Source organism: Eleutherodactylus coqui, chromosome 3, assembly GCF_035609145.1.
Source record: "Eleutherodactylus coqui strain aEleCoq1 chromosome 3, aEleCoq1.hap1, whole genome shotgun sequence".
Lineage (NCBI taxonomy): Eukaryota > Metazoa > Chordata > Amphibia > Anura > Eleutherodactylidae > Eleutherodactylus > Eleutherodactylus coqui.
Window position 1 is genome coordinate 311277455 of NC_089839.1, and position 71760 is coordinate 311349214.

Consider the following 71760-nt stretch of genomic DNA (forward strand, 5'->3'; position numbering starts at 1 on the left):
TTCTCGGAGGCTTCCGCATTTGAATCCAGATGCGATTATCCTCCATGGACCCTTCCGGCTGCTGCGCATGCGCCCGGACACATTCGCAGGAGCCGGGAAGCCCAGGAAATGTTAAATCTCCTTGCTCCCAGCGACCAACGGTTGCTGAGTGCTTGGAGCAGTGACCGGCGGCCTCGCTGAGCGGTCCCCGGTCACATGATAAAGTAGCGAACTAACATTAGGCCGGTCACGTGTGACCAGAGAGGAATTACAGGTTCTGCATGCGCTTGATCAGCGGTAATCCACGGATCAATCGCATGCATTGGATTACACAATTCCCCCCAATCAGCGGGTCGGAATTACGTAATCCACCCGCAGAAACAGAACACAGCATGCTATATTTTACCACGAATATCTGCGACCTAGAGCCCTTTGTGCTCTATGACCGCGGATATACTCGCACCCCATATGCAAACACATTGTGTACGGGCTGCGGGTACCCGAGTCATCTCTAAGCGACGGCGCGGGAAATGCAAACAAAAAACCGCCTGTGTGAGTAGGCAGTTATGCGCAGTACATTACGCAACCGTACGCAGGGTCACAGCCGGGCTCACAGCTGGAATCCGCTGCGGGCCTCGGCAAGCGGATTCCGCCTACGGCTGCGTGAGCCCGGCGTTATTCAGACCGCTACCTGTAATCCGTAATTTACAAGAAGCCCCGGGAACGTTCGTCTTCATGCAGTTCCAGGAGCAGCTTGTTGAGCGTCTTCTCTGTGAGACCGCTGCACCACAGCAAGATTACAAAGCCTCACAGCGCCACTTTCTACAACCGCTGAGGTTACGAAATACCCCCCAAAATACATGAGAGGAGGGGGGGGATACCCGGTTTTCTTGCCCCATGTGCCCAGCCCAACCAGCCTCCGTAATTACCCCTGTCTTCGGACATAAAACGCATTTATATTATTACCTTTATCTAATATTTAGGGAATGCCAAAAAATGGGGATGGCGGGGGGGAGGATTATTTTTAGGAAGTCAAATTTTTTTCCGTATAAGTGGGCAATGGGGCCTTGAATTTATTCAGTTCTGCCCTGAAATCCAGCGGGCATTCCCTCCATTATGGGCCTAGCCATGTGTCCTGTAAGTAGATTAGGGCCACAATGGGTATGTTTCTGAACAGGGGACAAACAGGGGTATCCATTTTAGGGTGAAAGTCTTCATTCCTATGTACACTGTACAAAAAAAACAGTTTTTAAATTGACAAAATTGCCAAACAAATGAAAATCGTAATTTTTTCCTTTTGCTTTGCTTAGATTCATTCAAATACTTTGGGGTCAAAATATGCAGTACACCCCTAGATGAATTTGTTAAGGGGTCTAGTTTTTAAAATGGGTCATTTGTGGGGGTTCTCTATAGTTTTGGCCGCTCAATGGCTCTACATGTGGGCAATGGGGACTGGAATTTATTCCGTTGTACCCTGAAATCCAACGGGTGCTCCTTCCATTATAGGCCTAGCTATGTTTCCTTTAAGTAGATTAGGGCCACAATGGGTATGTTTCTGAACACGGGACAAATGGGGGGATCCATTTTGGGGCGAAAGTCTTCATTCCTATGTACACTTTCCAAAAAAAACAGTTTTTAAATTGACACAATTGCCAAAAAAATGAAAATCGTAATTTTTTCCTTCTGCTTGGCTTAGATTCATTCAAAAACTGTGAAGTCAAAAAAGTCATTATACCCCTAGATAAATTCGTTAGGGGGTCTACTTTTCAAAATGGGGTCACTTGTGGGGGTTCTCCATCGTTTTGGTCACTCAATGGCTCTACAAGTGGGCAATAGGGCCTAAATCTCCTTCAAGCAAAATTTCTGTTCCGAAAGCCACCGGTTGCTCCTTTCATTTTGGGCCCCATTGTGCATATAGACGTAATACTAGGGCCACAATGGGTATGTTTCTGTGCACAGGACAAACAGGGGTATCCATTTAGGGGTGCAAGTCTTCATTCATATATGTGTGGTACAAAAAAAACTGCTTTTGAAATGACAGAATTACCAAAAAATGAAAATCGTATTTTTTTCCTTCGGCTTGGCTTAGATTCATTCAAAAACTGTGAAGTCAAAAAAGTCATCCTACCCCTAGATAAATTTGTTAAGGGGTCTACTTTTCAAAATGGGGTCACTTGTGGGCGTTCTCCATCGTTTTGGTCACTCAAGGGCTCTACAAGTGGGCAATGGGGACTAAATCTCCTTCAAGCAAAATTTCTGTTCCGAAAGCCACCGGTTGCTCCTTTCATTTTGGGCCCCATTGTGCATCCAGACTTATGATTAGGGCCACAATGGGTATGTTTCTGAGCACGGGAGAAACAGGGGTATCCATTTTGGGGTGCAAGTCTTCATTCATATATGTGCTGTACAAAAAAACTGCTTTTAAAATGACAGAATTACCAAAAAAATGAAAATTGTAAGTTTTTTCCTTCGGCTTGGCTTAGATTCATTCAAAAACTGTGAAGTCAAAAAAGTCATTATACCCCTAGATAAATTCGTTAAGGGGTCTACTTTTCAAAATGGGGTCACTTGTGGGGGTTCTCCATACTTTTGGTCACTCAATGGCTCTACAAGTGGGCAATGGGGCCTAAATCTCCTTCAAGCAAAATTTCTTTTCCGAAAGCCACCGATTGCTCCTTTCATTTTGGGCCCCATTGTGCATCCAAACGTAAGATTAGGGCCACAATGGGTATGTTTCTGAGCACGGGACAAACAGGGGTATCCATTCTGGGGTGCAAATCCTAATTTTCATGTGTACTATAGAAAAAAAGTCCTGTTTTTAAAATGACATATTTGCAAAAATATGAAATTTTTGTTTTTCTCTTCTAAATTGCATTGACTCCTGAAAAAAAACTGTGGGGTTAAAATACTCATGACCCCCTCAGTGGATACATTAAAGGGTGTAGTTTTTAAAATGGGGTCACTTGTGGAGGTATCTATCATTTTGACTCCTATGAGCCTTTCCAATCTTGGATTGGTGTAGGAAAACAAAGTGTTCCTCAAAATGCTGAAAAGTAATGTTACATTTGTACGTCTCCTAAATGGTTAAAAAAAAACAAAAGTTTTTCCAATGTGCGCCAAAAATAAAGTAAACCGATGGAAATATATATCTTAGCAAAAATTTCTATATTATGTTTTTCCATATTTGAGATATTGCAGTTGGAAATGTGAAAAAATGACGATTTTTTCAAAATTTTCCCAATTTTGGCGCTTTTAATAAATAAACACAAATTCTATCGGTCTTTTTTTTCCACCTAAATGAAGTACAACATGTGGCGAAAAAACAATGTCAGAATCGCTTGGATATGCAAAACCTTTCTGGTCTTTTTCCATGCTAAAGTGACACGTGTCAGATTTGCAAAATTTGGCCTGGTCATTAAGGCGTAAACAGGCTTGGTCACTAAGGGGTTAAGAGGGACTAGATGTCTTTCTGGAGATTAACAGGATATAGATTTTAGGGGAGCAGCGGGTTGTTGATCCAGGCCTTACAGACAGGTAGGAACTATTAACAGGCTGAACTAGATGGACATCGTCTTCATTCGGCCTTACATACTATGTTACTATATATATTTTTTAAGGGAATAGGTTTGCCTCTCTACTGCATGGTGTAACCGATATGAGACACTCCATGCTATTACTACATGGTTCTCAGAGCAGGCTCTAGATGACAGAGTTGGTCAGTTACAGATTATATAGAAGGAAGTCCGCTGTTCCCTTAACAACAGAAGCAGTAGATGGATCTGAGTGAATATCAGTGAATGTTTATGGAAAAAAAAGGTAAAAATATTTTGCTGTTCTAAAAATCTCAAGCAATGACCCAAACACTAATTTGTCTACATTCACAAGCAGTAGCGGTACACAGAAAAATGCATATGTATCATATATGATACAAAGTGGCTTGGTGGTCAACATAGAAGATGGCAAAGTGAAAGCACTCGTAGTTTTGACTTTACGATGTACATTTTACTTAGAATGTGAAAATAAGTTATTACATAATAAAAGTGGCGCGTCCGCATGATACATATACATGTATACATGACTGCTCCATAAACATAAGTGGCGCGTCCGCATGATACATATACATGTATACGTGGCTGCTCCATAAACATAAGTGGCGCTAACGATAATGTTCTGTTATGGCGCTGGTATTCTGTATTTATAAGCTGGGATTGTCGTCGCCATAGCAAAATAATGCAGAACTAACAGAAAAGTTTATTTAAAGAAAAACAAGTTCTTGTAAACTGCGGAAGGAGCCGGAACGTCTTGTAGAGTCTGAGAGCGAAGACGATATTATTATGTAAAGGTTGACCAGAATCATGATGTTTCACATGTGATACGTGTACAAGTATCATCATGATGCAGACAATCGCTGAGGTTATTTTCCTGTAACATTCGTTGTTTCTGGATGGATTTTATCAGGTGACGTTTTTTTTGTCAGTCGTGCGGATTTTGATTGTTTTGGATGCAGAAATGCTGTGGAATTTCCGCCGTGGACGTTGCGCAGCATTTCCGCTCTGTGTTATCACAGCCTTAGGCCCCCTGCACACAGGCGGAAACTCCGCTGCGGGATTTCCTGCAGAATTTCCGCCTGTAGAAGCCGCCATAGGATTGCATTAGAAAACACAATCCTATGCAGACGGCCGCGATTTGTCTGCGCGAAATCAAATCGCGGCATGCTCTATTTCTGTGCCTGGCTCGCAGAGAAACCTCACTCTGCCGGCTGCCAGCACATCAAACAGCCAGGGCCGCGGAATCAGGTGAGTAGGCGCTGGTCCCTGCAGGGCCGCGGGTCGGGTCCCGCTGTGAGAATTCTCGCAGCCCGATCGGACGCGGCCGTCTGCAGGCGGCCTTAGGCCTCATGTCCACTTGCACGCGCGGATTTCACTGCTGAATCGTGCGTGCCGCAGCCATGGGGAGGGAACTACAATATACTCACCTCTCTGGACGCTGCGGGGCTCTCCTCAGTGCAGGCCGGATCTTCTTTCTTCCGACTCTCCCGCAAATCCGCGGAACAGCACAAAAACAGCTGTGTCTGTGCGGCGGATACGAACGGCTTCAATGGAAGCCACAGGAGCCGTCCGTACAGGAGAACCGCAGAAAAACGGAGCATGCTGCGCTTTCTTCCCGTGCGTGTGACAAGAAATCCCATCGGCATGCTTTTAGCTGCCCTACTGATGCTACTGGATCCCTGTGGGCAGCAGGACCACGGCTCTCCCATGCGGGGCCACGCACGGGCTTTATAAATAAAATCCGACCGTGGACATTGGGCCTTGGGGCGTCCTCACACACACCATCGGCAAAACGCTGCCATCTTGATTGCAGCTCTTTGCCACGATTTTACTTTCGCTTTCGTCCGCCGACAACGGCTTTTAGCGCCCCCATCAATGTGATGGGTGATGGGGTGCGCTGAGCGTGTGAAAGTAGAGCAGACTGCGCTGGAAAGTCGCGGGGCTGGAAGGTGCCGTGATCGTTCGCACGTCTGCGAGGCCCTATTGAAACCAATGGAAGCATTATACCGCAATTACCGCTCCAAATGCTGCTTCTTACTCAGCGCGCTCGTGGGCGTCCGTTATTTACCTCAGAGTTACACCACGCGGTCTCCGCCCAATACTTGCCCACTTTTAGGCCTTACGGCAAAAACACGGACGCAGGTGCTGATACGCTCGCCGCTACGGAGCTTATTGGCGCATAAACTGGGGTTTAATTCAGACTCTGCGATAGGTCGGAGCCGCCCTGTTTTTCTGGAATGTACTATTAACCCTTTGCAATCCAATTTTGGATTCAGGGTTTCCTAGGGGGTTTTCTCTCTCTGCCATTATACAATGGCGCCATCTGCTGGTTAGAGACAGTTCTACAGTATGGGACATGCTGGAGAGGCCCCCGACAACAGAACCAATAATCTACAGTATGAATACCCTGCCGGACGTCTTCCGACATCAGAGCTGTACAGCCTTCAATCAGAATGTCTTCAGACGTCAGACAGTGGATTGGAAAGGGTTAAGGGACGGGGATACCGCTAGTGAAAACGAAACAGAAATCACGGCTGCGTTCCGGGACAAGACAAAACCGCTGATATTAATGGTTTCGTTTTACTTTTGGGATTCTGGTGCGTTTGGTCTCGCCCTGCCTTTCTTGCAGTTTTCCAGAATTTGAATAGTCAAGGAAAAAATAAACGACCCGCTTCATGCGCTACTATGCTCCGTAGCGGCCAGCGTATCAGCGCAGGCACCCATGAGGCCTAAAAGTGGGCAAGTATTGGGCAGAGATTTCTATAGTGTAATAACTGTGAGGTAAATAACGGCCTCCTCTGCGCCTGCCGTGTAATAAACACAAAAATGACAAATTCCACACAAAGTCACACAGAATCACGCAGCCTCCTGGTACCCTGTCACCCTGTCACCCTCAACAAAAATGGCTCCGGCCGTCCTTTACCCTCAACAGAAATGGAGGCGCGTTTAGTTCCGGTGATGTCACTCCCAGCATGCAGTAGCTGGTTACTTTGAACGAATCCCCGCCTGGCAACCGGGGCGCCTTGTCCAATCAGAGCGCAGATCCTGCTACTCACTGTAGTTTGCCGGCTGGTAGTCACGGAGACGCTGCGGCTTGAGCGTCCAATCAGAAGGCGCGGCGGTGGAGTTTAAAACAAGCGGCGTCCGGTGTCTGACCGTTATAGGTGCTTCCTGCAGGCTGTGGACTCTTAGTGTGAAACGGCCGACAGGTGAGTAGGGAGGGCTGTAGACCGGAGGGTGTATATGTGCCTGCAGTGTATCCTGGGTGCCCCCGTTATTGTGGGGATCCCCATTCCCCCCCCCCCCCCCCCCCCCCCTCTGACCTGGCGGTTATCCCCTGTGAGGCGCTGTTCACACGGGCGGCTTTGATGCGGATCCTCTTATTGGGAAATCCCGTCTGCAAGCGGCAGAGAACATCCGTGCGGGTATTGCCGGGGGCTTCAGTCCGCTGTGCGGCCATTTTATCGCCATTTGCGCTGCGGATCCTCCTCTAATTAATAAGGGGCGACCGTCGCGCCAAAATCTGTCAAAACTACTTTGGCGGCCACTGATTCAGGCTGTGGTGCGGCCCCTCAGCTTCGGGTGCGTGTAGGGCATCCGCCCCGTGTGACCGTGCCCGGGGGCTACCTCACGGGCGGATGCCTCCGGCGTCTTGTTCACACGTGTGGCGTTCGCAGCCGGTACGGTTGAGGCTTCTTGCGCCTGTAGTAATGCGGGTGTGATTGGCCCAGAGGGAGCCATTGTCTTCTGGCAGCACGTTCCGCAGGTGGCATCCGCCCGTATGTGGCGCTCCGCACTCATTCGCGCTGCGGGCATCTCATTCTGATCTTCAGCATCATAGGCGCCAAACGGTAAAACTGGATGCGTCGCTGCGCAGCGGACGGGCACTGCTGACTGTAATGGCGGCCATCCGCCTTCCGTTATGGTGTCCGCAGGTTCCCGGATGGAATGGCGCTGGCGTGTCGTGTAAAGCTGCAATGGAGGCCCAGAGTGGACCCTGTGATGTGAATGAGCCCCGCTGGCCTGTCCACCATACTCTACTCTTCCTCTTCTCTTTTAGCGGTATTCTGGAGGCCGAGCAAAACTTCACTAACGTTTCTGCTTATTCCGGCCTTCCAGCTAAATCGTTAAAATTAATTCATTTTTTTTCCCCCGTCGCTGCCGGCCGCCGCCGCTGTTTTCCAGCTAACTTCAGATTTGCACGTTTAACCCCTTAAAGACCAGTGTGTCTCGTTCCTAAAGGACCGCACCCTCCAGCGACTCTACTTGTATGGCGGCACTTATTTTTCGTCATATAGGACAATCCTAATTTTTTTTTCTGTAAAGGTTGAAAAAACTTGTGCGCAACTTAATATTTTATTAAAGTCCCGAAGTCACCGGGTGCCGTCTGCCGGTGGATATATGTATAGAATAGAAGTAAACCCCCCGGTGACTTCATCTAAGACTTCTGGGGGTCATTCACATCCCCCCTGTATTGTCCGTGGGGCCTCCAGTGTGCCGGGAGTCACGGGCGGAGCTGCTTGGGGGTCTGCTAATATCCCGCCGCTCTGAGATGTTGGGGTCGCTGGGTCTCATGGAGGTAACAGCAGCGCTGCCTCCTGCGTTCTCTGCATGGCGCTCATCGACTGCTATGTAGCTTGTAGAGGAGGCAGTAGCTGTTAGCTGCTTCCTCCTCTGGGTCTTCGGCTGTCTGACATCCAACAACCCGACCTGCTAGATTGCAGGAGCCTTAACCCCACGTTGTATATTTACTGTTGCCCCGGACCAAGCACAGTATATTCACAGCACTTGGTCCTTCATGGGTTAGCGGGGTGTGCAGATCCCCCTTGACACCCCATTGGCGGTTACTGACAAGTGCGCATCCACAACTGTACAAACTGCCATCATTACCCGAGGCTCTGTGCATGTCTGACCGGTAAGACAGCGCAGCGTCCAGGCTGATGCCACCGGAAATCCCCCCCCGCTTTTTCCTAGGCTTTAATCTCTGCTGATAGCAGATGTAAGGTGCAGGATTAAAGTAGGAGCAGGTCGGGTCTTCAGCTGTCAGACACAACAGAGGACCCAGAGGAGAAGGGAGACGCGGTCTTTAACTGCTTCTGCTTTCTCCTTTCCCGGCTACATCACACTCCCTGAGCAGAGCTGCAGTATCCTAGCAGACCCAGATCAGCCCTGTTAGTGACTGTTGGCATATTAGGGGGAAGCTTTCCCTGTAACTGGGGCTCCTATGGATGCCCCAACTACAATGTCTTTATTTGAAAATTTTCCGAGGTTGAATGACGTCGTGGAGGTTGGATGACGTCGTGGAGGTTGGATGACGTCGTGGAGGTTGGATGACGTCGTGGAGGTTGGATGACGTCGTGGAGGACATAGATGGTAAAAAATAGTAAAAAAAAACCAAAACTAGAAAATAAAATAGAAAAAGAAAAGTGTGTAATAAATCTCTTATGACCCGACTCCAACCAAAACCATCGCCATATACGCCCTGTAATGCAAAACTGTACGAACTATATAAAAATGCCCAAAACAAAAGGAGGAACCCGTTCCTGTAATATACGAATTCTAAAAACTATAGATTTTTAAACATAAGTGGAGGGTCGGTGACGATATTAAATCGCCCCATATGTCACGGGGGAAAAACACAGCAAAAATAACTGGTAGCTGCAGAACAACCACCACATGGGTGAAATCCTAAAGTGTCGGTCATTCAGGTCCCTAAGGGGTTTATGGACACAGCGATGCCAACCGTTTGTTATAAATATGGGGAAGCGGTGTACCTGGTAATACACCCGCTAAGGTGAGATGATGCAATCGGCCGATAAGCTGTAACCTGTGCGGTGGAGTCCTGACGGTGTTGTGAGGGGAGGGGGGGGGGGGGGGTGATCGGCCATGTCTGATGTCGGTGTACCCCATCTTCTCCTGATGGTAAGCGAACACCTGAAGCATCTGGCAGAAGCTTATTCCCCCAATCCCACCCTTCACCAAACTCCTGTACGCTTGGCAAACCACATGCAGGGGACGTTGGTGGCATAGCTGTCGACCAAAAGGGCATTCAGCCATGTACGTAGATGGGCAGCTGTGAAGCAGCCCTCCACACTACATGATGCCCAGCGGGGCTCAGCAGCGTGTAGCACTGGACTAACAATGTACGGCGGGCATCAGGTAGTCAGAAGCCAGGCAGACATCTTGGCTTGCCCACAACCCGAGGGTCACTTTAGTAGTCCGTTCCTCCCTATGTATGTGTAACTTCCAGCCGCTGATCACGGGGGTCCTGAGCGGTGGCAGGGAAAGTGCCGGCCCTCTAAACTGCCTTGGAGTATGGCAGCTTATTGCCCTGCCTGACACTGAGGGTACAAGCTTTTAGATTATGATGGCTGAACTTCATCCTTTTAGGGCCGGCTGCACCAAAGTTTCTTTGATCTGAGATCAACTAGAAAAATGTTGCACCAACGCGGCTTACGGTGATCAACTCTGCGCTGTCAAACTTGAGGTATCACATTGAACCCAAACTAGCTGAACTTGGTTCAGTAGCTGAAATCCAAGATGGCGGACTCGGCTGATCGCCTGATAGGCTTTTCCTGTGTGGTGAAATTATACCCATGGCTGCCATATTATCGCTGTGAATGCTGGGAGATCACTTGGTTGCTTGCAAATTAACATCAGTGTTGATGCAGCATGTATTCCCTAAAGTTTAACTAATGCAGATCATCGGTTGGTGCAGCCGCCATTAGTTGTCCGTATCGCTGACCTCCGCTTCTTCTTGTCCCCGTAGATCGCAGGCTCATGGCGCAGTTTATATTTGAAAACGACCTCAACAGCATCTTGAAGCTGGATACGCCGATCACGAACGCTCCACTGGCGCGGTGGCAGCGCAAAGCAAAGGAAGTAACCTGCTCGTCAGCAAACACATCGATGAACTCCACCGCCCCGTCACCCATGAAGGCGGCAAACAGATCCCATAGCACCAGCAAGACTCCAACGAAAACCCCAGGTATGGAGAAGTAAAAGAAAAAAAGCTTGTTTGTATAGCGCCAACTTATTCCGCAACTTATTTATTACCCCCAAGTTGGGTACTCATTTTACCGACCTCGGTAGGATGAAAGGCTGAGTCAACCTTGGGCCGGCTACCTGAATCATGCGGGGTTTGAACTTGCAACCATCAAGATCGTAGGTGAAACTTACACTCTGCACTACACAAGGAGTGCCTGATGATAAGCTTGCTGACTGCATCCAGTAATCAGCAGAACTCATCTGTAGACCCTGTAATCTACAGGGTTATTACAAATTTATCTTCCTATGTGAGACCCTCATAATTGTCTTTAATGAGACTCTGATACTTTTGCATTCAATGGAAACAAGCTAAAAATTTTCTTGCACAACATCAGTAATGTTTCCCCCCTCAGAGGCGTCAGTGTGGCTCCCTTTGTCACCGCACACATGGAGCTGGTAGTTCCTGCTGTACACGCAGCAGATCACAACTAACGGATGCAATGACTTCTGGGAAGCCACAGATCATGGTGGGCGTCAAGGGGGGGCGTGTAGACTCTAATCACAAGGCGTTGGGTCCGGGGAACGTGAAGGCCGAGGATGAAGCTCCTATTGTCGCCCAGTGCGCGGCCGATCAATCTGTTTGGTGTCCGTTCACTTCTGACCTCACTTTGATAAAGAAGTGGGATTTCCTGTTCCAGCTGCAGCAGAAGCCAAATCTGTAGCGTCCGGGTAGATAATCCCTGGGATTGTTCCCTCATGGAAGGTCTGGACACTTTCCTGCAGGTTATAGCGCAAAACTCATTCACCGCAGGGAAGCTGCCCGTACGCTCCACATTTTGATGTTTGCCCGGAAGATGGCTTCATCACGAAAGACTCCATGAAATCCTCACTTTCCATTAGTTGGCATACACTCGCAGAAAAAACGTCGCTGCGGTTTGTCGTCTGGTTTCATGGCCGGTAACAGTTACAATCGGTAGGGATAACATTACAAACATTTGAGCGCCGTCTTCCACACGGTCGGCGGTGGGACGATTTTCGCTCACAGATGAAACCCTTTTCCTTCACATTGGAGCACCACTTGTGAGTTGTGCGCCCGCTGGGCGGAGCTTTAACAAACTTTGCATGAAACTGACTGGTAGACGTGACAATCAAGGACACAACACTCCCGTGTTCGTTGGCAGCATTTTGGACCTCATTTGGCAGAACTGTAACAGTAAGACGTCCTTGTTGCTCATAGCAGCCAATCACAGCTGTCGTCTTACCTGACATGAGCGCTGCGCTGTAATTGGTGGTTATGGGCACATTTCTATATCTGAGTCATTAAACAGGAGGTCTGGGGATCTGACATCAGGAAGATCTGTAATAACCCCCGTATAATATGCATCATCTTTACAGGCAAATCGCAGGGTAAGCTGCAGGGCACGCCGTCGCGAGCCGGAGGCGATCGGTTTATTCCCACCCGCAGCACCATGCAGATGGATATGGCCAGCTTCCTACTCACCAAGGAGAACGAGCCGGAGGAGCAGTCGCCCACAAAGAAGGTGACTAGCAGTAACAGATGTGGCCTAAGCACCCCGAGTAAAAGTGCCTCCAAGCTATAGATTATCCCCTTATATTGAGGAGGGGGGATAATGTTATGGATCAGTCAGTGTCTGACTGCTGGGACCCCCACTGTTTTTTAAGAGGGGTCCAAAGGGTCCAACATGAATGGAGCAGAAGATGTGCATGCATGATAATCGGAGTACAAGCTCTCAGCTGTCTCTGGTGCTCTACTGAAGGCAGTAGGGACGGCATGTATTCAAGAACCTCCGGGATCGGTGGGAATCCTGATGGTTGGACCCGACTGATCATAGTGATCCACTATAACTGTAACTTCGCACAACTTTTTAAGAATGCTTCTATTGAGGTACTAGAGTGTTCATTGCCTCACCGTATTCTGCATGTCTTATAACAGGAGCAGCAGAAGGCCTGGGCAGTCAACCTCAATGGGTTTGATATGGAAGATGCCAAAATCTTGCGTCTTGGTGGAAAGTCTCAGAATGCTCCGGAAGGTTTGTGCCATCCCTGGGTTAGGCTTTGGTCACGCCCCTGACGTGCGCTCGCCTCATCCTTCTCCTCCTTCCAGGTTATCAGAACAACTTGAAGGTTCTGTACAGTCAGAAGGCGACTCCTGGATCCAGCAAAAAGCCCGGCAGATATATCCCCTCAATGCCCGACAGAGTCCTCGACGCTCCTGAAATCAGGAATGACTACTGTAAGTTCAGCTGCCACTCGTGACCTGGTGACGCCCTTAAAGGGGTTGTACAGGATGAGCAAAATATGGCTGCACACCCATCCATGGGTTGTCTAGTATTGGCTTTGAGGTGAATGGGGGCGACACTGCAATACCTCACAACACATGGATGGGTGTGGTGCTATTATTGTGGGGAAGCGGCCATTTTATTGAAGTCTTAAACAACCCACTTTTTTTTTTTTTTTAATTGGAAAGGAGTTTTTATATTAACTTTTATTTTTGGGTTCCTAGAGGGGACTTGCTAATGGAGTATAATTCAATATCCCAGTATGGCATTATACCGTTGTTAGAGATGGGGTTACCACTGATGGCTCTTGGATCCTGTTTTTGCGGGCTGCTCATCCTGGCATTGCGGGGGTCGGGGCTAGCGACTGTTTGGGGTTCCCCACTCTGGTGGTCGGTCATGGCAGCTGGCGGCGCGTCCCATGGCAAGGGCACGCCTGTCTGCTGGTCGGCCGCACAGTGCTCAGGTGGGTGCACGCTGCCAGGGGGAAGAAGCTTTAGCACTCCCTCCAGTCATGTGACTTCTCCTCATCCTTCTGGGCAGGGACGTCTGCATATAAGCCCTGCTGGCCCAGACTTTAGTTACCAGTGTTTGGTTTGGAGTTGCTCTGCCTACACCCGCGTTACTGACCTGACTACAGCGTTTATGACCTCGGCTGTTCCGTTGACTGACTCGGTATTGCCCTGTTGTACTCCACACGTACTCTTTGGTTTGACCCTTCTTGCTACGACTACTCTCTGGTCTGTGTGGTTTTGCTTCCTGTCAGCTATTCGGTACTCTCCTCCGTTCTCCCTGTCTTTATTTCCTTGGGGTCCCTGTCATTAGTGCAGAGCAGGGACCGTTGCCCAGTTGTCGCTCTGGGGCTGAACCCAGGGGGTCAAGTAGGTAGGGACACGGAGAGGGCTGGTTTAGGGGTTCCCTGTCCATCTGCCCCAGCTGGTCTATAACAACCGTGTTCTGACACTCAGGCAATTAGCCATGGTATCCCTGAGGGCCTTCAGAAGGTCCCAAGCTGTCATGGCAACTGAATGGCACCTCACAATCATCGCTTGGGGCCTATTGTGGCATTTAATGGGTTGTCAACCAAGTCAGCATTCAGTTTGTCAGACAGCAGGCACCTGCCAGGTATGGAGCGGGATTGGCTTGCGATCTTGTTCCATACAAACCCTGCATGCAAAGGACACAAGGGCATGAAGTTAACCCTGTCTCTCCTTCCAGACTTGAATCTAATTGACTGGAGCTCCCAGAACTTGCTGGCCGTAGCTCTGAATGACTCGGTGTATCTCTGGAACCACATGAGTGGAGATATCATTCTGCTGCTACAGCTGGAGAACTCCGAGGAGTACATCTCATCCGTGTCTTGGATCAAAGAAGGGAATTACCTGGCAGTAGGAACCAGCAACGCTGAAGTGCAGGTGAGTCTAAGGTCTGTCACTTGTGTGTCATGGCCTCTGCACTGGATGTCTAATGGCTCCCTCTACTCCTCCAGCTCTGGGATGTGCAGCATCAGAAGCGGCTCCGGAATATGGTCAGCCACTCGTCCCGCGTTGGCGCCCTCACCTGGAACAACCACATCCTTTCCAGGTGAGTCTGTTGGCCCTATAGTTATAGGCACTGTAGGGGATGTGGTCACCTCTGAGGGCTGGAATGATCACTAAGACCCCAAACAGTCATTTATTAAACTTGCACAAAGTTAGCTTGAGGGTCACTCACCTCTGCAAAAATGTCCCCTTTTCCCAGTCTGTCCTGTGGTCACATGATTACATTGGGCATGCAAGGAAGCTCAGCTGATATGGACACAGACCCCTGTGAGTATTTGCTTGGAGTATGGGTACAGCCCCAGAGACAGATGTAGTGGCTAACCTGCCCATAGAGGGTAACAAAGGCTCACAGGGGATAGTTGGACTAGAGTCGGCTGCTGCTGGGCATGCAAGTTCCAATCAGGAAAACGGGTACATTTTTGGAAAAAGTGAGTAAACTGCAAACTTGGGATAACCATGTAATAAACGGCCATTTTGTGTCTTGGACAGCTCCTTATGAAGGTAACTGTCTCCAAGCAGTGATCAGCTCCAGTGCACAATCCATGTCTGTCCAGCGTTCAACACCAATAGCATGTAGCAGAAAATGTCCGGCACTCAAGGAATCCCATACAATCCAAATATCCGTCATATTACCATAAAACCAGAGGGCATGTAAAATCTTGTGTACTTCAGACTAAACTCTCATAGCGGGCTTCTCCATTGTAGTACAACATGTTTCAAAGTATCATTATACAATTAAAACCACATGCTAAATGTGAGACTTATTATAATGAAGCGGCAGGGCTGTGCGAAGGAACAATGGTCTATGTACCAATCCATCAGATCAGTAATGCAGTCCTGCAAACAGGATCCAATATGCCTCACGTATTTAGAAGCGGTTTCCCATTTCCCCATGTCTGTTTTAATTTGTTCAGTCCCCATAAGGGCTCCTTCACACTGGTAACGGTGATTATCTCCCTCGCAATCCTACTAAAAACCTATTCATGCAAGGAGTTTTCACGTGGAAACAGCCTCGCACCCCTGTAGGGTTCCATTCATCCCTGCCACAGCATGATATCGCAATGTTCTCCCGCTATTTTCATTGGGGCTGCTGCTGATGTGTGGGAACCCCTGGGTATGCCTCCATGCCCATCTGTATCACATCTTGTAGCCAAGCTAGAGGCGGTACAACAGGGTACTAGTTGGCATGGACCAACTTGGGCCTGTCTTAGGATGCCCTCTGGACTCCCCAGGTGGGGTTAGTGATGGAGACCCTGTGGGTTGTGAACCCTGGGCATTATGTGCTGTACAAGCTTGCTGTTGTATCTTTCATGTTTGCTGTGATGTGGAATAACTGTCAGGGGTCAGATATAAAGTTCCTGACTCCAGAGGAGGGGAGCGGTGTGTGTACCGTCTGGGGGAGGGCTGTGTATGTGTACCGTCTGGGGGAGGGCTGTGTGTGTGTACCGTCTGGGGGAGGGGTGTTACTGGCAATGAGTGTAGATTTGAAAATCTTTAAAAGGGTAAATGTTAAAGCTCCAGTGAAAATGCTTGTTTTTGCTCAGATGCCACAATAGAAGAAATGTCCCCATGTGAAATCATACGCAGAAAACAAACTGCGACATGTTCTATTTCTGTGCGGGTCTCGCAGAGGCCTGCACAGAAATGTCAGTGGTGACGCGCCGGCGCATAGCAGAGAATGAAGACTCCGTGAGTTGGTGAGCCGCAGGCCTTTGCAGGGGGACGGGCCCACATCCTGCAGTGGGATCCGACCCGGCTGCCTGAAGGTGTGGCCTTTCTCTTATGCTGTTTTTCTTCTAAGTTCTGTCTGAAATGCGTTAGTTTTTACATGGCTCTCCCGTTTCATGGTGAAGAATGTGATGGTAACCATCTGTCTTATGTGGCCCAGTATACACGAGCCTTGTGCCATAATCGGAGCTTCCTTATGACTACTTTCTATTCAATGCCTAATCTTGTTGGTTTTCAGTGGCTCCAGGACCGGACACATCCACCACCATGACGTCCGAGTTGCGCAGCATCACGTAGCTACCCTGACGGGCCACACGCAGGAAGTCTGTGGTCTGAAGTGGTCCCCTGATGGCCGCTATCTGGCCAGTGGGGCAAATGATAACCTGGTGAATATCTGGCCTTGTGTCCAAGGAGATGCCGGAGAGTTCACACCCGTACAAACCTTCACACAACATCAAGGTGCTGTCAAGGTAAGGAGAGCAACTATGGGTGTTTATATACTGGGTGACCAAGCTATATTCCAGAGCTGCACTCACTATTCTGCTGGTCTAGTCACTGTGTACATACATTACTGATCCTGTACTGCTCCTGAGTTACATCCTGTATTATACTGCAGAGCTGCACTCACTATTCTGCTGGTGGAGTCACTGTACATGCATTACTTATCCTGTACTGACCCTGAGTTACATCCTGTATTATACTCCAGAGCTGCACTCACTATTCTGCTGGTGGAGTCACTGTGTACATACATTACTTATCCTGTATTATACTTCAGAGCTGTGCTCAGTACTTGGTAGAATTAGAAGTTCTCCTAACCATAAGATAAGGGACAACTTGCTGACCAGTGGGGGGCCTGTGTCATTCTCACTTCGGGGTTTACTGCACCCCTGGCAGTGAGGAGGATGATCTGTCCGTGCACTAGTGCTCCATTCACTTTCCATGGAACCACGAAGTTACCAAAGCAGCTGCTTGAGTGTTTCAGTCATTGAAACGAATGGTTGATAGACGTGGAGGATGTATCTGGGGGCTCGCTGTGTTTAGGGGCTTCACTCTCCTCCCTTATGGGAGTGAGAAATTATTACATTTTGCTGAATATGAAGAGGTGCAGCCGGCCCACAACATCACACCCTCCGAGGAGGAGGTGCAAATACATGAAGTGAATGTAAGAAAGTGCTTGTAGGTGCAATTCCCTTTTCCCTCTTTAACCCTTTAATGGCACGGCTCATAACATCACATTATACCCCGATCTGACAGGCAATCTATCAAGCCTCGTCACAGGCATGGCTTGATAGTGCTGCTGTTGCAGATTCCCTAGGGCCTTTTAGAAGGCAACTGGCTACCACGGCCGCCCACTATCTCATGGCGAGGGGCAGTGCGGGACCTCCAAACACCAATCAAGGCACTTAAATGCTGCTGTCAGAAATTGCAGCATTTAAAGGGTTAACGGCTTCAAACCTCAGACACAAATATACATCCTTCAGGGTTAAGGGAGGGGGAACAGATTGCACTCACAAACCCCCCCAGCCCCCCCACCCCACCCTCACTGCTTTTTTTTCTTTCCCCCCCCCCCCCCCCCCCTTCATTGACCATGTATCCTGGCCAGCTCTCTCCATACTGATGCCACTGCAGCCGGAGAACCTGTCCTCAGTGACAGAAGCCCTCCTCCACAGATCAGCAGTGGGACTCTGCCAATTTAGCAAGCTATTTTTCATCCTATGAATGTGGGATAACTTGCAATCTTGGTACGACGCTATTAATGCTGAAACCCCCCAGCTCTCCCTGCTTGTTCAGGGTCGCCCAGACTGCAAATCAAAAGGCAAACTAAAGATGCCCAACGGAACTAGTCTTTCCTCATTGCAGCATTTCTTCTGTTACGGAGGATGTCTGACTCTTCAAAGCCAATCCGCCGCATTGTGACTTCTGCTGTATTGATCTGTTCTGGCCCCGCTCAGGATGTGGTTGGGTAGATCATGGGTTCATTACTGGATTCCGGGCTGCATTTGCTCTTGTGTGAAAGAAAACAAGGCCATAAATACAGTGTAGACTGACTGTCTTCCCCCACAGGCTGTAGCCTGGTGCCCATGGCAGTCCAACGTCCTTGCCACTGGTGGCGGAACAAGCGACAGACATATCAGAATTTGGAACGTGTGCTCGGGGACCTGCTTAAACTCTGTGGACACACACTCCCAGGTAAGTGATGGCCCAGCCCTCGCCCTATGGCACCGCACCCACTGAATGCTGATGAGCGCTGCTTTCCCAGGTCTGCTCCATCCTCTGGTCCACGAACTACAAGGAGTTGATCTCCGGCCACGGCTTCGCACAGAACCAGCTGGTTATCTGGAAGTATCCCACAATGACTCGCGTATCAGAATTAAAAGGTAAGTGCCGCTCCACAGCTGAACCTACCTACTTACCTGAACTCCGGCCAACATGGGTGCGTTCCTCCCCAGGGCACAGCGCCAGAGTGCTCAGCCTGGGCATGAGTCCGGACGGCAGCACCGTGGCCTCCGCTGCGGCAGACGAGACCATACGGCTGTGGAAATGTTTCGAGCTGGATCCAGTCACCAAGAAGGAAAAGGAGAAGGTGAGGAGCAGCAAGAGCCTCATCCACCAGAGCATCCGCTGAGCTCCGCCGCCTGATTTTAACCCTTCATGCACACTTTGGATTTTGTAATAAACTTTTGGATTTTGTACTATGACTTGTAAAGTGTTTTTAGAGGGCCGTTAAGGTTTTATGAGCTTTTACCTGTGACGAGCGCTGTACTGACAGGACTATTTATACCAATGTGCCTTGTCCAATTATTAAATTGGTTTTATCATGGACGACTATCTGTGGCCTCGGCTTCATAGTATCATGTAATGTGAGATGTGAAAAAATGGGTTGCATTTTGGGTATTGCCATAATGTGAGGACCTTCACTCCCACCCCCTTATAGTCACTCTGTCCCTTGTTACTGTCACTCCTGTTCCTGCACCCCTCACTGCGGTGTTAATGTCCGACACGGAGCTGCTGTGCGCTGAGCTGCTATATGTATGTGACCACTGTAAATAAAAGTGTAACGTGGTTTCCATGCTGGCTGCATCTGCTGATTTATGGGGATAAATTGGGCTTTGGGGGGGCTTTCAAACAAAGTTCTGCTAAACATAACGGATATGGTCATGTCGTGGAGAGACTTCAGATTTTCCACTAAGGAATTCTACAAGGGCAGCAAAGTCAATGAGCAGCCATTTATGACCACTCTGAGTACGATCACTCAGCCAGTTGTGAATCCACCTAACAGTTGCCTTGTCAATCATATGCCTTAGTACAGTCAAGATATACTATATCCACCGCATCTCCCTGATCAACCCAGTCGATGATTCTGTCACAGAAGGAGATTAGATTCGTCCGGCATGACTTGTTTGTTACAAACCCAGGCTGGCTCTGGTTAACTACTATTCCCATCCAAGTACTTGCATACATGCGGTCTAGTAATTTTGTTCAAAGATTTTTGTTTATTTTTTTTCTTGGTAACGAAGTCAGGCTCACAGGCCTGTAGTTTCCTGGATCCACAGTCTTCCTTTTTTTTTTTTTTTTTTTAAGATTGGGACAACATTTTGCCCTTCTAATCTTCTGGGATTTCTGTTCTCGACGAATTTTCATAGATTACTGCAAGTGGTTCAGCAATTATCTCTGCTGCTTCCTTTAGTATCCAAGGATGTAATTCATCTGGAACTGGAGACTTGAATTCATTTAAGTTAGCTAAGTCTTCCCTCACCATCTCTGCTTATAGACTTCTCAAGGGGTTGGTAGGAGGGCATTGTTTTTTTTTGTGTAGCAACTATAGTTTTCTAAAAACTAGTAGTGATACCTTTTTTGGTTTTCCTCATTCCATCTGAAAACCAACTGTTGAAATCCAAAACTGAGGCAATTTATTTCCATATGAATCACTTCCATGTAATGGGAGTTGTATGCAGCCTGTGCACCTCCATCACATGTATGACTTTTCTGTGGCAGGAAGTTAAGTGTCTCGTGTTAGCTTTTCCATCTACATACTTAGTGGAGAGGGGCTTCAGCGCAGTTCAGCAGCTCCCGACAAAAGCGAGAAACAAGCTTCAGATATGTGTAAGGGGTGACTTAAGACTACAGTTGATGAAGATAGAACCAAATATCACGAAATTGTCATCCGCTCATCAGGCCCAATGCAGCCATTAATGACACAGATTGATTCTGGCAAACATTAGTAGTCAAATTTCATTGTTCTTGCATTTTAATTCGTCTTCTGACCATTAAGGGTTAAGGTGTATCTTGCATTTTCTTTAGGCCCCCTGCACACGGGTGGAAATTCCACGGCGGCCACCATCCCAATACCTAAAGGGCTGCAAAAGGTTGGGAACTACTGAGTTACAGGACATAGCAAATTACATATATTCCACTAGGTGGCAGCAAACACTAAAGAAATGCTTGTATTATCTTCATACAGGTTATAGCATGAAACCACTCGTAATGATCATTGGTCCACAAATTCTTGTCGGGGAGGGGCGCTCCTTCCTACACATTCACATCAGATTTCATTCATTGCAATGCAACAAGTGCAATCTGCAGCTCAATCCTCAACCAAATTTGCAACAATTTGATTGCAGGTTTTACAATGTTTGTGCATTGCGGCTGAACTCTGCAGTGGACGTTGCCAATATGTGTGGATGTGGCCTAAGAAATCATCCACTGGCTGAACTCTAAGAAAAGTATGATGTGCCATTATAGATTTATGTCAGGGTAACTCCCACAACTTATGTGCCGGCTGCAGGGGTCACCTCACCCGATACAACATCAGTGATCTGCAGTATAACATTATTCTAGGGGCGGGGGTCCCTAACCCTCCTTGGACTGCCGTACATCAGTTCCAGTTCTCAGCTGCGGATGTTGTAGCATGGGCAGATTTCTGCAAGCTGCAGTCAGATGACGGACAGAAATGTCTGCAACCAGTCCCATGACTTCGGCCTCCGGTCCGTCTACCATGACTATATGTTCCAGCATCTGCACGGACATCCCTGACAGAGTACACTGTAATGAGCATCAAGGAGCTCGTTATAAACCCCATTTCAAATGCCACACAAAACATTGTAAAACTCTTCTATTGATTTCAATAGGGGTTGGAGACGAGCGTTAAAAAGGGGTGTTTCTAATGCCACCATTTTCAAACTTCTCTGCTCAATTTTAGTGCATTTCAGCAATTTGTAACGCACCTCTTCATCCCATGCAATGATGGGCTGCATTAGAAAACAACCCATTTTTACAGATGCCTGTGTGAGAGCAACCTTGGGGAAAAGATGAATGTTAAAATGCAGAAGTACAAAGCGTTGATTTCTACTTGTGACTTTCCAAGTAGTCCAGGCTGTGTAGTTCACGGTGTGACCACTAGAGATGCTATTACACCAATATTGAGTATATAGGCTCAATAGTCAGATCAGAAGCAGCTACCGGGGGAGAACCAGTTTTGAGCCAAACTCACAGGATCAGGTACCTGCAAAACGAGAGAAAACATTTGGCAGGTGCCAAATATACAGAAGCCGTTTGTAGATGTAGGTGCAAACGTTCAATAAGGCCAGAGTCAGACGATACAGATCCCTGGTGCCGGGTGACATTACAACCAGATGGCATCAGTATTTCAGCAGCATTTGCCTCATTCCAGCTTATTTACCATATAAAAATGGAATTCTTCCCGTTAATTTCTTTCCCATGAGTCCATCCTGACGGCACACATGGAGGTTGCCCCTCCCAAGCTCGTTGGGACAGGAAGAGGAGAGTTCCTATGGCCCCCTCCCACCAACCATCTCCAGTGACTTCAAATCATCACAATGGAAACGCGGCTGAGTCTTTTATTGATGCCGAAAAACCCAACATACATGCAAGTATACAGTAATTCGCCAGAGTGGGTAAGTATGTTGATCCAGGGAACAGTCTGATTGCCATTAGGGAGTCGGGAAGGAATTTTTTCCCCAAAAGGGCTAATTGGCTTCTGCTCTTGGGGATTTTTGCCTTCTTCTGGATCAACAACAACACAGGAGGATAGACAGGCTGGACTAGATGGACATTGTCTTCATTCGGCCTAACAAACTATGTTACTATGTTACTCTCAGTACCCAGGAATTCTCAGAAATAGTCCCATCTCCCTGAGTATTGAGAAAGCCTACCCCCTACTGGACCTGTAGTTCCATCTGGAATCGGGCCTAGGGGTAAAACTGGCACCTTTACCCCTGCCTCCTTTTGGGTACGACCACCTACCCCATTTTTCCCTTACTTCTCCCTCTGGGTCGGTAAGTTTCCTTCCGAAAATACAAAGTCTTTTTTGGCAAATCTGTTGGCAAACCCCTTTTCCTATCTCCTGCCTATTCCAGGATTTTTCGATAGTGTCTCCAGTCCAGGCTCTAAGCCACAACGCTCATCTGGCAGAATTTCCTAACACCGCATTTCTGGCAGTGAACCTCACAGACTCCGCCGATGCATCTGCTAGGAGAGCTGTAGCCTTCTTAAGTGAAGGAACACATTCCAATATCTCTTCACTTGATGTTTTTTGTTTTAAATGAGACTGCAGCTGAGCAAGCCATAAATACCTGGACCTCGGCACAGATGTAGCTGCTATGTTGGATTCCACCAAGGTAGATGCTGACTCCCATGCTCCTTTAAGGAAACCCTCGACTTTTCTGTCCATCGGGTCCTTTAACTGAGATGAATCCTCAAAAGGTAAGGATTAAGGAAGTTTTCTTAATAAGCTTCACTACCTGAATGTCCACCTTTGGCACCGTATCCCCCAAGACTGGGTCCTCTGGTGCGAACATTTCATCCTGCACTGATCTTGGTATCTTGGTTGCTGGACCTCGATCACTTCCATGGTGTTACGTACTGCCGTAATTAACTCAAGATTCTGGTTAGTGAAATAATATTTCTTCTCACTGTCATCCATTATAACAGGCGCTGAAAATTCAGATGATTTCCCCTCGGAATAGTCAGCCTCAGACGGTTCTGATGATGTCTGGAAGGTCCTGGCTGGGGTTTGGAAGTTTTCCCCGATCGTATCGCCTGAACCAGAGGCGTAACTTGAAGCTCCCGGGCCCCAATGCAAAACTTGTAACAGGGCCTCCAACTGTAATGCTTTATTCATAGAACTGGGCTCCCTCTGTGGAGAAGAGAGGCCTTATGGGTCCCCTAAGGCTCCTGAGCCCGGGTGCAACCGCATCCCCTATAGTTACGCCCCTGGCCTGAACTTCTTCCCTCACCGTTAGGCGGATGCCTTGTAACAGGTTCTGTTGTTCATCCTTTACAATTGTTGCCATACAGTCTGAGCATATCAGTATTTTCGTATTGTCATTCCCTTTTTTTTTTGCACACAATTCACACTTCTTTATTTTTATTTTTTGACAATTTTCATTTTTAATGCTTCTTCCTAAAAATAGAAGATGCCATTATACCGATATACATAACATCACTTTTCTGGATTTGGCCAAGTGGACTACTTACAGCTGGCAAATTCCCCTTGTCGCCATCCATTCTTTCCATGGCATTTTGGAGGTGCTACAGAGCTTGAATCCCACATAGAAGCTCTCAGGGATTTAAATCTAGCGCCTGTTCATGCACCGACGCCGCTGGAGCGTTTCTGATGTCATCACGCACTACGCAATGCCATGTCATCGTTTGGAGCCGGCCGCCACACCATCACTATACGCCAGTGCAGTGGCCCATATGCATATATCTGACCCCTCCATAATTGTCTTAAATGTCATGTCTTCACTGTAGATGCTCTGTGTAAATTGTCTTGTCACTAGTTATGTGTATTGCACAGCTGCAGCATGTAAGAGGTTAATGTCTGTAATTGTCTGGGTTATGTCTGGAAATGTAACAATTTGTGATGTCACGTATGATTGATATATGGGAGTGCAAGGTGAAAAATGAAATCTCCTGAGAACTTAAGAGAACCGGCTTGACTAAGTCGGAGAGAGAGAGAGGGAGGGAGTGCCGGCCACATGGGGGTACCTTCAACCCTCATGTAGTGAAGAATGGAAGCAGAAGAGAGGTACACTGGGGGTCTATTCCCAGGACCCCTGCCCTAAGAGAGAGCGAGAGTACGGAAGAAGAAACAAGAAGTCCGTCGTGCAGTGTATAGAATCCTACAGAAGTGAGTATTCAGTGGAGTGTACTTGTCCTCTCGCGGAGTGTGTGTCCAGGAGCGGAGTTCTACCAATAACTAGACTGTAGGCCCGGTTTCATCCCGCTTCCCCCCTCCCTGACCTCTTCAATTGTTTCCTGCACTGGTGTGTGAGTTTGTCTACCACTTGTAAGGCTGTGTCAAGATATTTATTGCAAGTAAAGTTCTGGATGTTGACCATTCCCAGCAACTGAGTGTCATCAAGTTAACCCGTGTGTGGGCTTTCTTTATTTACCGTCGGATATCCCACCGAGCAAGGAACGGTGGCGTCACCCATGACAAAACTGTACAAGTCCACAACACAACTTATTTAGGTAACCAGTGCACCAGCGTTGCCTGGAGAGGCCTGCCAGGGCCTTGGCCAAGGGTCACATGCGTCCCTCAGGGGAGGAGCTGGTAGTGCCAACATGACAACCCTAAACAGCTACCCTGCCATCTCCTCAGTGGTGTGCCTTGCACCTTAGTCGCTGCAGGAAAACCCTTTTTCTGGCATCACGAACAGAATCGTCCCTATGCGCCTGCGTCATTTTGCTGCCCAGACCGAAGAGATTGTGAGCCCATGTCTGGAGAATTGTCTACTGTGTCTATTCTGGTCTACTGAGCCCATGAGGAAACTACCGGAAGGACAGGACTGTGTGCCTGCACCCAAGATGATGCAGAGTGAAAAGGATCCTTTAGCCAACCCTTCCTTTATGACTAGGATGCGGTATGTGATGCGCCAAGGACGGGTGAGATTGTTGGACCCCGTGATGTTGGCTGATTTGTATATTACTGCCACAGGAGAAAATGTTATGGACGTACAAGCTGTCATCCAAACGTCTTCTTCTAAGGACTTTCCCGCCAAGAGATTCCTGCTTTTGCTGAAGAAAAATTAGGGGAAAAGACAAGAGGAACTTTGGCGCGAGTTTCAGGACATCCCCCAAGGGGAGGAGTGCACAACTACTGAGGAGCCTCTGGATCTCTCAGTTCTATCTGCTCTGGGATACCAAGCTACAAGGATGTTACCTCCAAGAAGAGACTCTGAGATTGCGACTACAAAAAAATTGCAGTGCGTGCCTACAGGATATCCTCCCCCACAGCCGCGGTACTATTGGGGCGACGAACCGGAGCTGCAGGAGGTATTGAGGGCACTGGCTGCAGCCGCAACCCCACCCCGGAATCCACTCTTTATCTGACCAGGAGCTCTCGTCCCGGCAAGGAAGAGGTCATCACCACCACCACCTACTCCCGCGGAGGAAGTTCCCGCGCTGGCTACTACAGTAAGGATCTATCATCAGAGGGAGCCATTCATCCTGCCCTGGATCATTATCTACCAGGATAACAAGGAGGCGAGAGCCACCATACCCGCAGGATTGCATCCCCATGTTAGGGACTTTGAGGAGCCCGGGGTGACAGTGTACTTTCATGCAAAAGAACTGTACCTGTGGGCAGAGTTGCGCTGCCCATCAAGTGTACCACCTATGTTGGCTAAAGAGGACGCTGCACAAACTTCCGGAAACAACTTATTCAGGTAACCGCTGCACCAGCGTTGCCTGGAGTGGCCAGTTTGGGACTTGGCCAAGGGTCACATGCGTCCCTCAGGGATGGAGTTGATAGTGCCACCGTTACATCCTGTATTATACTCCAGAGCTGCACTCACTATTCTGCTGGTGGAGTCACTGTGTACATACATTACTTATCCTGTACTGATGCTGAGTTACAGCCTGTATTATATTGCAGAGCTGCACTCACTATTCTGCTGGTGGAGTCACTGTGTACATACATTACTTATCCTGTACTGATCCTGAGTTACATCCTGTATTATACTCCAGAGCTGCACTCACTATTCTGCTGGTGGAGTCACTGTGTACATACATTACTTATCCTGTACTGATCCTGAGTTACATCCTGTATTATACCCCAGAGCTGCACTCACTATTCTGCTGGTGGAGTCACTGTGTACATACATTACTTATCCTGTACTGATGCTGAGTTACAGCCAGTATTATATTCCAGAGCTGCACTCACTATTCTTGTTAGTGGAAGGATCAAACTTACCAGATACTAGTAACTAATGAAACCACCCTGAGCAGGGCAAGAAGTGAAGTAAACACAAATTTGTCAGGAAAGCTTTCAGTCATGGTAGTTTCACATGAGTGATTGAGATACCGGCACGAGAAAATCACGGAGATATCGCGATTTTGCTCATGAGATGTCTGGGCATCCACGCTGCGCCGCTTGTCATCTTCTCACAAGAAAGACCGTAGGAGTTGTTAAATGCACGACAATGGTCAGTTTAATGCGATAAAACATAGGCTCCATAGAAAAACATGGGCGAAAAAAAAAAAAGGAGCAAAACGTAGAGAGATCAGAATAGACAATTTTTTTCCACGCAACATCACATGATTAAAAACATCGCAAATGTGAAGGAAACCATTGAAGAACGCGGGTTTCATCATTTTGCGTTTTTGCACAATTTTATCGCCCGTGTGAAACCGTCCTGAAGCAACGGTCAAAAGGGCAGCTGACTGGTAAGGGTCAAGATCTTATGCATTTTGTATGGTGTTTCCATAATTTTGTCCGCGCCCTGTATATATAATAATCACACCATTCTTTAACCATTTCCTCCCCTCCTTCATACAGCAAGTCATGAAATACAGAAATAGACCATTTTTTTGGTTACAAGACAAAACCGCCAGTCACGTCTCGGGGAAAAAGTAAACTTTATTTAGTTACCCCTCGAAGTTAAGAGAATGTACGGATGGGCAGATTCCTCTGACGGCGGGGGTCGCTATGATCAGTGCAAGCCGCCGCGGTCACATCACAGCCAACAGGAGGCCCCAGGTTGCCGTCCTCGCAGTCTACAAGCCACATCTGCACCCGCAGGAGGAAGCTGTTCGGATTGTTTGGCCGACGCAGAACCTCTGCAACTACAATTCCCTGCAGATGGCAGGCGTGCTGGGAGTTGTAGTCTTCCAATGTAGGAGACCACTCCCCCACACTTCTAGATGACGCAGCTGATCCAAGTAAATACCGCCTTTGTTTTTACTGCTTTTCTTTTAACCCCTTCATGACCGGCCTATTGTGTGCCTTAAGGACCAAGTGATTTTCAGCATCACATTACAAGGCTTGGCTTTTGTGGGACAAGTTGTATATTTTTAAATGGCACCTCTCCAGGGGGACGTATAATGTGTTGTACAACAAAAGGACTTTAACTGGGTTCAAATATTATATAAAAAAAAAAAAAGTTTGAAACATTTTTTTTAGTCCCTGAAGTGGACTTGAAGATCTAATCATTCGCTCTCTAGAATAGTACACTGCATTACTAATGTAGTGCATTCTACTAAGCCTATGACAGCAGCCTATTAGGCCCCGCCTCCTGCAGAGTCAATTATATGGTGGACATGGAGGCCTTTGTCAGGCTTCCAGCTGCCATGGGAACTCATTGGTACCTTGTGATTGTGGAGTGCCAATGGGTGATGGACAGAACCCCCCCACCCCCGCGGGGTTTGTCCATTCCTGGCAGTTAGAGCAGGAGCCCCGCTGTCAGTAAGACCACTGCCGATTTAAAGCTCCTAAGTAAAAAGGCGTATTGCAGTCACGAAGGGGTTAAGGCTCGTCATATCCCCACACTACTAACACAAAGGTGATAGAATCAGACAGAAGCGCCATCCGTTCAGGAGTCACGGAGTGCGTTCTTCTCTGCATGGTACATAACCAGCAGAGCGCCCCCTACGTATACAGTATTAGCGACAACAGCTTTCACTTTGGAATTAAACGATGTGCAATAAGTCTCTTTTATTAATAGTATTACACAAAACTGATAAATATTCTGGCAGACTTGCGGATAAGTTATGAGGAGATCCCAGCCCGGCGCAAATTCTGTCCAGGCCGCCAGCATCACATGTTCAATCGGGCGCTAATCCCCCCCCCCCCCCCCCCTATTTTCTTGGGCCTGCAGAATTATTTTTTTTTATATACAAAAAGTTATTCTAGTGTATCGGCCTCCGCCGCTAGAGAGCTGCACCCCGCGGCCGCAGAGACCGGTATTACAGTGTTACTAGATACAGAAAACCAGTGAAACGCGTTGGGTGAGACGGTATGGACGGGACATGGGCGGTGATCTACGGTGTAAGGGATAGTGTGAGCTAAGTGAATGAAGGCGCAGACAACACCCCCCCTCCTCCTTCAGATCAGGCAAATTCATGTAAATTTAGCCTAAACAAAAAAAATACACAAAAAAAAAAAACACAAAGTTTCACACAAATACTGTTGTCTCCTTCAAACAAAAAAAAAAAAAAAAAAATGACCTAGAAAGCTAAAAAGACCCAAACATCCCGATATTCAAGTATTTCAGGATTCCTGCACCTCTAGTGAGCTGGGCACGGATGTCTGTGAACAATGAAACCCAGTGCAAAGATAAAAAACAAAGCGGGCGAGGCCGGGAGGCCGAAGTCAGGAGGAGCCGGCCCCCACGGCCCGCGCTCTAGGCGACGAGATGTACTGGAATGTGATGCAGAAGGAATCCGGATTCTTGGAGATCGTCACGGGACTTCAGTACGGAGTAGAGAAAGACAAGGAGGGAATTTTTGGAATGAGTCGGCCCGTCTTTTCTTTTTGTATGTGTGCTCGATGCTGGAGAACAGGGAGATTGCTGAGACGCTGGACGACGGAGTGGACGCAGGGAGTCAGACACACTCGCTTCATACAAACAGTCTTTTTAGGCACTTAATTTTTTTTTTTTTGGCTGGTGTAAGCCCCCAGGTGAAGTCGGAAACCAGTTTGGCAGTTCGTACCGGCCATCACACCGCTGGGTTTCTCGTTTTTTTTAACAAAAGTAATAATTAAAGGGGAAAAAATGGCGACATTATCTTCCCACATTTCCACCTGGGATAGGATTCGGGAGATCTCAGCCGTCGGTCTTGTAGACTTTAGTTTTCCTTGGCTTTGCCGTTCTTGGCCTTGCCGTTCTGGTGTATGGCTCCATTGGCGGAGCCGGTGGACTTGGGGAGACGACGTCCTTTGGTGTAGGCCTGGTACCAGAAGTTAGAGAAGAGGGCGAAGAAGACTGTGCCGTAGATCCAGATGAGGTGGATGAAGATGGGGTACTGGTAGTCACAGGAGGACATGAAGTAATACTGAGTGATGTGGATGGAGACCAAGACGAACTGGATCTGGAAGACAGAAGAGGGCGAGAACATGAAACATGCTTGTGGCCCAAGGTGACTCGGGCCGTAATCTGTGTCAACGCTCTTACCAGCTGGATGGCAGTCATGTGCTTCTTCCACCACAGAAACTTCTGGAACCGTGGCCCAGCAGCGGACAGCCCGTAGTAGAAGTACATGATGACGTGGACCAGGGAGTTGATCATGGCGTGGAAGGATCCCATACCGCCTGCAGAGAAGAGACCGGTCAGAGGAAGAACACGGACTGACTCACAAGCTCATCACAACCAGGGACGTCTGAAGTCCTCACCTGGACCGAACTTTACCCCCCACCACCAACTCCAGGGTAGAACGGAGTGATGGAAGATGTGCAGGAATGTGATCTGACCGTTCTTCTTCCTCAGGACAAAGAAAACCTGTGGCAGAAAGAGAAGAGGGCGAACTAAGAAAGGCGAAGACGGTCCATGCTACTGCGCAGGAAGCAAGATGTCTGCCGTGGTCAGTGGCAACATGTTTAACCCCTTCGCAACCAGCCTATTTTGCACCTTATGGACCAGGCGATTTTCATCATCACCTTGCAAGGGTCAAAAGTGGTTGACAGAGCTGGTTATTCTTGTGGGATGAGTTGTATATTATAATGGCCGCGCTCTCAATGTATTGTATACATTGTAAATGTCTAGTAAGTTTTTTTTTTGGGGGGGGGGGGGGGGGGAATGAGGGCTGGGAATAGGCTGAGTTACATGGCAAACATCCCATCATTATATGCCTAGGTCAGGGACTACAACCCACAGTCCTATAGCTATGTTGAAACTAGGACTCCCAGCATGGCCCGTACAATCAATTACGCCCCAACTTCCCACATCCAGGAAGAATCTGAGCGGACGGCGTCTCATTAACCCTTACACGGTCAGATATTTTATATCTACTAACAGGGCAGCAGTTCGGTCCTTACCGTATCGAGCAGCTCAATAAACTTGGAGAACAGGAAGAGCCAGGCTACTTGCACCATCTAAAGAAAGAAGAAGGGCCACGTTAATCGTTATCCGATGCAGCCGGCCATGTCTGCCAACCCGGAGGTTGTACCAAGAGAAAGTTATCCCCAACCCACAGGTCTGCTGGGACCCCCACCAGCTCTGAGAACAGGGGCCCTACATAAATGGAGCAATAGTCAAGCCGATGCTGCACCAAAGTGCTTGAATAGAGTGGTGGGGTGCATGCTCAACCACCTCTTCAGAACCCCCAGTCTCAGGATGGGTGGTGGTCCCAGCAACCCAACCCTCAATCCTGGCACATGCCCTTTAAGGCTATATTATCCATTAAAGGGGTTGTACTGCAATTACAAGGATCCTTTTCACTTATCTCCAAGGTCTATGGGCATCTTTGAAGACTTAGGCGATGACCCCCTATACAGTAATGGTTTGATGAGGACACTGGGGGTGATTAGCGCCACCTTATGGTTGACGGACGCCAATAACTTTCCCAAAGAGACGCTGCACACCTTTATAACGTTGCGTGCAGTAAATCCCCCCGTCTGTTATACGTGATCTGCCGTCGCTCCAGGGCCCGGGGTGCGGCGTCCTGGTTGTGGTTACTATGGCTGGAGGCAATAGCAAACATCGCGCGGTGTTTATAGAGCAAAGTTCAGCAGGTGGCGGCAGGTGGCAGCGTCTCCGGAGGAGGGCGGAGTCAGCCTCACCTGTCAATGATCAATAATTGGCGCAACACCAGGCAACTTACTCACCCTCAGAGCCATTGGTGAATCGGAGACGTCCACGGGGTCGCAACGCCAGGTGTATCCGGTCAACCAACCCGACATAAGGAACTGCGCCAAAGAGAGATAAGTGAAAACACGGGATGGTTTCAACGCTAGCGCCGTTATCGCTTTATGGCCGCTGTAAATGTTATCGCAGTTTGATAATGTCAAGGTCTGCGTTCTGTCACTTCCTCCTGAGAGGTGTAATCCGCGCCGAGGGATTCATCTTGTGTTATGGAAAGTTCTGCAGCTTTTTATATTCTACTATTCTCAAATCCAATGTTTGCTGTCAGTGAATGGAACATGTTCAGATCCATAACCCTCCTTGACTTATTACTCCTCACAGCTGAGGGTTTGCTACAATTGTATCCAGTGTAGACAATCCTCTGATCACCAAATAGACCAGCAGCACAAATATCTACTGATCCGGATAGTTTGTTACAATGTGTCGGTGCGGTAACGCACATCAGCATGGAGTCCGGGGTGCGTCCCTCAGAGGATCGGCCAGACTGAATACAACTGGTTCAAACATGAATGTCTTCTCTGACAACGAAGCAAGCAGAGATCTTGAGAACGAGGAGCGACTGAAACAAAGTATATCTGGAAGTGTCAGAACACGTAAAAGACGTTCGTCACCGCAAATCGCCATAAAGTGAACCGAAGGAGGAGATGTACAGGGTGGAGTGAAAAAACGGATGCGGCGCCATATCTCATACTGGGGACTTATATGAAGCAACAGGAGCGTACTTGAATGGGAAGACATGCGCTACATGATGGTCCGGCGCGGCTCCTGGGGGCCCCGGAACACAGATTTCATGTTTGTGTTATGGCCCCTATAAGAGCGTAAAACCCATATGCAAAGTTCAAAAGTAGCTTTCTGCATCTCTACGTCCCGGGAGACCGCTGCCATGACGGACGCAAGGAAAGCGGACTGGATGCGGCCTCCTTCTGTGATACATGCATGGAGCAGTTCGCAGTGCAGTCAACGGTTGGCGCTATCATTGTGGAACCATGTTAGTCAACCGCGAAACGTCAATTCAGATGCAACGCAAATTACTAGTAAGAGCGTGACCCAATCAGAAGACAACGCAGATTTTAGCGTCTGTGTGTGGAATTTGGCGCGATCGCCTCTTTGGACCAGTGTTCATTCAGGGACTCAACGCAGATTGGTACCGGAATCTCCTGCCGACTTCCTAGGATCGGACCCTATTGTAGCAGGAGGCGACCGCTTCCAGTACACTTTCCTTACATCAGTCATAGCGGCGATACCGCAGGACTGCATTTACCGTGTGAGGTTTTTTTGTATTGCGAGACGCAGAAATAGACCCCATTGTTTTCAGTGGGTGTATTTACACGTGCGATTATCCTCTCATAGCGACGCTGCAAGACAGAAATATGGCAGCAGGTTGTATTTTTCTGCAGTTTGGTGGAATTAACACGTCCATTATTCCTTAGGAGTGAGAAAAAAATATAAATTTCGCATCACACTCGCAATGACAAGCGAGTTTCATGAAAATATAGGCGCATTTTTTTAAATTTCCCTATTGAAAAAAAAATAAAATTTTTTCCCAAAGCGCGTCGCACTTGCATCTGGAAGAGAAAAAAAAAAAAACGCAGCCCTACAAGCACAAACGTGGTGGGAGTTTCCCGGACAGATGTCGCGCTTGCCATGTACAGCCTAAGAAAGACTCAAAAGCAGATTCTCACGCGCTCCTCTTCAACTTTGCAGCTGGGTTTTACTCTCTGACTCTTACAGGGGCCACAACACAAAATCCATGTTCCGGGGCCCCAGGGGCCCGTGCCATCATGTAGCACATCCATGACTTTCCCTATAGAACCCCAGCAGTGACATTTAGCGCTGCAGCAGTCATGTTGTCTACAGCTTGTATGAAGACAAAATATAACTGGACCGTTTATTCCGCACAGAGTCGTTCCAAAGCCCCCCCCCCCCCACACACACACAAAAAAACCCGCAGTTTTCACGCAGTATTTAAGTTAATTTTAACTGGTCCCGTAAAGTTTCAGTTGCTCCGGATTCTCTCCTCCGCCTCCATCATTTCCGACGTCTGCAGCTCCTCTGAGACACCGCAGGTTCCCCCCCCTATGCGCGCTGCACTTCCAGGATAGGAGAGTGACGTCAGCGAGCTCGACGGATGCGGTAGGCACATCACTGCGCATGATCCTGGAGCTGAAGCGTATGCTGCACTGTGTGGAACGCTTGGCATCTTCAGCTCAATGAAGCCGATCACGCCAATCAGGATCCAAGGGGCGTGGTTTGAGACGATGGAGGAGGGGAATGCCGACAGAAACGCCCCATCAGACCAGTTACAGCTAATTTGCATACTGTGCGAAAAGGGCAATTTTAGAGCCGCGCAGGAAAAAAAGATGGTCTGCCAACGCTGGTCTTTACATTCCTCTTCTTCGGTTCACAATGATGATTTTTTCCATTAAAACTAATGATCTGAACCCCGAGGGCAACGATCCCGACCGCTGACCCCCAAACCCAACTCACCTCATATACGATATAAGCAGACAGGGCGACTAGACTGAAATTATAGACCACCATCAATGGCTTGAGGTCAAAGGGCTTCCGGTTGGCCATTAGTCTCGGCCCTAGGGACAGAACGAAGTAGACGTAGCCCAGCAAGATGGCCCCAGGCAGGAACGGGGAGTGCATGAGGGGGTAATGTCCTATTCGGGGATCTAAGGGGAGACAAGATGATTACAGAGGGTTAAACTTCAGAAACCAGCAGCGAACCGCGGCGGTACTGGAATATATTAAGGCTGCAAGGGAGGGGCGTGTAAGAAGTAATTACGGACTCCCGATGTCTATGGCAGTCAACAAGAAGAGCCGTAATTAGAGATGCAGGAAGGATTATTATATTCCCACGCATTTCGCTGACAAGTCAGGGAGGCTCACAGCCGAGCAGACAGGTGAGCGCTTCACGCCGTGCCCAGAGCGCTTCATTTGTATAACACCACCGGATCGCGTCACGTTATTTGCATCTCCTCTCTACACATCACTTTAAAATAGTAACCGAGGGCAGGCGCGTTTCACAAATGTGTCCGTCTGTCCTATTAGGGCAGGTAAAGGTCATATAGAGGACCGCCTCGAGTCCAGGCTCTACGGTCAAAATGGAGAGCCACTCAATAAGAACGGCTCCCTTCCAGAGGGACCTGCGCAGTCCTTGTAATTACAGGATGGCCGCTCTGTAGAACTACAAACCACCCGCAGCAGCCGTCTCAGTGACTGACGCGAGTGCCAAAAACAGGACCCGGAGGGCGGGGGTTATAAGCAGTTTGCCCTGGGGCCCCGTCTTCTGAAAGTTTGCAATAACCCCTTTAATCCCTTCAGGACCAAAGATTTTTTTATTTTTTCGAACAAAAATGGCTTCCTGTTGAGTATATGAGACCTGATTGGGCGGTGCGGGGGGCGGGGGCTCGGGTTTTTTTGCAGGTTGAGCTGTAGTTTTTATTAAGACCATTTTGGGGAGCTGGGATACAAAAAATTCCCAATCGTGGTATTCTGTCTTTCTTTCAAGGCCTTCACTGTGCGGGAAAACTACTGACATTTTAGTCTTTGGACTTTTATGTACCCGGTGATATCAAATATGTGGGGTTTAATGGTTTCTTTATAGGATAAAAGCCGTGGGGCGGACCTTTTAATGAGTTTAAGAAAAATAAAGATGAAAAAAAAAAAAAAAATCTGTAAATAGTTTTTTTTTTTTTTTTTTTTTAAACTCCCCAAGGGCTGGGCCTAATTGGCATCAATGCATGGCAGCCCTGGGTGCCTTCAGTAGGCTCCGAACTGCCATACTAACCTGTCTACATCCCCGACTGCATTGTGGGGCTTGGGAAGGGGTCCTCCCTCCCACTGACTGTTTAAATGGACGGTTAGCATCTAGACTAAGTGCTCCGATCACGGCAGTTATGGACGGGGCTCCATACACACTTCATGACCGCCTGATATACATTTACTGTCTGTCGTGAAGAGGTTAAAGACACAGTAGAAGCAGAATCCAAGATTGGCAACAGCACGCAAAATAAATTTACTATCAGAGGTATATATACCTATAATCTAACCACATTAAATAATGCAAGGTTCTTAGTATGTAATTTGATCAAACTACATTGGCCCATCCACCAACGTCCAGGTGACCAAGCTCTCAGATGGGTCCTAACACTAATACCAGGTGGTTTATCTCAACCTGGGAAAGCTGAGTTCCTACCTCATGCTCCTCTCTTGGGACTAAGCCTACAAATAAAACCAGGGAGGGTAGGATACCTTATAGATGTTTCAATAGGAGGGACAGGAGGTGAATGGGCGGCAGGTGTGCACGACCCAGTGAAGGCAGCCAAAACTTCACAATATATGGTTAGTGCTGACCCCCTTTTTCCCTTTCTGTACATATATTGTGAAGTTTTGGCTGCCTTCACTGGGTCGTGCACACCTGCCGCCCATTCACCTCCTGTCCCTCCTATTGAAACATCTATAAGGTATCCTACCCTCCCTGGTTTTATTTGTAGGCTTAGTCCCAAGAGAGGAGCATGAGGTAGGAACTCAGCTTTCCCAGGTTGAGATAAACCACCTGGTATTAGTGTTAGGACCCATCTGAGAGCTTGGTCACCTGGACGTTGGTGGATGGGCCAATGTAGTTTGATCAAATTACATACTAAGAACCTTGCATTATTTAATGTGGTTAGATTATAGGTATATATACCTCTGATAGTGAATTTATTTTGCGTGCTGTTGCCAATCTTGGATTCTGCTTCTACTGTGTGTTGCAGCCATGGTTTAACGTGCACCTATACATTTCTATTGGGATATATTTCCCATGGTTAGTGCTGACCCCCTTTTTCCCTTTCTGAGGTTAAAGACACAGACGTTACCCTTCATCCATAGGATGGGTGACAAGCCGCACGGTGGGTCCAAAATAGAAGGAAATCACAGCAGCACCACCAAATTACCACATCAGTGGGAGGTTTCTGAGATTACAATTGCAGAGCTTCACCACAACGTTTCAACGAACGCAGGGGTCTTTCTCAAGAGAAAGACCCCTGCGTGGGTTGAAACGTTGTGCTGTTTGTCTACCATGGAGTGAATAAAAGGGGCATCGTTCAGATGCATTTTTATTGAAGACGCTCTTGTTGCTGCTCACTTATTGCCTATCTATACTAAGCTGCACGGTGGGGTCTAACTACCGGGACCACCATCGACCCCGAGGATAGGAGTCATAAAGCTCCAGGCTCGGACGGTGGGATGGTCACACACGCAGAAGCTTTCCATTCATTTCAATGTGAGTGTCAGAGATAGACGAGTGCTTGAACTCCATCCCCCCAGCAGAGTGGAAGTAGATGTGTGACCACAGCATCATTCATCAGGGACCTTCAGGGCCACCGGTCTTCGGATCAGTGGGGTCTCAGCTGTCAGCCCCCACCAACCACATACTTATCCCCTAGTGTATAACTTCTATTGGCGAGTCAACCCCTTTAAGAGGGGATGTTAAGACCCCACGGTGATGTGTGCTGTACTGTACCTGCTCCCTTCATGAATTCTTCATAGCGCCGCCCCCATTCCGACAGGACCTCCATCTTCACAGCTATTCACAACCTGAAAGACGCAGAAATTACAGGTCATTCTGAGGTTCAACGACAAGAGAAAAAAGACAAAAAAAAAAAAAACACAAAACACATCATTTCTGAAAAATTATTCATTAGACAATTTGTGCAAAGTTTTCCGATATTTCCCCCCGCCCCCCATAAAAATAGGCCACACCCCCAGTCACAAACTCAGCTCATATCGGTACACTATATATGGGGGGGGGTCAGATTGGCTGCCTTGTATAAAGCGGTGCATGGAGAGGCCGGCACGCTCGGCGTAGCTCTGCAGATTGCCTGCAGCGTCCGACCGACAAGCAGCGGAGCTCTACCTGCATTTTGCGGCGGCGAAGCGGTGCATACTGGCGCCATTATAGCAGGTTTACCGGCACGGATTTCATGGCGATTCGGCTGCAGATTCCGCTATGGAAGTCTGGTTGCCATTGTCCCCACTACATGCAGATTTTAAAGAAATGTTACTTCATGCTGCGGGTTTGTCCGTTGACCGGGGCTAAATCCGTATGGAGATCCACGGCAAAATATACGCCGCAGGTTTCTGCAACGGTTTTAGAGGCAAAATCTGCCAATCCAACGTACATTCTGCCGTGTGAACCTCCCTTGGGGTGACGGTAGCTGGAGTAATTGTAAGAAACCACGAATTTGGGTGATAGTCGCCCCGTGTACAAGGGAACGCCAACAGAGCGCTGAGCGAGAAATCGCTCGTTTGTCGCTGCCACTTGGTTTTTAGCTCTCCTGCAATCCAGCGGCTGTCGGCCCGTGTAAACTACTCAATCTGCGAGCAACTCCCCGTTTACGGTGAATGGAGGCGGCAGGTAAGGGCGGCGCTGGGTTTGGAAGAGAGTAGCCATGTTTTTCTAACCTTGGACAATCCCGGCGCCGCTGATCCACCACCGATTGCTGTGGATTTTTTCTGTTGCACATATGAACCCTTAGAGACGTACGGTTATAGCCTGCAGTCCCGGGACGCCGTTCGCCGCACGCGGGAACCTTTCTCTAGGAAGTCGTACATTCGCCCATTTGTTGCCTTTTTACCGGTCGGATTTAGGATTAAGGCCTCAGAATACCTTGATATTATCTGGAAACAAGTCTTATCTGCCCATCATCAGGCTGCCCGGCAGCACAACCCGCTGCCCGGCCTCCTCTTAAACGCCCCGTTAATCTGCCACGCAACGGACGCCCTTATTTCCACGCTGGTCCTGCGTGTGACTAAGCGAGAGCAGTAATTGAAGGGCGAGACGATCCGGATGCCCCTGATCTGTGATAAGCAGCCGTCAGATAGATGAGACGCTGCAGAGCAACAGACCGGCGAGAAGACAATCATCCCAAATGAAGAGCGACAAGACCGGGTCACACGGGGACGGCGCACTGCGAAGAAACGGGAAGACGGGGCTATGGGAGGCTGAAGACGCTTGAACAGGTTCTCCTATTAAAGACATGTCTGATTGGGGTCCGACTGCAGAGACCCCCAGCAATCCAGAGACCAGAGCAATCCTTTGAAGTGAATGGAGAGGCAGTAAGCATGCGCACCACCGCCCCGTCACATGGGGCAGCCGGACATCTCAGTTCCAGGGCTCCTGGGGGCCGCAGCAGTCGGACCCCCACAGACCCTGAATAATTGCCTGGTGGTAAAACCCTTTAAATCACTATGATAACAAGTCCATCTTTTTCATACTTTGTATGTCAGTTCCTCACAGTTTTTTAAGATTTCAGTTTGCTGTCAGTGAACGGAATCACCCATTTACATCCTTGCCTGTGGTTGTTTGCTGCGGACGGGCCCCAGGCTTCATCATCGATACTGAACGGTTATACTTTTAATATACTTTAGTTATACTATTTCTCACAATTCCACTGCTTACTGTCAGTGAATGGAATATTGGGATTTACATTGTTTGGCCATAATACTTCTCCAAGCTGAGGGTTTGTTACATTTGTATCCATGACTACTCTCTTCATCCTGATGGTTTGCTACACTGTATCAGCCTGTAGTCCAACCTGCTCAGCTCACAGATAACTGGATACAATTGTAGCAAGCCCTCAGCTGTGACAAGTATGAGGTCTGTAAGGGGTTTCATGGAAAGTAGGGTCTCCATTCACTGAAAACAAACAGATCGTAAAAAAGGCGAGAAATGGAAACACAAAAAGGGGCACATTTAGAAGCCATTTTGTCAGTTTCTGGTGTAAGGAAAAAAAAAAAAGTGACATTTTTGTGCAAGTGGGGAATTACGCAAAAAGTAGTAACTTTACTTCATTTGCAGCGGCCGCACTGCTTTTCCTGGAAGTGGGCAGGACTTGTCAGGAGGGGGCGTGGCCACCAGGACAGCAAGATTTATGGAGACTTTTAGCCCGGCGTCAAAAAATGTTGAACTTCGTAAATTTCCCCCAAAGCCTATTAGAGTTGCGGCACTTTCAGTGAATGACGATTTAGCGTCGGTTATAAAAACGTACTAAGATACGAGGAGCGACGCGTCCGTGGGCTGAGAGGCACCAACGACAGGATGCAGCTTGTCGTACTCTGCTGACGCCATGTAAGTGGCGGGAAACGAACCTCACGGACGCAATATGGGAACACTGATAAATGTTAGACTTCTAAGATGACCCCAATAGGAAACCCGCGACTTCCTGCCGGCGGCCAGCGCTCCTGGAGGGGCGGCGTGGAACGAGTCGGGCCGGTTTCCACTCTCACCCTAATTATCAGCTTTAGATTCTCGCAGGTGATACCAGACTTGTCTGCGCACGGCGGCCCACGCAGCTCATCGTCCCGGCGCTGTAGGGGGCGTCTCCCCGCCCCGCTCACCTGCAGACAGGCGCAGCAGGAAGTCACCTCCACCTGGCTGCCAGTACCGCCCTTCATCAGCCTTTGTTCTTCTCGTCATCTATGGAGGCCGCGTTTCCATCATCACATTTTACTGCGCATTTCTCACGCTGCATTTAGATGGAACGACTGAGCGAAACCGAATGATAATCGTTTAGTTTAAACGTGAACAAATAACGAACACAAATATCGCTTATCGTTCGTCGTTCTGCAAGAATCGGCCATTGTTTTCTATGGGAGTGTTAACCATATGAATCCCACACTGAGCAGGCGGTTGGACCCGAAGACCCTGGAGGTCCCATCCAACTATTATACTAGGAGGTCATGTGATTTTCACGCGAGTGATGTGCAATTGGCGCAGGTTACTATGTGGACCGCAGGAAAAATTAACCAGAATGTAGAAAAACGTGCGATAAAAACACGCCTGAAGACTGCATGAAAGTCACATGGAAAACATGTTTTCACCGACCAGAATCTCACTCGCCGCGTGGATACGGGCCGCACTCACTCGTATTTACGCTCATATCCGATATGCAGAGCTGAAAACCCACCCATTGCATCGCGATATTCAGAGCTGCGCTCTAACAAGCAGCGTATCCTATTGTGGTCCGTAAAGGGCTGAAACAGTTCACTAATGTGAGTGGAGTCACGGGAAGACGCAAAACGAACGCCGATTTACACATGAAATCAGCGCGGCCTTCTAGTGTTTTTTTTCCGTGTGTGAAATACGCAATAAATACGCGTGCGGAAAAACCTCAATAAGCAGAGAAGACGCAGTCTGAATATGCTACGTAAACGGAAGACGCTTGTGTGAATGAGCCCCTAGAACAATGCCAACTCTGCAGATGCCAGTGCATGGTCACCGACCGGAGTGTGGGGGGCAGATTTACCGCTGCTCCTCGGATGATTTCTCAGATCGCAGCTGACAACCGGGTTCTAGCGAGATATTGGATAAAAGTAGCGAGCCGATGACACGCAGCGTCGCGCTCGCATCAGTGTGCATTCACTTAGTCAGCGCTCCAAGCGAAGGTTTAGTAAACACGCTGCAGTCACCAACGAGGACGGCCATACGACCCAACATAAAATGGTGATCCTCGCTCGCAGGTATCATGCGGACACCGCGATCATTTACCCCAGGATCTGTGCAGATCACGCGGCGCCGCCGCCGATCACGGGAGTTTATCAAACTGTCTAAAAGATAAAACTTAAATCTTATTGTCCCAACCAATCACAGCGCGGCGCTCACTTTGCTTCGGTAATGTGAAATGATTGGTTGTGTCCGGCAACTCAAAAGTTTTATAACTCCTCCCCAAAATACAACAATTACGGTATAAGCCCGTCTTCTGCAATCGCCCCGCAACCGGATCGCATGAATATAGTGACATTCACCGGCCTTCCTGCGTATGTTTTTGTATGTGTGAAAAACACGCAGTAGATCAACAGAAACACGTAACGCACTCGCAGTTTATACTCCGCGGATTTCCACAACCGAATACACGCGTGTCCGTGTACACGAGCCCTCGTCTGCTGATCAGCCGCTCCATGCAGAATGGCCCTTCAGCTAGATCCGTTTAGCTTTTGTTCCGGAACGCTGTGGCCGATGTTATTTTTCTGCCAGGAAGTGTTGTAGAGTCTTCGGCATTTTGTAGCATTCCCCCCCCCCTTAGGTTTTCTCTCTCTACGATGTCAAATACTAAAAAATAAGTACAAAATGGCTAAAACATGAAAGATTCCTGCCACGCGGCGTTATTTCATACAAGTATTTTGAAAAAGCTGAAGGGGAAAAATAAGCCTGTTATGGCGGCCGCTGGAACATTACTCCTAGTAGTGACAGCCACGCCCACAAATACCTTGAAAAAGCGCGGTTTATACTTTACTACAGACGGCACAGAAGGAAAAAAGCGCTAAAAAAAACACTTTCTAAAAATGGTTGCGTGTGAAGCGCCTGAGCAGAACCCGCGCAGCAGCTTGCAGCGCTGCAGAGGCGGCCATGATGATGCAAGTGGTACTAATCTCTAGCCAGCTAATGCAATAATCGGAGGCGGCGCAGGTGAGGCCATCCGCGCTCGCCGTTATCTGCAGACTAGATTTATCTTGCAGGAAAAAGCTGCAATAAAGTCATAAAAGGAAGTGCAGATAATAAGCCCGACGGCGCGAACCTCCGGTCCGCAGGACGGCTAGTACCAGCGTCATCACAGTCCTGGCGGGCTCATATCACGCCCCCCCCCCCCTCCCCCGACTGCTCTTTAGGGAGGCCACGATCAGTTTGGGGGCCTCTTCACGAAAAACTATAAAAAATAAAAAACATAAAAAGCCACAAGATGTTAAAAGTGAAACAAAACCCATCATGCAGCGGCGTGGCGGACCCCGCTGAGCCCGTCTAGAGCCGCTGCACTCCCGTATCACCGCGGATGTGGCACGGCGCTATCCTGCCGTAGAAGCAGTGTCTCTGGAACGCAGCACGTCACTTTGCTTTTGACGGTAGCGCACTGTACAGCAGCTTTATAAGAACTACACGCGTGTGCGCGGGGCCTTCAGCCGCAGTGGATGCCAGCTGTGAGCCGTGACCCTGCATACGGCTGTGAAGTTGTACTGGGCATGACTGCGTACTCACACAGTACTTCGCGCTGGCACGGATAGCCGCCACTCATACGCAATGTGATTGTATATGGGCTTCAGGTATATCCGTGACCATAGAGAACAATTGGCGCTGCGTCACGGATCTCCACTGTAAAATAGAACATGCTGCGTTTTTACACTCGCAGATTACACAATTGCGACTTCCTAATTGGAACTGCGCAATTCACTGCATTTGATTGATCCGCTTATTACCACGGATCATACGCTTGCAGAATTCAAACCCAATTGTGTGAGACCGGCTTACTGTGACCAGAGAGTATCCGCAGCCCACGCACATATCTGCACGTCGCTGGGCATTGTTAGTGCCACAGAAGTGATCTACGATTCGCCCATCAGGTGCGGTCAGGATATAGTGGGGTGCTGACTGCGTTAAATCATTAGGGGTACAGCATTTCCTCTAGGATACTGATCCAGTTATCGCTGCGCACTATTTTTTAGCGGAATGCGCAGCGGTAACCTCAGACCTTTTACCGTACCAGCAGCGTGGAGGAGGTTTTAAGAAGTTTCGCTGCAGGAAGCAGACAGCTCTGTAGGCTGCCCAGTGGCCCAGGCCGGTACTGCAGGCACAGTCCCATTCACTTCTATAGGTGCCAACCCAGACCGCTGCTCAGCGTACGGCGCTGCCCGCCGGAAGTGGGACAACCCCTTTGACCAATTGAAAGACTAAGCTGCGTAAATCTACAGCGCTTGGTCTTTGGCTTCAATCCCAGCCAAAGATAAATATGCGGCGCTGTATTAAAGCCCCTGTATTCTAGCGGAACAGAGTTGGGTTCTCCGCTGTCAGACAACTGAGGACCCAAAGGAGAAGACGAGCGGCTTCTAACGGCTTCGGTCTTCTCCTTTACAGGCTGTGTAGTGCTCAGTAAGCTTTATGTAAGGAATGCAGGAAATGGCGCGGCCGCTTCCTGCATGTGACCTGGTGATCATGTGACAGGCAGTGACTCCCGACACGTCACAGCTGCAGGGTCTTAGCAGACCCCTGACCCGCTCTGCCAGAGACTACTGTCAAGCTAGGGGGTGGCTGACCCCATAGCTGAATAACGTGAATGTCCCCCCCCGGTGTTATCGGCCGTCACGAGGGACAAAGAGGTCACATAATTCTAAAAAAAATAAATTATAAAATAGAGTTCCAGAACGCGGCCGCTCTCACACTCACCGCGATTAGCGCGCCGTTTGTAACGCTGGGCTTAACAGACCTGCGCACAAACACCGCAATTTTCGAGCGCAGTCTGCTCTATTTTCGCAAGTTTTAGCACATTTTGGGCACACCTCAAGCATCACGATGGGAAAAATGCTCTCAAACGCTGTGACATGCGTTAAAAAAAACGCAATTTCGAACACAAATGCGTTCACAAAAAACAGAGAAAGCAACCTAAAATATATTAAATGAAAACGACCCACCGCCGACAACATAAACCATCGCTATATCTGCTGAGGTGTCAGATAGCGGAGGTCACGCACACAAGGTGACCAGGCTCAGGACGCCCCCTACAGACCACCAGTAGAGGGGAGCGTCTGACCAGTCGACAGGCACCAGCAGCTCCAACTCTTTTATTATCAGCCATCCAGAGACAGGAGCCACCATTGTTACCCCTGTGTCTGTCAGAACCATTACCAGGCCCTCGGCTAAAGGACATTTGGTCTCACGGCGCCGACCGCTGCACCCACCGCATGCACGGCCTACGGCCTCGGGCCCCCACTGTCGCCCCCACCGCATGCACGGCCTACGGCTTCGGGCCCCCACTGTCGCCTCCGTTTGCAGTGATGTTGTGAACGATGAAACTGGACGCTGCGGAGGGGAACCGGTCTGTCTTCAGCGATGAATCCAGGTTCCTGTCTGGGAGACCTCGGGGTGAGCGCCTTATTCCTGCCCCCTGCTGGTGTGATGGTCAGGGGGGCCATCGCATACGACAGTCGGTTCCCCCTAGTAGTGGCACGAGGGACAATGTCAGGACATCCTGCAGCCACGTGTGTTCCTCTAATGGCGGCTTCCAAGAGGCAGCAGGATAATGCTCGGCCGCACACACAAGGGGGTCACAGGAAGCCCCCACAACATTGTTACACCTCCGTGGCTGCCCGGTCACCAATAGAACCTGTATGGGACCATCTGGGATGCCAACTTCACCAGTTTACATGATTTAGAGGCTCAGTTACAGCAAATGTGGAGCGAGATGCTGCAGGATACCATACGGAACCTGTATCCCTTCATGCCCGCCCGTCTCACATCTTGTACCCAAGCTAGAGGTAGTACAACAGGGTACTAGAGCCTCCATGGCCACCTGTATCATATCTTGTATCCAAGCTAGAGGCAGTACAACAGGGTACTAGAGCCTACATGCCCACCGGTATCACTTCTTGTATCCAAGCTAGAGGCGGTACAACAGGGTACTAGAGGCTCCATGCCCCCGTATCACATCTTGTATCCAAGCTAGAGGCGGTACAACAGGGTACTAGAGGCTCCATGCCCACCGGTATCACATCTTGTATCCAAGTTAGAGGCGGTACAACCAGGTACTAGAGCCCCCATGCCCGCCTGTATCACATCTTGTATCCAAGCTAGAGGCGGTACAACAGGGTACTAGAGCCTCCATGCCCACCGGTATCACATCTTGTATCCAAGTTAGAGGCGGTACAACAGGGTACTAGAGCCTCCCTACAAGGGGTCGGTTCTCCACAATAAGGCCCAATGCCCACAGGCAGATTTGAATTGTGGAAGTCATGCAGACGATCCGCAGTTCAAGCCGCCCATAGGGAAAAACGGGCGTCTGCAACTGAATTAGAGCACGTGGATTTGATTTGCAGACCTTTGGGAGTGGAAATCTAATTGCAGCATGCTCCATGTCGGTGCGGTTCCTGGACGGACGGCCTCCATGCAGATTCCGTGGGGAAGCGGGAGTTTGGAAACCCTCTACTGCACATGGGCGCTGGCCGGCAGTTTCACACACATCCGCAGTAGAGAAAAAAGAAGACCTGGATGGGTAAGCAGGTTCCTCGGCCGCGGGCGGGCAGGGTCAGATTCTGCTGCGGACTCCCACATGTGGAATGCGATCCGCCCGTGGGCACGGGCCCTAAATGGTCCTTTTGCTCTGATATTACAATCACAGAGTTTCCTTCCGTGCCGACAACTTGTTTCAGGTTCTGTTCGCTGACTTCACTGCAGATTTACATTTAATAAAAGACAAAACGTAGCGCTATTTATCCTATAAAGCAGGGGTCCCCAACTCCAGTCCTCAGGGACCCCCAACAGGTCATGTTTTCAGGATATCCTATGGTAAGAACCCCTGCGGCAATCTCTGAGGCCCCGACAATAATGACATCACCTGTGCAACACCGAGGAGATCCTGAAAACATGACCTGTTGGCGGTCCCTGAGGACTGGAGTTGGGGGAACACTGCTATAAAGTATTGGAGGGCACAATGGGCAATTACAGCCAGGGAGTCCCTGCAGTTCAATCACAGGATAGATCCTTTTTGGGCGGAGGTGGACTGAACAGAAAAAAGGCTCTATGGCGCAGATGCGAATGAGCCGTCACTGCATTACCTGCGATTCGCCATCCTCTGACATCTACCCCAGATGACTGCGGCCCGGAGCACGCTGCGCTGCAGATATATGTCGGGGATCATTCCAATTATATACCTCTAACGATGCCACTGCGGGATGTGCTGCCCAATGACAAGTGTGGTAGAAGGCGTTTCATGGTGTCCAGTACAGGTTGGCGCAGTCTCCTGCCCAATGACAAGTGTGGTAGAAGGCGTTTCATGGTGTCCAGTACAGGTTGGCGCAGTCTCCTGCCCAATGACAAGTGTGGTAGAAGGCGTTTCATGGTGTCCAGTACAGGTTGGCGCAGTCTCCTGCCCAATGACAAGTGTGGTAGAAGGTGTTTCATGGTGTCCAGTACAGGTTGGCGCAGTCTCCTGCCCAATGACAAGTGTGGTAGAAGGTGTTTCATGGTGTCCAGTACAGGTTGGCGCAGTCTCCTGCCCAATGACAAGTGTGGTAGAAGGTGTTTCATGGTGTCCAGTACAGGTTGGCGCAGTCTCCTGCCCAATGACAAGTGTGGTAGAAGGTGTTTCATGGTGTCCAGTACAGGTTGGCGCAGTCTCCTGCCCAATGACAAGTGTGGTAGAAGGTGTTTCATGGTGTCCAGTACAGGTTGGCGCAGTCTCCTGTGCTTTGCTATACAGATAATAGAGGTTTGCAGCACCCAGACGAGGTGGTTTTAGTCTTTTGTAGGTATATGGGGCCTTTGTATTATATGTGACATATAGGCCAAGAGCTCTCCTGGCGAACACCCAAGTAGGGTGCGGATGTAGGGAGCACTGAGCCCGGCTCCTGCGCATTGACCGGGGTTCTACTGAAACCAGCTGATCGTAGAAGAATCCCACTGCGGTCCGCCCCTCTCTGAATAGCATTTATATCCCCGGAAATCTGGTCAGGTGATCACAGCGAGAGCGAGGCATCAGTATTCCTTGCATACAGTTTAAAGGGACCCGGACACGTGTGGAATATTTCTGCAGGACGCTTCTTAAAGGTGCAGGACATTCTGCACCAACATCCGCAGCTCCTTCAGGTGGTCTTACAGGAATACTGCGCAGGTGTGAGAGGTCCCCAGTAGGACAAGTCTGACAACCGCCGTTACTTTAGCGAGTCGATGCAATGCACAAGAGCAACCAACACATCCAGTTCTGCGACATCTGTCACTTAAAGGATCCTGACATCTTGGCGACAATTTGCGCGACTGTGTCAGCGGCACAGAAACAGACGCGGTCACAGAACTTGTCACGCCAGTGATTAACAGTCAGGAGAGGTTGTCCTTGATCAAGGATGTAGGCGGAAAGTACAGATCAAAGCAAGCAGACTGGGGGTTGTAGTTTCCCAATAACATGCTGGGAGTTGTAGTGTTAGACCACAGTGCCTACAGACAGATCAGACTGAAGCTAAGGGACACATGAGAAGCTGCAGACCATTGCAGAAGGGACCCAGGGGTCACGATGACCCCGCTGATCAGACATGTATTTATGGCCCACGAGCTACAACTGACAGACCGTAGTGGTCGCTGCGCCGAGTCACATACAAATATATAGTCCATGTGAAAAACAAGAAGCACGCCCCATTATGGTCCCGCCCATTCAAGTCAACAGAGACGCCAAAAAAAGCCCCAAAACACGGATAGTACTGGTGTAGGTTTTTTTGCTGAAGTGAAACATTAATTACATGTAGAATAAAAAAACGGACAGACAGACTGCGAACGGACGTCACACGGAACCCAAAAGATGAGGAAAAATAAAAAGACAACTTTAAAGCGCTCGTGCGAATTCAGCCTTATGTGACGGATATGTGATAAACACTACAGAACCCTACTAACGAATCCCGCGTTCCAGCTGCGCCTTGCGACAAATGCAAAGTGTTGCCACGGAATTAAAGCCACTTAAAGCAAAATTCCATTAATCCGGCAATCCAGAAACCCAAATATATGACAGCCGCGTTGCGGATTCCGGTCTGGTCTGATCATTTACATTAGTTGCAGTGCGGGTCTGGAGACCCTTTTCGGGCGGCCCGCCTCTGGTGTGTGGCATAGCGGGGAGGCAAAACGCAACTTGCATAATACAGGGAGTCTGTGCACCCTATATATCTCAGGCACAGCTTGAAGCTCGGGGGCCCCAACCATCACGCACCCCTTCTAGTTCTTCCAGCCCCTGCATGCAGTAAGGGCTCATTCACAGAGGCGCATGCAGCTTCCGGTCCGTGAATATGCAGCGTTTTCACGTACATCCCCTCCGCATCTGGTCTGCTTGGGTAGTTTTTTGTACACATTTCTTGGCGTACGTGAAAAACGTTAATAAATGTAGGCCCACTGATTTCAATGCGCCATTTCTGTCCTTAATACGGACCAAAATAGGACATGTTTTCTGTTTTTTTCACGCACGTGTAAACGCAGGTCTCAATACCCCAATGCAAATCGATGGGGTTTCAGCACTGCGTAAATCCGCCTGTGTGAATGAGCCCTAAGCGTCCCAATGCCATCTCTACGGGGTTTATTAGTGAAGGCGTGATTTGTGCGTTTTATTCTAGTTCCCGACAGGTGAAATCTAAATTTGGTGAATATTTAGAGGCGCTGAAAAAATTAGTAGATGTGCCAAAAAAGTTCAAAATTTAAATGAAGTTTATGAAAGAGGCACGCAGGCCACAAAACAGTCAATAGAGGAGGCGTAAGAAGCTGAGATGCGCCACAGTTTATGCACGATGCGCCAAAATTCATGTAAATGTGCCAATACACGGAGTGGCCAAGCGTCCGGATTCACCGCCATATAAAGGACGTTATTCCACTAAAATAATAAGCAATGCGAGCGCCAAAGTGAAATCGCTTTTCTGACTGCGCTCAAAGATTACCTCGGAGGCTGAAGGACCGCACGATAAAATTGCTCCAAATTCGGCACATATATAGCAAAAAATTGCACCAACCCATTATCTAGTTTAGCTTGGCCTAATCTGCGTTTAGCTTTGCGCATATTTTCATGAATGTGTCGAACCATCCGACAGGCCACGCCCACATTCACATCCGCAGCTTTTTATTCTGTTTGGCACAAATCAGTTGTAAACAGGTCGTAAAAATAGTACGCTGTTATTCTGGCGCAAATTAGGCCACAAACCTGGTGAAAAAAGCTTGGTAAATAGCCCCCACATCTCCCCCACGGCAAACAAGCCCCAAACTGACTGCAAAACCCTTCATCTAGCAGGCTGGGACTTGTAGTCCTACAACATATACAATGTAACGGCCGACGCACCTGAACGATCACAGCGGGCGCCGAGACGTTTGGGTTATTCTCTACAGATGCCTCAGCCGATCCCCTAAAGCTGGCAGCGTGCGCCCAACGCATTATATAAGGACCCAGCCCTTGTATCCACAAGTAATGTGACAAACCACAAAGCCGTTCACACCCAGATATGTCATTTGAGGGAAAGGTGACGGAACCGCCTGCAGGATGCACGCCACGAAACTTCCAGCTTGTGTGCCAGAGGCAGTTAAAGGGGCGCTCTACATCAAGCGTCACCTTTCCATTTGCATGCAGTGTGTTATTCTCTGTTATCAGCCATTTTGCATACTGGAAACGCAGACGAATATCACGATTTTATCGCCGCTTCTGACACGTTACGCTTCCGTGAGCAGCAGCTCACCGCCGACTTTAGGTGTAATGTCCCTTTAACTTAAAATATTGACTGAAGCCAAGGAGGCGCAGGAAGGAAGCGAAGCGGAAACGTTTGTAGCTTCTGACCTTACGAGACCCAGAATATTACTCCATTAGTTGTGAAGCGTCATGAAGCGGGCACAGGCGTGTTCACTGCTGACATCACGAGGTGGCGAGTCACATGAGACGCTGCATCGTACGGTGATGACCGCCCGGACAGGATCTAGCGAAACAACATGAATTACGCAGCCTATTTCTGCAATTACCCGCACAGTCCTACGCAAAGATGGTGGCACCTGCTGTAACCTCTCACCTACTTACCGCCAACCCAAAGGTGCGGCGTCCTCTAAAGAGTCATTCCTCAACAAAGAACTTAAGTCAGCTCAGGCGTAGCTCCCCTCCCCCTCCCTGAAGTTCACGGTCCCTCAGTCTGACTCCACAGGTTGTGTGGTGGTCTCCTGCTCTCTGCCGCGGCTTGACATTCCACCTTGTCCACCAGCCCCCACCCTGGGCCTCTCCAAGATCGCTAGCTACAAGCAGGTCCTTCTGCAAAGATGCCCCAAGGCGGCGTTCACACGATGCAGTTTGTGAAGCTAAAACCGGAGAAGTCATCATCGCTCGCTGACCGATACGAACTGAGATGCGTTATCTGCGGCGCATCAACGAGGGGCGCTAATTCAGAGAATAATCATGAAAGGCTGAATGACAAACTCAGCTCTGCTACATCATTGCTATGAAAATACAAGTCTGAGACTCCAGAAAACTTGTAGCAAACTTTCCCAGCGACAATCTGATTGCACCGCGGACTATCACACCCATCCTTCCCCTTCCTCGCCCGCCTTCCTCTCCGCTCACACAAGACATTCCAGATGTGACAGACTTCATCCAGGCTCAGCCAGTGGGTGGGAAAAAGAGAGCCGGGCGACCTTCCCTCCATCCTGTGCCTGGCACACTCAGCGACTGGCACATACATACACTTATGGCTTAACGCTTTCTTGCCTGGCATCCACATATCAGTCAGATGGATTATGGGCCTGTCACCCTTCGCCGTGCCACATGGGACTGGTGGCAAGAAGGCACCAAGACTTTACCAACGGCTCCAAGACACATAGGCACACTTTCCCAGCCCCCTTAGGTGCCAGCTTTGCCCACCATGGAAGAAGTTACTTACCTGGTGTTGTGAAGTGGGTTTCTGACACTCCCAAGCCTGACAGAGAGCGTGAAAGAGGGAAAGGAGGAAGGAAGGAGAAAGAGAGGGAGATCTGGGTAACCCCACCCCTGTGTGACTCAACTTCACTGCAAACAGCAGAGCTGCTGCTAATTAGGGAGGGCTCAGAACAGGAGACACTGATGGGGCAGGCCCAGCACAACAGGCAGAGCAGGCGGGCACACCCTGCCTCACCCTCCCCAGCTGGAGGAAAGGAGCCCCTGGCCCAAAGCCTGGATGATGCTCAGTCCAGTGGATGGGGGAACTACAAATTCCAGCAGCTTGGCCTTCTAAAACTGCAGCAGAAACGCCGGTTACTGCATAAGTAGCACAAGTTACAATGTATCAATCTAACAGTATTTACAATGCGTCACTCCATGCAGCAAGAAGCGTCTATACAATGTATCGAGAAAGTATCACTGTGGGCTCCAACTAATAATATGTTTACAATGTATCACTCTGACTGGGGGGGGGCCGAGTATATACCGGACTGTAGGGCTCCTTCACAGCGGATTACAGAATATCTGCCATATGCTGCCATGTTGCTGTTCACACATTTTGCGCAAAACATGGAAGCAATAAAGATCGCAGCATGTTCTGTCTTGGCGTGTATTACGCACTCGTACACGCCAAGATAGTGCATGGCGATCAGCGTCTGACAGTAAATTCACAATGTTATTGCATACTAGCTGCACGACTGTCGCATGCGAGCCTTGCGTGAAGCCGCCCTTATGATAATTCCAGGACGCTGTGCAGATGAAAAAGCAGGTTTAAGGCCGTATTCACACAGAACGTCTAAGCTGCGGAAACTACGTTTCTACAGATGGGCGGGGTTAACAAGCTCTGCAGAGTTGGCTGCGTTTTATGTTGCGGATTTTATTTATGTACTTGTGTTTTTATGTGTGATTCTGCAAGCAGAAATTGCGCAGAATTTACTGCCTGTGTGAAGACAGCATGATGGTGCGTTTACACTGGTGAGCGCAATTGTTTATGAGAGTGGGAAGCATTTTGCAAGAAAAAACGCATCACATTGTGATACATTCGATATTCACGTGCGTGAAAACTGCATGTTTTAATAGTAAAAAAATTAAAACACATAAAAATTGCATCTACATGCGACCGTGATGAGATTTTATTTTTCACTAACCCTTTAACATCCTTGGGCCCGTTTTTTGTAGGATCACCTATAAATAGAGCCGGCTGCAATGTTTCTATCTTCCAGGATCGCTGTGAGATAAATATCACACATGTAAAAAAATACACCCATTGCAAAATAGGGATTCTTTTTTTTGTGCGACTTTTGTCGCTGCTGAGGGTGCAAAGATTTTGGAGGTGAGAGAGCGCAATATCTTCTGAAATCAGCCGCAGAAGGGCAGCTAACTTCAAGTCAAAATCCACACCGATGCATCCTGCGAGTACAATCCAATTTTTGATACGCAGCAAAAGACTTGATTTGGCAATTTTCATATGAAACATTTCTGTTTTGTTCTTTATTGATTTCAATAGGTTTTCGTTACGTTTAATTCTGTTCTGTTAATTTTCACTTTACACAAAGAACAAATGGCGCCGCTGACCGTGATATTTATTCTGTTTAAAAAACGGAAAAGAAACAGAATAATGAAAACCCGGTGAAATCACTGAGGAACAACACGGAAATGTTTAATTCTGTTCATATTTCTGATTCCCTGATCCTCAAACTGATTGCTGAAATCATTGAAACGCTGACCTGTGGCTACTTACACACGGCTGAGCGCGATATTAGGCCGTGAAACGCGGCCGACATCAGGCTCGTGCACGTGCGATTTTTCTGTCAGAAATGCCTCCCGTCACTTCTGTGAGGTTGCGATCCTCCGGCGCGGCTTAAATTTACGCCATCCTGTCTGGTTTTAAAACAGGCCATAAAGGACGTTGTAAAAGGCTGTAAGATGCAGAAGATCGGTGAATACGTACATCCGTCACTTTCATACTCTGATACACTTTCTGTAATTTTGCGCTATTGTGGCCGACTGGTGGAGGGTACAGCAGATTATCTCCCAGGATGTACCTCTAAGGCGATACTTCTAGGTGGGGACTCTGGATACATAGTATCGCCCCTGCACTGACGAGCCGGACCTGTTTTACATAAGTGGATCGTATCACTAGTTTTGTGTAACACGATTGTTTCTTGCCACTTATTGTAGTAAACATCTCACAGCGTTTTATAAACTGCTACTAAGTAAACTTGTGGAGGCTTGTAGAGCCGTCGCGCCTGTTTGGGCACAAGGTTTAGGCATAATGAACCGATACATATGTTGCTATGTGGTGACTGTATCTACATCCGTATATGCGGTGATCCACTGAACATGATACAATGTATCCAGGAGGCCTCTTTACTAGAAGCGTATAACTAACTATTGGGTCCCTAGATGCTCCTCAGCGGTAAAGAGGCAGTGAGCGAAATGCGACGAGGGAGACGGCGCTGCGTGAAGATACTAAACGCGATGCTCTCTTTACAAATCGTTGTTCTCTGGGGGCCGACAGCCGCATTAATAAGAAGGTCTCTGGAGCGCTAACTAGGAGGATCTGTCATTAATGTTCTAACTGCACCAGTTGTCTATTAACCCATCTGTAGCTGGTGACCTGCAGAGCTGTAATAATAATGGTAGCATGTGGGGGAAGATGCAGAATTATTAAGACCTGGACACGGGGCTGAGCAGTCTGTATGGAGTCTTTACGGTGGGATTGCCACATGGCAAGAGATACAGATAGATTCCAAGAAGCAATAACCCCTCAATATGGCATCCAATGAAAGTGGCCATGATTTGTATGAAGTTGGAGATGTAGAGGCAAGTGGGCGCTATGGGCAGGGGTGTAACTAGGGTGCCGTCACACGGGGGCCCTAGAGCCTGAGAGGACCATAAGATACACTACGTTTTACATTCACCCAGCTATGTGAGCAAATCCAAACTCCGCACCTGCAACTATTCAGGTACTTTCAGCTGAGGCATGCATTGAGCACCCAATTCCCTCCAACCCGCACCCAAATCTCAAAATTCCCTACCATTGGTATATTAAAATCGCAAGGCCCTAAAGGTCTGATTTCGTCCCTTTATACACATTTACTATCAGCAAAACTAAACTCTAATCCACTCCCCGTCTTCGATAAATGGAAAAATTACATCCCATCCCTGACACCTGAAGAATGGGAAGATATAGAAGAATCTCACTTATCAGTATCTCCGGCCATAAATAACAAATTGATCCAATTATATATCATTCACCAATCTTACTTAACTCCTAGCTGCCTATTCAAAATAGGGAACACTCATTCAAACACCTGTCACAGGTGCAACCAACCGCACGCGGACTTCTGGCACCTAGTCTGGAACTGCCCAATTGTCAAGACATATTGGTCCAATGTAATAACCCTTATAAACCAACTACTAGAACCCCCCTACAGCATAAATTTAGACCCCAAAATAACCCTATTTGTAATTCTGGAGGAGGAGCAGTGGCCAGCTTATACCCGCATATTTCTTAAAGAGGTACTCTTCCTAGCACGAAAAGAGATAGCCATGCATTGGATGGCCACAGACCCGCCCTCGATTACACAATGGATCCAACTCGTAAACTCGATAATACCCTACGAAAAGGTTATATATAAAAACCGAGGATGCCCAAACAAGCACCATAAGATATGGGGCCCATGGCTGGAGGCTCACTCCACGTTACCCACAGAATAAACAAAGTTTTATCAGAAATAATACGACCAGCGCAGGTTGCTTCGGTTCAACAGGTTCAAGTTTATTGTATAACACAAACCCTAGACGCAAATAGTACAGGGAATTTACTTAGTTAAAAAATTAATAATAAATATTTTATTAAAATTAGTAGATACAGTTCAAGGTAGTAAACTTTAACTCATAATATTAAGCAGAAATATAAAATATGCATACTCACATGTTTGGGAATGTCTGTAAATGTAAAAACTAAGAGTATACATGCTATAGGATTGAATGCTAACATTATATACCTTTCTTTTCTGTATCGAAAAATTTCATGTGATAAATAAAGCAAAGTTAAAAAAAAGATACACTACGTTTCCCAATCAGGTGTTGGGCTGCCTTAATGACTGTAGTAACCCTTCTAGGCCACTTTCCACCATTCCTCTAGGAGAGCATCAAATACTGATGCCAGGGATGATGGGCATGTTTGGTGTGCACGAATTCAGCATTCTAGTTCACACTATTGGTGTTGATGGTGGACTTCATTATAACTAATGGCCCCAGTCCTTCCCAGCAGAAACAGCTCACCATAATAAAATTTCCTCTAAAAGTCATTGTTGGGGCAACCACCACATCCAACTGCAGCCATTTGATCAGAAGATGGTGAACTGTGATTCAGCCGTCCACAACACTTGCTTCCTCTGACTTACAGTCCGTCGCTTCAAGCCCCATTGCAGGCGCGCTCTGCATTCACTGCTGTGACATTGTTTGCAGCTACTCGTCCATGGTAACCCTTCGTATGCCATTTCCTATGGATGGTTCTGGTACTAATGGATATCCCAATGTCCTGTGAGACCCCCTGAGCGAGGGCACATCATGTGTGCGATGCTTTCACAGCTGGTACAAGGCTTAACTGTCCACATTCTGTCAGTTTACAAGGTCTCCCTGAAGGTGGCGGCACCGCACACACTAGATGGTCTCCATCTCCCAATAACATGACCATCAGTGGACTCTAGAAGGTGCAGAAACTATGACTGATTGGTTGGTGACATCCCACCACCAGACCCCGTTGTCAGCTCTACACATAGTGACATTCCCTCCCCCAAAACCCATTGTCAGCTCTACATCTGGTGACATCGCCCCACCAGACCGTGCTGTCAGCTCTACATCTGGTGACATCCCCCCCCCCCCCCCGGACGACGTCAGCTCTACACCTGGTGACATCCCACCACCAGACCCCATTGTCAGCTCTACACTTGGTGACATCCTCCCACCAGACCCCATTGTCGGCTCTACACCTGGTGACATCCCTCCACCAGACCCCATTGTCGGCTCTACACCTGGTGACATCCCACCACCAGACCCCATTGTCAGCTCTACACTTGGTGACATCCTCCCACCAGACCCCATTGTCGGCTCTACACCTGGTGACATCCCCCCCCCCCCCCGGACGCAGTTGTCAGCTCTACATCTGGTAACATCCCCCCACCAGACCCCGTTGTCAGCTCTACACCTGGTGACATCCCCCCACCAGACCCCGTTGTCGGCTCTACACCTGGTGACATCCCCCCACCCTGACCCCGTTGTCGGCTCTACACATGGTGACATCCCCCCACCAGACCCCTTTGTCGGCTCTACACATGGTGACATCCCCCATCAGAGCACGTTGTCGGCTCTACACCTGGAGTCATTCCCCCACCAGATCCCGTTGTCGGCTCTACAACTGGTGACATCCCCCCCCCCCCCACCAGACCCCATTGTTGGCTCTACACCTTGGGACATCTGATGGTTTCTGTACTGGGGTCTCCCGTGTGATCCTCTCCTTTATATCTAATGCTCACACATCACCTGACCGCACCGGACTGTTGGGGGGGATTTCCTGCAGACTTTGGTGTAGATTTTAACTTCCCCGTTGACGTCTACACATATTTTCTACACCAAATCCGCTGGTAAAATTGACATGCAGTGTGTATGTTTCCACAGCGGGTGGACAAGACCTTCTGGTGGTCTCACACATGCAGCTATTTTGAAAAACAGTGTTTCTTTTTAAATTTTCTTTTTGTTTGGTCAGATAATTTGTGAAAAACATTTGGAATTTCTGGTGTTTTTTACAAGAGAAAAAAGGCAATTTTCTTGCCAGCGAGTTCATTTTTTGGACCTTACGAAGTATTTTTTTATGTAAGAGCTAGGCTGGTTTTCACGCGGCATTACTTTCCACGTTTTTATTGTAATTTTGCAGCATTATCGATGCGCTTTTTATGCAAAAACATATTTTATTTTACTGCTAATTGACGTGTTTTTGTGATGCAGTTTTCGGCTTGGTTGACGCAGATCGTTTCAATGTGTCCCATATTTGGGTGGAGATTACTTTACTACCTGCTGTCGGCGCTCCTGGCTTCCGGTTCCAAGCGGCCTGTAGTGGCCTTACCTGACCAGCAGCGCCGCACCTGACCAGGCCACCAGCGAGCACTGACAGCGGGAAGCCTTCAAAGGAGGTGAGGGGGAGCGACACATAGTATGAAACCAGCTTTTAACTGTTTATTGGATGCAGAAATGCTGCAAAATTGGTAGTGAAAATTTCTGCTGCGGACATTCCGCAGCTTTGCCGCCACGTGTAAATATACCCTGCCAGCTTGAGGCATGCTGCCATGTGCAGAGTGGCCTTACTAGGAAGGGTGACCTCCACAGTGGCCCCAGCAGTAATAGTGTCCCCTATATCGGCCTCAGTAGTAATGATGACCCCCTCAGTGGCACCGGTATTAATAGTGACCCCCCCACAGTGGCCCCAGTAGTAATAGTGACCCCCAACATTGGCCCCAGTAGTAATAGTGACCCCCAACAGTGGCCCCAGTAGTAATAGTGACACCCCCACAGTGGCCCCAGTAGTAATAGTGACACCCCCCCAATAGTGACCCCAACAGTGACCCCAGTAGTAATAGTGACCCCCCCCCACAGTGGCCCCAGCAGTAATAGTGACCCCCCCCCACAGTGGCCCCAGCAGTAATAGTGACCCCCCCCACAGTGGCCCCAGTAGTAATAGTGACCCCCCCCCACAGTGGCCCCAGTAGTAATAGTGACCCTCCCCCCACAGTGGCCCCAGTAGTAATATTGCCCCCCCCACAGTGGCCCCGGTAGTAATAGTGACCCCCCCCACCACAGTGGCCCCGGTAGTAATAGTGACCCCCCCACTACAGTGGCCCCGGTAGTAATAGTGACCCCCCCACAGTGGCCCCAGTAGTAATAGTGACCCCCCCACAGTGGCCCCCAGTAGTAATAGTGACACCCCCACAGTGGCCCCAGTAGTAACAGTGACACCCCCACAGTGGCCCCAGTAGTAATAGTGACCCCCCCCCCCCCCACAGTGGCCCCCAGTAGTAATAGTGACCCCCCCACAATGGCCCCAGTAGTAATAGTGACCCCCCACAGTGGCTCCAGTAGTAATAGTGACCCCACCACCACTACAGTGGCCCCAGTAGTAATAGTGACCTCCCCACAGTGGCCCCAGTAATAATAGTGACCCCCCCCACAGTGGCCCCAGTAGTAATTGTAATTGTGACCCCCCCCCCCCCCCACAGTAGTCTTAGTAGTAAATGTGATTTTCCCCCCACAGTAGTCTTAGTAGTAAATGTGATTTCCACAGTAGCCCCAGTAGGAAATGTGACCCCCACAGTGGCCCCAGTAGTAATAGTGACCCCCACAGTAGCCTCAGTAGTAATACTATTACTACTGGAACTTATATAGGGAGCACTATTGCTGATAGTGTCACCTATATCAACCCTAGTAGTAACAGTGACCCCCACCGTAGCTCCAGTAGTAATGGAACCCCCCCCCCCCCCCCATGAAACCCATATACTTATCCCATCCTGGTCTTCAGAGAACCGCTGCTCCTCTTCTCACACACTTCTGATCGGAACAGTGCCTCCTCCCCTGACCTCCTCTTCAATGGAGCTTAGAAGAAAAGCTCAGGGGTGCCACAAAGTGATTACCAGCTGGGGAACTGCAGCACCCCGGTGGTAATCACCTTTTTGGTGACCAGATGTCCCGAAAGCGGGACAAATAGCTGTCCCGCCATGGTCCCGGTGGAAAACGGGACACAGGGTCCCAAAGTGGGACTGTCCTGCTGGTCACCTTAGGCCCTGGGAACTGGCAGATTTGTCCAGTTATCAGAGAGGAGTTTTATGGCAGTACGGCCATAGAGGAGGCATCTGGAAATAGAACTCCCCGGGACCAGTTGCTTTAATTAGACCTGAACTTGTTTTCTTCCAATAGTTCCTCAGCCAGCATGATGGACATAGTAATGATAAAAGACATTCATCTTTGTACTATTCAGTTCAGACATATCCAATTACTGAGGGTGATTTCTATACTCCCATTCACACATTTCATCAATAATTGCACCACAGAGTGACTAAATAGTTTATGTCTCAATCTCCTCTGGCTCTCCTCTTACATTATCTGCTTCCTCTAAGCATCCTCCAATCTGTGACTTTATGTAACTACAACTCCCAGCTTCTTAGAACCGTAGAGTTAGAAGGGACCTCCGGGGTCATCGGGTCCAACCCCCTGCTCAGTGCAGGATCGCCAAATCATCCCAGACGGATGTCTGTCCAGCCTCTGAAGACTTCCATTGAAGGAGAACTCCCCACCTCCAGTGGTAACATGTTCCACTCAGTGATCCCCCTTGCTGTCTAATATCTAATCTGTGTCTCCTCCCTTTCATTTTCATCCCATTGCTTCTAGTCTTTCCTTGTGCAGATGAGAATAGGGCTGATCCCTCTGCACTGTGACGGCCCTTCAGATATTTGTAGAGAGGTATTAAGTTTCTTCTCAGCCTTTGTTTTTGCAAGCTAAAAATCAATTCCTCCCATTCTGTATGTGCTTTTTTATTCTTTTTTTATCCTCTCTCTCCTTTCTCTCTTTGTGTCATCGCCATATCTTTGTCAATATAGAACTCAGACTCACAGGCCTGTAGCTTCCTGGTTCCACAACATTTGCTCTTTTCCAATTTTCTGGGACTTCCCCTGTTCTCCAGGAATTTTCAAATATTACAGCGAGTGGTTCAGCAATTACCTCCGCTGCTTCCTTTAGTATCCTGGGATGTAATTCATCTGGACCTGAAGACTTAAGTTAGCTAAGTGTTCCCTCACCATCTCTCTGCTTACAGATAGCCTGCATTCTTTTATTCTCCCAATAGCACAGGGAAGATCAGTTGACGTCCCATCTACTTTCTAAGAGAAAACAGATACAAAATGGGAATTTTAAGATTCGACCTTCTCAATATCATTTATAACCAATTCACCATTTTCATCCTTTAAACATTCTATAGCATCCTTTGGAGATTATGCTTTCCTAACATACAATCCAACACCTCCTCCTCTTTTATTAGATCTGTTTTGTTTTTTTTTATAAATATGTTATATCCTTCAAGCCTTGTATTCCAATCATGTGTATCATCCATCAAGTTTCCGTGATGCCTATGGCATCATATTTCTCCTGTGTTCGGAGCTCCAATTCTCCTTGTTTGTTTCCCTGCTCTGTGCATTTGTGTAGAAACATGTTAGTTTGTGATCGGGGTCTCTTGCTCCTCTACTTTCCTTATAAGTTTTTGTCTTTGCTCTTTCTTTCCACTTCTAATAGCAAGGTTCTCAAATGTATTCATTAGCTGTATATTGTTGCCTGGACTTTCACTTCCCTTCCCATATTGTTTTAGTTTAAAGCTCCTCTGATAAGTGAAGCAAGGCACCTGCCAAATATAAGCTTACCTGTCTCCTTTGTAAGGTGCAACCCATCTCTAACAGGGAGACTTTATAGGTAATTCCCTTCATGGTCTAGAAATCCAAATCCTTGCTGACGGCACCATTGACGTAGCCAGTTGTTCACCTCTAGAATCCTGTTCCATCTCCTTATTCCATGGCCATCCACTAGAAGGATTGATGAGAAGACCACCTGAGCTCCTAGTTCCTTCACCTTCCTGCTGAGGTCTTCAAAGTCTCTGCAGATAGTTGCAAGGTTTTTTTTAGCAGTGTCATTTGTTCCTACGTGTATTAGTAGGAATGGGTCCCACTTACAGCGACTCTTCACTCTTCCCAAAATGCATCGGGAATAAGCAAATTATCTTCCTGGAGCTCCAATCATCTAACAGCCTGCCGGCTGGGAGGGATGGGAAAGGCACCGCACAAGAGGTCTAACAAAAAGTGCTCCAGAGGAGTTATTTTGGGGGGATTGCAGGTATAACTAAAACAGACATATCAGGAGAGGTGTCAGCTCATGTTTCAGGGGTAGATGTGGATTGTATTGGGCACCTATTTCAGAAATATGTGTGGGCTCTTTTGCTCCGCAGCACCGTATTGAGCACCTCATGACTGTGGAGCAATAGATGACTTTAGTTTTGTCATGACTGCATCTTCAGCTGATGCCTCTAAGGGTGGTCATACACATCAGATATAGACCAGCTGATCATCTAATGCGCACGGCGCCTCCTGACTCTTCCATTATAGCAGATATTAGGGGAGATAATGATCGAGTAGCTGCTTCTGGGAGATAAGCTATTTAGAGGTGTCTGACTGCAGCTTTCGTCCCTCAGTACACATAAGACATGAATGGCCACGGACTTGGCCATATGTGAACAATACAGTCATCCAGGGCACCACACAACAGCTTGTAGGGGGCACCATGAGGATGTAGGTTGGAGGCGATCAGCCCCCACTTAGGTTCACTCAGCCAGGATGTGGCAATGTCTTATAGAACTACATGACTCTCCTTCTTCCTGGCTCTGTCTCCTCCTCTCTGATGCTCTAACAGCACACTGGCGCTCCAACACTATTACTTTATTCAGCTGCTGCATTTATGATATGAACTTGGTTCTGGTGCTGTAATTATGTACTGAAGTTTGTTCTGTTACTGTATATTTGTTGTTAGCTTGGTTTTGGTGCTGTATTTGTGTTAGCTTGGTTCTGGTGTTATATTTGTGTTATGAGGTTGGTTCTGGTGCTGTATTTATGTGCAAAAAGACCCTGATGTACGTTTCAGCGTCTCGTACTTTGTCTGAGGGTAATGGAAAATGAGCACAGATCAATATTTAAACTCTAAACAATCAATGAAACTTGACGATGCCAAGCAAAAATAATATTATTTACCTACAATGGGCTTTTCCATGGTGTTTAAATATGGCTGCTTCACTTAAGGGTCAGAGTCACATGACAGTCATGTGACCTGACTATCCATTCTACATGGGCTATACATATGGAGGCTTTACTTCCGGCTCCGTGTCATGTGAAATTTGAAAATGACGTTTTTAAAACCAATTCACTACCATATATACTCGAGTATAAGCCGAGTTTTTCAGCACTTTTTTTATGCTGAAAAAGCCCCCCATGGCTTATACTCGAGTGAGGTAAAAAAAAAACAAAAAAAAACCCCCTGCAATACTCCCCTTCCAGCCGGCGTCTGTGTCCCCGGCGGAGCTGCTTGAGAATTCTCCCCGCTGCCGTCAGCGCTGTGTAAGTAAGTGCTGTGGTTGGATCGAGTGCCAGCCAATCACAGCCGGTGCACGATCATTCACAGCCATTCAGTGAATTACATCACTAAATGGCTGTGATTGGCTGGCGCTCGATTCAATCACAGCGCTTACTTACACAGCACTGATGGGTGATGGGTGATGACAGCGGGGAGAATTCTCAAGCAGCTTGCTGCACCGCCAGAGAGACCATCGTGGCGGGGACACAGACGCTGGCTGGGAGGGGACTATTGTGTTTTTTTTGTTTTTTTTTTAACCTAGTATATACTGGAGTATAGCTAGGCTTATACTTGAGTCTATAAGTTTTACCAGTTTTTTTGTGGTAAAACTTATTGACTCGGCTTATACTCGGGTCGGCTAATACTCGAGTATGTACGGTACTCTCAGTTTACGTCCAATTCTTCTGCGGATCTGTGTTCTACAACCATGAATACATCAAAAATATCCAGTCTGCATTTCTATCCTCTACAAACACCAACTTTAGTTTTGGACTCTTCAAACTCAAGTGGAAAAAGAATTTACCAACTTCTATTCCAGAAGTAACAAGAGAGCAGACTAGAAGATATGGCGCTCAGTCCTTGTTGAGTAGTCCGCCTCCACTTGCCTCTCAGTCCTTGTTGAGTAGTCCGCCTCCACTTGGCTCTCAGTCCTTGTTGAGTAGTTCACCCGCCCGGGAGATAAGGGAAGTTCTATTGTGATACCCTGATATTGTTATCTGACGCCTCCACTTACCGCTCTCCTCATATTCATCCAACAGAAACATTCAATATTGCTTCATCCAAATTTCTGCAGGGAGGCTTTACCTCTGGGATTATAGACCAAAAACCACATGACTATCTGTTGGTAGACTCTCCAGTCCACCTGATGTTCCATACATTACCCAAAATTCCTAAAAACCTCTTTCCTCCCTTACGCCTAATTCTAGCTAGTAATGCCTCACTGATCGATCGCCTCAGTATACGGCTTCATAATCTCCTACAACCATTGGGACCAGAATTACAGATACCGAGGCCCATCTCCCAGGTTGTAGATACATTAGAACGGTCTGCTCACTATTCTCGGATTACCAGAGATGTTTCCCACCCATGAATGCCCTCACACATCATCTGCATGCCAATATTCGGATGTTACATCTTTTTTACTTTCTGACAATTTTTTATGTTTGATGATAAACTTCTCCTCCAGGTTTGTGGTCGCCCCACGGGCTCCTCATCCCCGCCCCTCGCTAATCTAAACTTCTCCTCCAGGTTTGTGGTCGCCCCACGGGCTCCTCATCCCCGCCCCTCGCTAACCTAAACTTCTCCTCCAGGTTTGTGGTCGCCCCACGGGCTCCTCATCCCCGCCCCTCGCTAATCCTTATATGTCTCTATGGGAGAAGTCTTGTCTTCACGCCTCCCATAACCCGCTGGTCCAGGAGATATCTAGACTCCTCCTCCTTGCCTAACAGGATTTCCCCAGTTTGGTTTCTGATCTTGCTTTGGTCTTTCCCTTTTCAGTAACCTTCTGCCTCTCTTTTCTTGACGTCTTCCATATTGGAGATCCTTTATCAAAGATCATTAATAGTAAATTGTATAGGAAGCCTCTCCGGGCGACTCCTTATTACTTGCAGCGCTGCCGCCCCTCATTGGGTTAAAGCTCTCCCAGTAGGCTTGTTCATTGGGAGAAGATTATAATCTATAATCAAGAGCGTCGTGTTATTCCAGACACGTTGTGCCATCCGCGTTACCATAGCGGGATGATAAAAAGGGCCAAAAATGTAGCAGCATCAAAAATCAGATATGACTGTTTGGCATAATCCAATTGACACGTTCAGACAACGCCGGTCACACCCGATGCTGCAGCTAATTCTCCTTTAGTTTTTTTTCTACTAGTTTTTGTGTGGATTTTTTTTTTTTGACATCAAACCAATTATCCTAAAAAATTCTCCCTATTGTAATGCAGGATGATCCCCGCGCCCAAATCCCATTTGTTGCCAAGAAACCACATGAGCGCTTCGGCTTATAGAACAATACTACTTTGACATCTCCATATTTGTCATGACTATGGCCCAATGTCCACCTGCGGGTTTGATCTGCGGGATGTGCGGGGTGCCACCCATAGGGAAACATGGGCATCCACAAATGAAATAAAGCATGCGGATTTCTTTTGCGGACCCTTCAGTCTGGACAACAGATCGCAGCATGCTCCATTTCACAGATGGTTTCCTGAAGTCAATAGAAGCCGTCCGTTCTACAACTGAATTGCGGACGGGCCGTGGATTCTGCGGGAAAGCAGGAGTTTAAAAATACAACTCCACTGCGCATGTGCGGCGATGCATCCGCAGTGAAGAAGATGGAAGACCCGGACGGGTAAGCAGAAGACCCAAAGTGTCCTCGGCCACAGGCAGGGTCGGATTCTAACGCGGGGTCCCGCATGCAGAATCCGATGCTCCCGTGGGTATGGGGCCTAAAGGTTGTTTCCGATGGGCCCAAACAAGAAGCGCTCTTCATTATACAAACCAAAACACGTTCTTCCTCTCCGCCTCCCAGACTTTTTATATAACTTCATTCACTGATGTTACTGAATGTTCTATCTGTTGGCAGCGATCTGGCGGATGGGCATCACATAAACTACAACCCCGTATTGCTGAGCACATATCTGGCTCCAATCCCTCCTGGGGTATATTGAGACGTTCTGCGTCTGCAGCATCCACCGAGGGGACATGTCCTCATTTAAAGTCACTGGCACTGAAAGGGTGTTCCGCCCCACAAGAGGAGGAGCTTGGGTTAACAAAACTTATTTCAAGAGAGTCTTATTGGATTATGCCATTAAAAACTAGATTTTCCCGTGGTCTTCAGTCCTTATGAATGTTTTTGTGTTGTTTTTCATGTGTTCCATTCCCTCATTACTTATTCATTAGTGGGCGTGGTCACGCTTTCGTTATGTCATCTCCTTTTACCTTTAAATGACTTGCGTCTTGTGCGGGCTATATGCTATGACTAAGGCCTGTCCGTCCTGTTCTTACATGTCAGCGATTTTATCTTTCTATGAATATACTGTAATAAAGATACGTTTTTGGCTGAGAGGTGCCGGAGCGATATTCAGCATTTTTTTCCACATTGCATTCCTAAAAAACTGGCTTGACGCTGTTCTCTGTGCGCTCCCCTTATTGGAGGTTGGCTATTTGGCCTAACGCTGCAGATCAGGATTTTCGGTAAGCTATATTGTACCTTTTTGCTGTATTTATGTACTGTGCTTGGTTCTGGAGCTGTCGTTCTGATAGGAGCTTGGTTCTGGGGCTGTATTGACGAACTGAGGTAGGTTTTAGTGATGTATTTATATTATGAGCTTGGTTCTGGTACCGTATTTATCCACTGAGCTGTTCTGGTGTGGGTATGCTGTTATCCGTCCAAGCAGAATACAGGCAGGCTGCCTATCAGTGAGATATATATATATAATATATATATTTTTTTTTAATATCGGAGACGTCCCAAAAAAAATTGGACAGGATGCCAACTAAACTAAAGCGGTACTGGCCAGATGCATGCTTGGTTGAACTGAGCAAGCATGCAGCCATGTGTAGGGGGGATTGGGAGAGATAGTGGCCTGCCAGAAGCTTTCTCATGTATAGGCAGTGTCAGGCACGCCTGCTACAGCAGATAGGATGTGAACCTGCATAGTGCTTCTGTATGGGGAAACCTAATGGGATGCACCCCAGTGATGGCCCTGTAGACAGAGAGTCCCTTTGCAGCTGGCCATAGATTGGGAAAACGGAAGACACAAAGACAATATCTTCCGGGAAATCCTATCCCCTCCTCGTGTTTCTTCTGCGGTTCCTCACTGGTTTCCGCTGCTCACGGGGAGAGGAAGTTTTTCGTTTTGTGCAGCTTAGTCCTCCAAAAAGGGACACATTCCTCAGCTAAGCAGTGACAAACCCCGAGCGCCATGACACAAATGCCTCTGTCTCCCTACAAGTGGGCTGCTGCTGCACCCTCCAAGTGTGTGAAAGGTCTGCAGCAAGTACATTCCTGGTATCCTAGGGAATGGGGCAGAGAGCCAAGCCCGGGATTAAGGTGTGTAAGGGGGGAAAGGTATGTGATGATGGGTGGGCGGGCGGACTGTCTGCTGTGTGGGCCGCTCTTGCAGCGAGTATGGACCAGGGTGGGAATGCATCGGCATGCCAGTGCGGGGAGAGGACATCTGAGGACTCTACAGTCACAGCCATTGTTCTCAGGACAATGAAATGTAACACTGCCCCATTATATAGATCTAATGTCATATTCCACGACCTGAGGAACAGTAAGCAGCCTGTCTGCCTACTGCCAGCACTAACCCCAACACACATACCCGCGGACGGTCACATACCATACATCCCTTGCTGGTACAGCCATGAGCGGGGGCATCGTGCCAGGCTAGATGTTACTAGGGATGCTACATAATTGCTGACATCCAGGACTGCACTGGGGTATGTAGAAAGTGACCGGATCCGGCGGGTGTGAAGTTACCAAACATAATAATGACACATGATGTTTCGACCCACATGGGGGTCTGTATCAGCCAGACCGACACTGGGTCTATATGCTGTAGTGATAGTCAGGAGTCCCCCGCTATCTGTAGGGTGTGTAAAGGGAAATGTTATATAAGGCTGGGGCTACACGGCGACTTTGGTCGTGTGACATGAAGTCTCATAAAAGTCATGCAACCCAAAAATGTCTGCGACTTGCTGCTGTTTTGGAACTGCGATTTGTAAATGGAAGAGCGGAGCAGCAGCGAGAGGCGGCCGGGGAGCACTGCGCAGCGTGAGGCGAGTGTGGAGGGGTTTTTTAAACCCTTGTGACCCTCATTGCCACCAATGTTTGGGGTGCTAAGAAAACCCCTTTAGGAACAGTTTCCCAACTCTGCGAAATTGACGACCCATCCACAGGATAGTTTAACAACAGCTGATCAGCAAGAGCGCCGGCTGGGAATGATCAACTGTTACCCTGCATGGGGCAGGAAGCAGATAGCTCCATACATTATGCAGTGGCCCAGCACAGTATTGCAGGCACAGCTCTAGTCACACACTGGGCCACGGCACTATGTATGGGGCTATCTGCTTCCTCCTCCGTACAGGGTGACAGCTGATTGGTTCTGGTGGTGGACCTCCTGCCGATCAGCTATTGATGAGCAGGTCATCTGTTTTGCATGGCTGCAAAACCCCTTTAAGGCTATCTTCACACGGAACGAGTGCATAACGGCTGTGGAGCTTGGCCTGATATCGTGCTCACCAACATGCGATTTTCCCGCGGATGTGTTAAACCGCCTCGTATCACTTCGGGAAAGTAGCGATGCTCCGCTGTGGCTTTTAGCTGTGACAGTGGTTTGTGAAGTGTTTCCCATTGTTTTCAATGGGCAACCTTGCAGCGCGCTCACCTGCTCCTCGTACGCCATGTGATGCTTCACCGGTCCCATTGAAAACAATAAGTGATGCGATGCGAGGGAACGCCCAAAGTTAGGGCATGCGCCCATGGGAACGACCCCATTCAAAAGAATGCCTTTCATATTCGCGCGAGACTTGTACATCTTGCAACGCACAAATCTCATGGGATTTTCTCGGCCTCGGCGTCCCTCCAATATGGATAGCGCCCTACTGCTGCCTTACTGTATAGGAAGTGATGGATCCAACGGAAGCCCCGAGACAAGCGTCTGGTGTGCAGTTTACAGAACGTTCTGGACAGAACGGACATGTGGTGTATTTGTATCTCCCAGCGTTCCTCTAACCGGGCCTCCACCATGTTTATCTTCTATCACATCCTGCTTTGGGGTCCGCTGCCGGATATCATAGCCCCCTCCTCAGGACAGCCGTGGGACGCAGCGTTCCTCTCGTCCGCGCAGTCAGCCGACTCCCTGGATGCGAGTATTTCCATCCTCAGTATTTATAGCTCTGGATGCCACTAATCGTGCGGGAACGATCTGGGTGACCTCATGGACTTCTTATATTTATATAGTCCTGCTCCATGCCAACATCTGGAATGTGCCCAAACTTCCACTAGTCTGCAGAAGACGCCGAGGGTTATTTTCCTGGCGCTTGTAATAAAGATGTGAGAAGTCTTGAATCTACACAAAGTGCTTCTCAGTGCGAGGTTTAGGGATTAGAAAGTACTGCGAACACCGGGGCCAAAACCGTCCTGAGGGAGCTGGGGGGATCGGCCAGGAACCCTTGTTTCTTGCTCCGCCCGTGCCCTAAAGATCACACGGGGGCTTCGTTTTGCCCAATGTCCCTTTAAGGGACACACGAGGATGCGTATTTTCCCCAGTAGCAGCAAAGTATATTTGGGATTTGCAAAAACTGCGTTCACCCGCGATGGCGGTCAAAATTTGCAACAAGTCGAAGATTTTGCGGCGGGTTCCGTGTATCCGCAGTACAATTTGCACATAGGAACAGATAATAAAATAAACTATAAAATAATAATAAAACCCTAAACAAACCCTTTTACCCCCCATTCTCCGCACTTTCCTGCCAGCCTCAGGATTATAGCCATGATGTGTCGTGTTGGCATGTGACCGCAACAGCCAATCACAGGCTTTGAGTCAAGGTATCAACGCAGCAAACGGGCAGGAGAGCGTGGAGAAGGTGGGTAAATGTGTGTTTTCTCTTAAATTGAGGGCTCGCTGACGCAGGCGAATGTCGCTACCTCCATCCGTATCTTTCACGCACGTAATACCCATTGAGTTCTATCACATCTGCATTGGTTTTCAGGCTATGGGGATTTAAAGAGACGCCATCGTCATCACTTTGCAGCACTATGCGAGGGCAGCACAAGGCACTGACTGCAGTGATACGGCTGCTGGGTGGATCTGTGCAGGAGTTTTTGAGAAACTTGCATTTAATCACTTGTGGCACATAAACTGAAGACTATTTAAAGTAGTCCTAGATATTCATGAGCCGCAGGCTAGCTCCACCCCCACCACCTCCAGCCACTGATTGACTGCTGCCTGCATATTACTGTGCATAGGGAGAGAGCTGCCAATGATTGGCTGGAGGGCGGGGTGGGTGTGGCTAGCCTGAAGCTCATGAATATGCAGGACTACTTCTGTATCTGGCTGCTACTAATAAAATGCAAGTTTCTCCCAAACTCCTGCACAAATCCTCACATCAGACATATCAGTGTGACAGGCACTACCTTATGGAATGGTCAGCGAGGGGGGCAAACAGAGGGTGACAGTCTCTATAACATACACAGCAAATACATACATATTTGCTTTGTACTGTTTTTTACATGTATGATAAATACACGCGTAATACACGGGATCCCTATGCTGATGCAAGAGCCCTGTAGAGAGTCTTTTCCGCAGCAACTGTGCCCCATGTGAATGTGCCTTTAGGCTCCCGAAAATTAAAGGGGTCTTCTAGTAATATAAAGTTATCACCTGGCTATCTGATCAGTGGGGGCCGACCGCCAAGACCCACCCCTACCAATGACTATAACAGGGGTCTTGTGACCCCTTGTAGGACTAACAAAGAATGGAGCAGAAACGCACGTGCTCGGCCACCGCGCCAATGATTTCAGTGGGATGAACTCCGCTCCTCTGACGGCCCCATTCAGATGCATAAACGGTGGCTGAACATGTGCTTTTCTGCTCCATTCTTCGCCAGTGTCACAGTGAGAAATGGGACCCCCATTCTGGTAATCGGTGACGGTCCCAGCAGTCTGATCTCCACCAGTCAGATAATTACCGACTATCCTGTGGATCGGGGATACCTGTATGTTACCAGAATACCTCCTTAATAAGCTACGATATGTAGATTTCTCGTTGCATCGCCTTATCTTTTCCCAAATCTATACTGTAAGGTTTCTCCTACTCATTTATTTCCTGATCTTTTCCTTTATTGTACGTTCCTTACAGGATAATGAGCGCAGCTCTGGGCTATGAACAGCAGTGCAGACCCCAAGGCACATAAAACTGGGTCAGTTTATGACCCATTGACTTCTATGGAAGAGCGTAGTGGGCATGCTCTGTGACATTTTAACATGGTGCCGGAGATAAGACTGAAGTTTCCCCGGGCCACAGGAGAGGGGTGAGCTAGTAGTGTCAGTATGCATTCAGCCCACCATGGAGTCATGGCACTCTCATCAGCTTTGGTGGGTAATAGGGCCATAATGCGTTCGCGCCCCGGCTTGGGCCATAATAAATCTGGTGAACAGATCGATCTGAAATAGATGCGGCCGTTCCCTATAACGGACCGGCCTCAGACAGCTTCTAAGCCGGGAACAACAGTTCAATTATACTTTAATGGTGCTGCAAGCACAACAGGTTTACGGCCCATGAAAGCGCACGATTATAAAAATACTAATGATTTTCAATGGTTTCATTCTCATTTGGGATTTTGTTTTAATCACTCCTGTGATGTTAACTGCAAAAAAAAAAAAAATCGCAGCATGTCCTTCCTGTTTGCGATATCGCCCATTGTTTTCTCTGGGGCCCGCAGCAGCAGCGCCAGCCCTCTTGAAAGCAATAGGAGAGGTCTGCAATCCTCTGCTGCTGTGACAGCCGTGCCAGGGGATTCCTTCGTCCCCGTGGGGAATCCCTTCAGCTGCGGCAGGGATGAAGGAATCCCCTGCCGCTACTATCACAGAGGATCATAGAGTTCTCTCATTGGTTTCAATGGGGACGGTGCTGCCGCCCTATTGAAAGCAATGGGTTGAAGGGATTCCCCGCAGTGATGCAAGGCTGTTTTTTACATGAAAACTCCTCGAATTCGGGGGTTTCACATGGATTGCAAGGGAGATATCGGGTTGAGAATCATGGCCCACTATTGCCCTCGCCAGTGTGAAGGAGCGAATGTAGGAGGACAGAGGGTAGCAGCGATTTCGTAATCATATAGATGCTCCGCTAATCAGCTTCAGCCCATGGGGCTTTGCAATCATCCCATACTCACCCATATAGTACACTGTAGCTTTGCTTCCCATGCAGTACCATGCTACTCTCTACCTTGCTGCAGACACTACACTTTAGCTGCATATCGCCCCAGATTCGGGTCCAGCTTGTACAGAAATCTCTGGTTCCTGCGCCCTCCCCTCCTATAGTCAGAGTCTAATACACAAATTCAAACACAAAATGAAGAGAGTGACGAGGACCGAAACACCGTTGCATATTTTCTTGCATGTTTTACAGAAAGCTATGTCCTTCTCTTCAAAAACAGCAGCATAACGAAGCTTCATAATGGAAATGGAAGGCTGATGGTCCCGTCCACCATGAAGCAGCTCAGCTAGGAACATCTTAGCACATTTCTCAGAGAAGACTGTGGGAAGAAGCAAACTTTTCTTACTTACTGCTTCACAGGTTGGAATGAGACAAAATTAAAAAACTGCAAGCGGACAACAGCCAGAAGCTCAGGGTTCCTCCAGAGCAGTTACACCTTATAGATACTGCAGCTGGGAATGAAACGAAAGCTCTGCCCGTCCTGCCCACAGACCTCAGCTGCCCATAGCTAGTGTTTGAAAGCCTGCTGGCAATTTTACTTTAGTAACATTTATAAATCAGGGTTGTTCCAGAGTCCTCTGATGATCCTCAACTTGTAGATCACTGAGAAACAAAATGTATCAATGGAAATCCCCCTTTCAGGCTAAATCATTCATGAAGGCCACGGAATGGCTATAGTGGTGGTGTTCAATTAATGGTTGGTCATTTGTAGGCTGGAAGATTTGAACCATCACAGATGTCCAGAATGAATGGATCCCATCAGATATGATTGACGGCTGTGGCTACCATCTTACCTCCCTCCACGGTCAGCTGTAATGCGTGTTTTCTCCGGCTCCTCAGGTGTCAAGCTTCAGTCTCCTCTGTGTCTCTTGCTGTTGTCTGAAGGGCCAGCATGCACCTTCCTATTCTTCTTTCCCCTAATCATCTGTCTGCCGCCTGCCCGACTGTTGTACCATACTGAAACAACTCTGTG

The 71760-nt window shown here is 48.3% G+C and overlaps 2 protein-coding genes across 5 annotated transcripts; one reads left to right on the forward strand and one right to left on the reverse strand.

Moving 5' to 3' along the window:
• The first annotated feature begins 3665 nt into the window (after positions 1–3665).
• On the forward strand, positions 3666–18901 carry CDC20 (cell division cycle 20). Of its 2 annotated transcripts, none has more exons than XM_066597922.1 (11): positions 3666–3795; positions 10297–10515; positions 11910–12055; positions 12469–12565; positions 12640–12768; positions 14030–14226; positions 14301–14395; positions 16319–16550; positions 18145–18270; positions 18341–18458; positions 18531–18901. In XM_066597922.1, the coding sequence occupies exons 1-11, from the start codon at positions 3777–3779 to the stop codon at positions 18704–18706; spliced, it is 1554 nt and encodes a 517-aa protein (XP_066454019.1). In that variant the 5' UTR covers positions 3666–3776; the 3' UTR covers positions 18707–18901. The 2 variants fall into 2 exon arrangements, with proteins under 2 accessions (XP_066454019.1, XP_066454020.1); XM_066597923.1 differs by lacking the exon at positions 3666–3795 and adding an exon at positions 6626–6736.
• An 8044-nt stretch (positions 18902–26945) lies between these two features.
• On the reverse strand, positions 26946–50725 carry ELOVL1 (ELOVL fatty acid elongase 1). 3 transcript variants are annotated; one of them, XM_066597924.1, is made up of 8 exons: positions 50589–50725; positions 36697–36770; positions 33672–33862; positions 31148–31228; positions 30359–30415; positions 29717–29822; positions 29499–29635; positions 26946–29415 (listed from the first exon to the last, which is right to left on the reverse strand). In XM_066597924.1, exons 2-8 carry the CDS (start codon positions 36749–36751, stop codon positions 29173–29175), a joined length of 870 nt encoding a protein of 289 aa, XP_066454021.1. In that variant the 5' UTR covers positions 36752–36770; positions 50589–50725; the 3' UTR covers positions 26946–29172. The 3 variants fall into 3 exon arrangements, with proteins under 3 accessions (XP_066454021.1, XP_066454023.1, XP_066454022.1); XM_066597926.1 differs by lacking the exon at positions 50589–50725 and adding an exon at positions 49505–49613; XM_066597925.1 differs by lacking the exon at positions 50589–50725 and adding an exon at positions 49016–49039.
• Between the last annotated feature and the right edge of the window lie 21035 nt (positions 50726–71760).

Bases quoted from the DNA above. Each gene is read 5' to 3' on its own strand.
- CDC20 (XM_066597922.1), top strand. The intron at 14,227-14,300 runs GTGAGTCTAAGG...CTACTCCTCCAG, and splicing joins CCAGCAACGCTGAAGTGCAG to CTCTGGGATGTGCAGCATCA. The intron at 16,551-18,144 runs GTAAGGAGAGCA...CTTCCCCCACAG, and splicing joins AACATCAAGGTGCTGTCAAG to GCTGTAGCCTGGTGCCCATG.
- ELOVL1 (XM_066597924.1), bottom strand. From the start codon at position 36,751: ATGGAGGTCCTGTCGGAATGGGGGCGGCGCTATGAAGAATTCATGAAG. The intron at 31,229-33,671 runs GTGAGTTGGGTT...TCTTTGGCGCAG, and splicing joins CTGCTTATATCGTATATGAG to TTCCTTATGTCGGGTTGGTT. The intron at 29,416-29,498 runs GTAAGAGCGTTG...TCTGTCTTCCAG, and splicing joins ACATGACTGCCATCCAGCTG to ATCCAGTTCGTCTTGGTCTC.